The 72,089-nt window shown below is 36.8% G+C and overlaps 2 protein-coding genes across 3 annotated transcripts in view; one reads left to right on the top strand and one right to left on the bottom strand.

Annotated features, from left to right (window-relative positions):
* Positions 1 to 8,347, top strand: part of LOC306865802 (glutamate receptor ionotropic, NMDA 3A-like) — a gene marked incomplete at both ends in the record, with an annotated part of 15,828 nt that extends 7,481 nt beyond the window's left edge. Inside the window, 7 exons of the mRNA XM_079410604.1 lie at positions 1 to 472; positions 583 to 728; positions 2,347 to 2,462; positions 2,555 to 2,706; positions 5,317 to 5,481; positions 5,644 to 5,714; positions 8,011 to 8,347. The exon at positions 1 to 472 is cut by the window's left edge and continues 579 nt beyond it. Of these exons, the coding sequence (XP_079266730.1) occupies positions 1 to 472; positions 583 to 728; positions 2,347 to 2,462; positions 2,555 to 2,706; positions 5,317 to 5,481; positions 5,644 to 5,714; positions 8,011 to 8,347 (1,459 nt within the window). The remainder of the gene's footprint in view (positions 473 to 582; positions 729 to 2,346; positions 2,463 to 2,554; positions 2,707 to 5,316; positions 5,482 to 5,643; positions 5,715 to 8,010) is intronic.
* An 8,528-nt stretch (positions 8,348 to 16,875) lies between these two features.
* Positions 16,876 to 71,337, bottom strand: plppr1 (phospholipid phosphatase related 1). Of its 2 annotated transcripts, none has more exons than XM_079411329.1 (8): positions 71,175 to 71,337; positions 49,762 to 49,858; positions 30,217 to 30,405; positions 27,660 to 27,792; positions 25,126 to 25,376; positions 23,593 to 23,769; positions 19,756 to 19,887; positions 16,876 to 17,609 (listed from the first exon to the last, which is right to left on the bottom strand). In XM_079411329.1, exons 2-8 carry the CDS (start codon positions 49,819 to 49,821, stop codon positions 17,577 to 17,579), a joined length of 975 nt encoding a protein of 324 aa, XP_079267455.1. In that variant the 5' UTR covers positions 49,822 to 49,858; positions 71,175 to 71,337; the 3' UTR covers positions 16,876 to 17,576. The 2 variants fall into 2 exon arrangements, with proteins under 2 accessions (XP_079267455.1, XP_079267454.1); XM_079411328.1 differs by lacking the exon at positions 71,175 to 71,337 and adding an exon at positions 64,892 to 65,122.
* Between the last annotated feature and the right edge of the window lie 752 nt (positions 71,338 to 72,089).

The raw sequence follows: 72,089 nt of genomic DNA, 5'->3' as shown, positions 1-72,089 counted from the left end.
GGCTGTCACTTCCTTTAGCATCAACTCGGCACGCAGTCAGGTCATCGACTTCACCAGCCCCTTCTTTTCCACCAGTTTGGGAATCCTCGTCAGGACTAGGGATACCGCCGCTCCCATCGGTGCCTTCATGTGGCCCCTGCACTGGAGTATGTGGCTGGGAATATTTGTATCTTTACACGTGACGGCCGTGTTCCTGACCTTGTACGAGTGGAAAAGCCCATTCGGCATGACTCCAAGGGGAAGGAACAGGGACCGTGTCTTTTCTTTCTCCTCTGCGCTAAACGTTTGCTACGCAATCTTATTTGGCAGGACTGCTGCCATTAAGCCGCCAAAGTGTTGGACCGGCAGATTCCTCATGAACCTCTGGGCCATATTCTGTTTGTTCTGTCTGTCAACATACACGGCTAATCTCGCCGCTGTCATGGTTGGTGAGAAAACCTACGAACAACTCTCAGGTATACATGATCCCAAGGTAAGAGCAACTTGCGTTTATTATTTTCAAATTATGTTAAAATGACTGGCAGGCTTAGAGGTTACAAATATACTTCCTGGTTGATGAAAGCGGTCCTCTTGCTTTTCAAGCTCCACCATCCATCACAAGGTTTCCGCTTCGGAACCGTTCGGGAGAGCAGCGCTGAGGACTATGTGAAAAAAAGTTTCCCAGAGATGCATGAATACATGAGGCGCTATAATGTCCCTGCAACCCCTGATGGGATAGATCATCTTAAGTAAGTCGTAATCGTTATTGCAAAGTGGCATCGATCATTGAAGCTGCACTAATTTACTGGATGCCCTCTACCATGTCCTTCTTAGATTGCTTTGGCTTTCTTGCAGTGTCGTGCAAATCCATGTGGTTTCACTGTACAAGACTTGGAATTAATGGACTTGTTTGACAAATGTTTAGAGTGTGTCGAAAACACACATTCCTACTGACTGAATGATCTGGGTGGCTGCAAAGCACAGATTTTACATGCAAAAAAAATTCCTTATTACTAACTGCATTGCTGGAATGTCTGATAATACACGGAAAACATATATGCATCGTGAAGTATACATGCTAAATATCAAGCAATACATGTGTTAAAAATCATATGTATTTTTAAATGCGAAATGTCAGATGTTTAAATATATTTTCATTAATATATTTAATAATTTATTTTCAATTATTTAAAATTTGTCCAAAATATATTTTTAAAAATATATATTTTGCATTTATGCAATTAATTTTATTGCCCATTTTTTTTATATATTTTGTAATATATTTAAATGTTTAAATATATTTAATATAAATATATTTAGCATTTATTTGAAAAATATTATTTATGTTGTACTGTTTACAAATGTTTATATGTATTGACATATGGGAATCAAAACAACAGAGATGTGCTGGAGAACAACAATCCATGTTGGGGAGGCAAGCAGGTCATTTCTGTTGTGCTGTACCTCTTGAACCCTTAAAATAAAATAAAAAAGTAGGCCTGTGCTGTAATGTAGGGAAATATTTTTTTTTGACAAGGGCAGGGCACTTAAACAAAAAGATTTGTGAGCTAAAGTTGTTGCTGTTGCTTATTGGTGGACGGACAGAATGGAAAATATAGGACATGGAAAACAAAGACAACCTGATCATGAGTAAATAAATAAATAAACAAATAAATAAATTATATAATATAATATAATATAATATAATATAATATAATATAATATAATAAAATATATATTTTTTTAGAAGGTAAGATAAATAAAAATAAAATTAGGATACTTATTAATACTTATTTTTAATAATTGTAGAAGTGACCCAAGAACATAAGCTAGTGCCAATAGTCTCCAGATGTCACTTGAGTGTTCGACAGGCCACACTTAACTAAATTTAGAAGAGGTTTTCCTCCTTTCATATCCTCTGTTGCAAGTCTGAAACTCCTCTTTTGAGTTTCCACAACCTTCTGGATATGATTTGATGCAGTCCTCAAATCAGACCGCATACTCCAAAATATTGCCACAGTGTAGAATTCCTTCAAGCAGGGCAGAATGAATAGATTTCAGGAGAAGTAGATGAAATTTGCAATATTTTCCTAAGAAGGTTAGCCAGGTCTCTCTTTTTAAATCAATCCAGCATGTGTTTTTTGCAAGATAACATACTTTTTGAATCGCATAGGATAAACAACAATGTAACTGCTAGTAGTAAATTGGCCTTCTGTGTTCCCTTCTGCAAGTGTCTAGGTATCAAAACATCAAAACCAATTTTAAAAGTTCATATTGTGACTACTTTATATCTCCATAGACAAAATGCCTGAATGCAGCAAATATATGTGTCATTATATAATAGCAAACTGTTTGATGTCATTTCAGGGATGATCCCCAAAAGCTGGATGCTTTTATAATGGATAAAGCACTTTTAGACTATGAAGTGTCTATTGATGCAGACTGCAAGACGCTGACAGTGGGAAAGCCTTTTGCGATTGAAGGCCAGTAAATAAATGCTTCTCAGTTGTTATTGGAAGTGAATGAACTACTGTACACATGCTGATAAAAATATATATTTCCCATCCATCCACAGGTTATGGCATTGGGCTCAAACAGAACTCTCCTCTGACCTCAAATATCTCTGAGCTGGTCAGTCAGTACAAATCTGATGGATTTATGGACATGCTGCATGATAAGTGGTATAAGGTGGTACCCTGTGGTAAAAGAAGCTTCGCAGTCACAGAGGTGAGTCTGATACAAACTCAAAAATCAGAGCTGCTATCATTTTGATGATGTTCACTCAAGAAAATGGATCTATCTATATGGTATGATTACACATTTCCTTTCGAATCAGGAGTGGCACTTATAGAGGGCTAACAACATTTTAAAATTAAGGTGTTAAGGGGCCTTTCACACGAAACGCATTTTTTCATTCCAGTGCACTACTTTTCCATTATTTTTATATGTAAACATGCTCCACGGACATGTATGACTGTTGCACTCACATCTTTTGCAGCATCTCGCACGTGGGTGCCATGTTTTTAAGATGCCGTGTCAAGAATTTCCAATATTACATGCAGCACCGCTCATTAATGTCAGTTCCAGAACCACAGACCAATCATAAGACCCTGGAGGCGGGGCAGGCGTTGGAAGCTATTGTTTACAGTAACAAGCTACACTTTTTTTAAAACCATTCCTGAGCGCTTTGTCTCGCATTTTAGACGCAAAGATGTGTTCTGTGTGAACAGCCCCTTAATATCTATATATATATATATATATATATATATATATATATATATATATATATATATATATATATATATATATATATATATATATATTTTATTTATTTATTTATTTTATTTTTTTTTGTGAAATGAAAGATCTATTTTATTATTATTATTGTTAATATAAATGTCTTTACTGTCATTTTTTTGTCAATTGAATGCGTCCTTTTTTAAGAAAAGAAAAAGTGTACAAACCCAACTTTTGAACTGTATTATACTATACGTATAGAAAGTATTATATTTTATATATTGTATACACACACAGAGAATAACTTGTTTCACGTCATCATTCTATTTTCTTTCTTCATTCACAAATGTATTGTTTGCTTGTTCAATTGAGTTAGGGATTTGAGAGTTCTGGTGAAGAGGAGTGTTTTCAGAGGATAATTACTATGATTTGTTCCTCATAGAAGACTTGGAATAGAGTGCACAAGTCATTCAAACTACTTCTGTGATGGTTTAATGGTGTTGAACTTTCTTTTCTATTAAAAATGTCTACTTATATAGACATCTCATTTTATGTTTTACAGAATAAGCTAAACAATATGGAGTTTTATGGAATTATAGTGCGGAATTTTTTTTTTTGATCCCCTGCTGATTTTGTATGCTTGCCCACTGACAAAGAAATGATCAGTCTATAATTTTAATGGTAGGTTTATTTGAACAGTGAGAGACATAAAACATAAAAGTATTTGACCCCCTATAAATCAGCAAGATTTCTGGCTCCCAGGTGTCTTTTATACAGGTAAGGAGCTGAGATTAGGAGCACTCTTTTAAAGGGAGTCTCAGCTTGTTACCTGTATAAAAGACACGTGTCCACAGAAGCAATCAATCAGTCAGATTCCAAACTCTCCACCACGGCCAAGACCAAAGAGCTGTCCAAGGATGTCTGGGACAAGATTGTAGACCTACTCAAGGCTGGAATGGCCTACAAGACCATCGCCAAGCAGCTTGGTGAGAAGGTGACAACAGTTGGTGCCATTATTCGCAAATAGAAGAAACACAAAATAACTGTTAGTCTTCCTCGGTCTGGGGCTCCATGCAAGATCTCACCTCGTGGAGTTTCAGTGATCATGAGAACGGTGAGGAATCAGCCCAGAACTACACGGGAGGATCTTGTCAATGATCTCAAGGCAGCTGGGACCATAGTCATACTTTTTCATTCCGCATCGCTCCATCAAGCTCTTGCTGGATCCGCTCCTCGGCTATCAACGAGAGAAATATTTGTTCTTCCTCAACAGACCACGAAACAGCCATTGGTTGTTAAAAAAGGTGCACTCATTCAAAACCGTTGCGTTCAATCCTTTGCCGGCTGTGCTGATTTAAATCTAGCAGGTCTGTCGTGTCTCGTGTCGCAAGTTCAATGACACAGCAGTGACGATTCTCTCCGGCCAATCAGTGATCAGCAGAGTTTGCACATCACGTTTTGGTAATGGTGCGGTTCGCTTGAAATCTCGGCCGAGGTGGTACTGAAAAAAGGTACTGTACCCCATGGAAAACCCCACAAAAGTGAACCATACCAAACCGTATCGTGTCGTACCATGTAGTGGAAAAGTGCCAAAAGGTCCTAGCCAGGTTCCAGACCTTAATCCCATAGAAAATCTGTGGAGGGAGCTGAAGGTTTGAGTTGCCAAATGTCAGCTTCGAAACCTTAATGACTTGGAGAGGATCTGCAAAGAGGAGTGGGACAAAATCCCTCCTGAGATGTGTGCAAACCTGGTGGCCAACTACAAGAAACGTCTGACCTCTGTGATTGCCAACAAGGGATTAGCCACCAAGTACTAAGTCATGTTTTGCGAAGGGGTCAAATACTTATTTCACTCATTAAAATGCAAATCAATTTATAACTTTTTTTGAAATGCGTTTTTCTGGATTTTTTTATTGTTATTCTGTTAAAATAAACCATTAAAATTATAGACTGATCATTTTTTTGTCAGTGGGGAAATGTACAAAATCAGCAGGGGATCAAATATTATTTTTTTTTCCCCCACTGTAAATACTGACAAAATTTAATTCATGGCTGAACTATTCCTTTTTTCTAACCGTGACTTTCTGTTGTCATCCTCAGACGTTACAGATGGGGATAAAGCACTTCTCAGGGTTATTTGTCATGCTGTGCGTTGGAGTGGCCCTGTCTCTGCTCACCACACTGGGTGAACACATCGTCCATCGCTGGCTGATACCCAGAATGCAGCAGTCGTCACAGCATAAGTACTGGCTCCACACCAGTCAAGTAAGTTAATTTGCACAATTCCATGCTGGTTTTATGACACATAATTGCGTGTCATCTTGACACGTTGTAGCATAAAAGGAAAGCTTTGCTCATTACTCACTTTGTAATTCTCAGTACCACTTTTCTTTAATAACACAATTTAATTGTTTTGTTTTTTTTCAGAGATTGCATCGAGCACTTAACCCGACTTTCAAAGACGACAAATTACAGACGGTTGCAAAACCGGAGAAAAGGTAAACTGCTTTCATAACAAATGAGCTTTTAAATAATGTCTAGAATTCAAGCCAGAGATGGGCACTCGAGTTAGTGACTCGGAGTCGAGTCGCATTTTTATAGACTTCAGACTCGACCTGAAATGACTCCAGACTTGACTCAAGGAAAAGGACTTGTGAATACTTTAAAAGCAACTGGAGTCTTTTATCCTTAAATACTTATATAGGCTAACTGATATTCAAACGGCGGACCACATCCGCACCCCGGCATCCATCGAGCCGTAACAGCAGCACCATTTTAAGTGAACAGCGAGTCAAAACAGCAGAGCGGATCACTTAACATGTGCTCAGGGTCGTTTATGGTAAATATCTTTCAGTGCTATGTCGTCTAGTTTTTTTATCTAAAGCCAAACACGCTTTGTACAAGCCCTTTTAGCTCCATGCGCTTTCTCTCTCTTTCTCCGGAAGCGCGCTGGTGCCAAGTTTACAGCTGCGATGATGCGGTTATTTTAACAACAAAAACACGGTGAGCAGCAAAATTATAGATTACTTTCACTAAACCACAGCAGAAAAAAATGTATCTATTATAAAATTTACAATTTATCTATCTATAACCTATGACTCTGACTGTTCAAACCAGATGTGACAAGACGTTTCTGATATTTTAAATATTCTGAAGAACATAGCCTAATTATAATTGGGGAAATTCTTGTTCGATGGCTAGGATAGAACTTAAACTTTGAAACCGTTAGTTATCTTTCTGCTCGAGATGAGAAAGTTTTGATTATAGCTACACTGTTTTTAGTAGGCTAGATACTGCTTTTAAGTCAAATATTATAGATTTCAGGAGGAAAACCCTGAACAGAAACAGTGTTTTTTGTCACATGGCCTCGCATGTATCTAAATGTAAAAATACAATACATGTAAAAAGGTATTTATTTATTTATTTATTTTGTCCAGACATTTGCTTGGAAGAATACCCCTGACTTATATCACAAAGAAATAATTTATTTGTATAGTTTTGTAATATCTGTGTCAAATATTTCCTTGTGTCATGGTAGATCGGACTCTTATTATAGAATTTGATCAAAGAAAAGCTGTTTTGAACATGGTAATGGATTAAAACATAAGTAACAGGCTGGATGTACATTAACCTTACATCTTAACACCTCTTTTTTATTTTACAAAGCAGATCATAGAGCATTTAGTCTATAGCCTATAAAACAGCTTGGTAAATATGAAGATTTCAATACATGAGGATTCTGAATGGGATTTTTTTAGCGAGCCATTAAATGACTCGGACTCGTGACCAAAGACTTCAGACTTGAGTCTGACTCCAAGTTAAAGACTTGTGAACATCTCTGATTCAAGCAACACTGAATTGAAGTGCTAAAGTAGTGTCATTCTCAGGAAACTTTGCTATTTCAAAGCATTATATAAATGAAATCTAAATGGATTGATCTTTCTGACATCATATGAATTAAACAAAATAAAGTTTCTTTTTAAACGCTTTACCAGTAGTCCTTTAATATGCTAATATGCTCCTTTCAGATAGATTATTAGTGATTAAAGACATCTTTAAAGCAATATTTGACTAAAAATGAGAATTCTGTAATAATTTCCTATACTTACCCTCATGCCACTTTCAACGATCAGTGTTATTTCAGTATTATTCATATACTATTGCAGAATTTTGTAATATTTTGAATGTTTTTTTTATTTTTATGTTTTCAGTTTTCAATTTAATTGTAGCTTTAGTAATTCTTGCTATAAGTTATGTGCTTTTAGCTTTTTTTCCCCCCTTAGATTTAGTTTTCATTTTCATTTCTATTTAGCTTTATTTTTATTTTAGTTTTGGTTTCAATAATTTAAGAACTTCAACTTAGGCAACATTTCTAAAAAATATATGTATATTTCTTAAAGTTCAAGTATTTAATCTAATATTTATATTGATAGTTTATTTCAGCTTTATTTTAATTTAAAAATGTACTTGCTGCTATTTTTCATGCAGTTATAATGATCAAGAACTTTCAAGCTTCAAAAGTGATATAACTTAGATTAACTTAGGTTAGATGTGAACATTTTAAGCTATTATAAGGCTTCAGAACACTTGGTATAAACACATAAATAAAAACAGAACAGTTTTGTTGCATATGCATGGAAAAGACCAGTCAAAATTTCTCTTTTTGTATCGAACAGAAGAAAGTCTTTATAAACAATGCTTGTCATTACTGGAACAACTATAACTTTCCATGGCATGCTTCCTAAAATTCTGTTTGTATACTGATAATGTGGTATCGTTCTTGTCCCGATTTAGTTGCAATGTTGGAAACAACCAACAAATGCCGTGGAACTCTTTGGGAACCTCTAGCTGCAACAGACGGAAATTGTCCAATCAAGAGGGACAACAAAATGACCTGGAATGTTGTCACTGTAAAGAGCTGCTGTCCCCACAGGACAAGAGTCAGCTTCCCTTACAGGCCACATCCAATGGAAGAACCGACTTGCTGGGCCTTTCCCAGAACCCCATAGTACAGGAACTGACAGACCTGGAAACACAAATCCAGCTTATCAAAAAGCAACTACAGCTTGCCATGAAGAAGAAAAAAGAGCTGGAACAGTATCAGAAGACAAAGACTTCAACTGAGTCTTAGACTCGTGGGAGATTTGGCTGGAGTTTTATGGGTTACATTGTTCAAAGGCTTGGACCTACCGGTTGATTATTTCAATTGCGGCTCCTAAGGGAAGCAAGACTTTCTCCGCAGTCCTTTTTTTAGACTTTTTTTTTTTGGTTTGATTTCCCATTGAACTGAACTTGAAAAAAAGGACAGAAGAGAAAAAATGAAGTCTGATATAAAAATTGGATATAAACTGTGTATTTCTGTATCCCCAGAAGTTAAATTCTGAGGATACCTTGTTTTTATGTGGCAACGTTGAAAAAAACCTGCCTAAAGGGAAGACATTTATGTGTCAAAATGACATTTAAGGTGTCAAACTGTGATGTATGATAGCGCCTCCTGCATATTGATACGCAGAGCTGACAACATTTTTTAAGAAGAAAGCCGTGCCGTCGTCTTTGGAGTTGTAACGAGAAAGTGTTAACCTTGAATTATGTTTCTATGAATTAAAATGCCTTTGAGATATATTTCTGTGAGATTAAGTTCTTTCAAATCTTTCTATTAGTTTCAAGTGTCCATTTGCAATATAATAAACTGTAAGAGTTTTGACTAAAAGATGAGATCTGGTGAAATGATGAAACAAATGGCTCTGGTTTACAGTTCTGACTTCAAATAACATTTACAGTTCCTCATTTTTAAGTAATATTTATAAGCAAACAACAATCTGTGTTGAATATCTTAATTTTAAAGGAGTCATGAATTGCAGTTTTAGATGTTTATATATTGTTTCCCAGGGTTAGTTCCTAAAATTTGCAAAGTTTTTTTTTTTCTTTTTTTTTTTTACTCTGGTATACTGATTTTATTAGCATCACTCAAAGAATGATGTCTTAACAGCATTAACCACTGGTTTGACACTTATTAAAACACAATGTAAGATTAAAAATAAATGTTCTAAGCATGTTTAGAATAATTCACAAATCAGTCCACGCTGTAAAAAAAAAAAAATAATAATAATTTGAGCCAACTTAAATTTTTAAGGCAACCAGTTTCAGCAGAGTTTTGAGTTCTTTCAACTTATTTTTGTAGGAGATTCTCAACTTTTTGTTGTATAAACTTAAAACAACAAGTTGGGAAAACTCAAAAATCATCTGAAGCTGGTTGCCTTAAAATTTTAAGTTGGCTCAACTTTTTTTATATACAGTGCATTATGAAATGTGAAGAACAAACTAAAACTTTATCTATTATATCGGTTGCTCAGGCACATTATTAAAAGTAAACACCGGCCATGAATCCATGATGCTCAGATCTTTAGGAATGCTATGCAGAGTTTTTGGAGGAGTCCTGTTGAATTTGCATGTGCAGCCACAAAACCTATGCAGGTAAACACCAAAAGAGAGAGAGGAACTGAAAGATATACTTGTTTGGAAAGGGTTACAAAGCCATTTCTAAGCTTCTTAGAATGCAAACCTTTTCTACACGGAAAAGACTAATTTTATTATGAATTATTCAATAATAATGTAACCTGCAGAACATTAAGCAAGCAGGCAAGGACGTGGATCTGTGAGCAGGGTGTTTAACAAAGCAAACAAAAGAGAGCAAGCAAGCAGGAAACATGCAACAAATAAGGAGTGTGCAAAAAAAAAATGATGTAATACAGAAAAAAACAGCATTTTTTCAGTGTGAGGATGTCTGTGGGGATGTGTTGTCCAAACAGTTCATTTACATTTTCACAGGGTTAATAAAAGGGAGTCTATGTTCAGTTTTTTTTTTTTGACCAAAAATGTTTCCATTTGTGCAATATTACATTCCGTTTGAAAATGTACAACCTTTTTTTTCTCCAAATAGGCAATAAGTCAAAAGAGAATATCAAATATCAAAAACTTTTCATGTCACTGTCTGATCATTCACACAGATCTCGTTCAGTAAAATGTTAGGGTGCTACAAAGAACAAACATAAGAACACAAGAAGGCAAGATATGATTTTCAGCAGATGTTAATTATCGCAGAAACTGAATGGGAATCCTCTATAGGCAAAGTTGGCTCCTCTGTGGCATAGTTAAACCATTCTAACCCATCAGCTCACTGCTCCTTCAGTGCCCTGCTACATGAACTATCTGCATCTGAAGCCCTCGGGATGTTTATTACAGATTTATGTCAACTTTTCATTCTCTTTGTATAATAATGACTTGAATGGCTATGACTTGAGAGGCTGAAATCATGCTATAAGTAGCAGACACTCTGAATCATTGGCTGCAAGTCATTCAAACCCTGAAGCAGCAAACATCCCAACACTGACTCTCGAACCCACTGCACAGCTGGCATGAGGATTTGGTGCTTTGGCCGTATCTCACATGCATTGAGTATCTCTGTGAAGAGAAGTGTGTTTTAGCCAGCTCAAAGCTGCATTGGATGGGAAATTTTCTTTTGAAGATTCTGGATTCCATGAATGAGTTTACACTGTCAAAGGATAACAATGGTCTTTAATTAAATGGATAAAAAAATTATAAAATAGTTTTGTTTTTTTTGCAATATATATGACCCTGATGATTTTAGCTTCATCTCAAAGGAGGACTCCCTCATCATGAAAGGTAGAAGGGTAGAGTGGGGAACCCCCAACCCCCGCTTAAGGACTGTGTTTTTTTTGTTTTTTTTAATTAAACAAAAGTTACATGTGTCCAGAATAGTTCTCATAGTTTTAGTGACAATGACATTGCAAATTATAAACCAAGTATGAGGGAGGACGGAGACTCGGAGGAAGGATCTGGATCCTGGACAAGGATGACGACAACACTTGGAAGGAATACAAGAGGTAAGTACACACTTGGGTAGGTAACAGATCAATAGCTGAGATAGCATATGTGAGTCCACTTCGTTGGAACGAGATTGGACATCTGATGGTTGTGAGGTGTGTGGTTTTATGATGAGGTGATGATTCAGTGCAGGTGTGCTCATTAGTACTCTGGTGAGGGTGCTCGCTGTGATTGGGTGGACTGAGAGCCTGGTCGATCTGTGACATAAGAAACCATCATCTGTCTGACAGCACAGTGCTGCAAATACAGCTCAAGCATCCTCACAGAGCACATCAGAAATGTTTAAGGGAACCGCAACAAGTGAACCTAGCTGGGATATGTTATGTCTTCTGTGAACGGTGAGATTTTTGTTTATTTGAACATCCTGATCATATGATTCCTTAGCTTTTTTTTTGGATATTACTAGCCTAAATAAACTGACAAAATACACAATTACTGTAATTGTGAAACCTTATGTAAGATGACTTTTACAAATTACCCTTACAAAAATGAACTATGGTTTTATTAAAATAAATAGATAATATAGATATATAATTTTATAATTATATAAAAATACATACAAATAAAAAATGACTACTACAGTTAAACCATGGTAAATTAACCACACTAACCATAGTTTAACCATGGTATTGTATAACTATGGTTATAAAAGGCAATCAATACACCAAAAAAATTTTTTTTTAAATAATAAGGATTGTTTTCTTAATTAGCTGGTGCGTTTCTATTTTCTTAAGTTGCAGCACATTGAGCTTTCTCAGCCACCGTAAGTTAGAATACATTTGATGGAAAAACAAAGGATTTGGTTTTAATTGACAGTAATTAAGCCGTGCCTCCTGGGGGTGTTTTTCCCCACAGACTAGGTTTGAAAAAATACAAATGATGTAATTCTGAAAATATAATTCAGAATAATGTAATATAGAATAATATAAAAATATAAAAATTCAATTTAGCTATGTAAAAAAAAAAAAATCTTAAATTACATGTACTCCCTATGTACAGGCCTTGCTATTCTGATGACACCTGACCAAAAGGTACCTCTAGGAACTGTTTTGCAAGATGCGAAATACGTACCAATAAGTATATATCGCTACAGTTTCCAACAGAAATGAACACTAGAGGCAGTAGAACAGCCATCATTTTCATGGCCCAAGGGGGCGTTTTCCCCCACTCTACCCAAAGTCTGTTGACATTCAGATTCAGATATATATAAAATGTTACTTTTAGAAAAAAAAAAAAAAAAGAGTCTGCAGTCAGGACATTCAAGTCAGATATGGAAGAAGGGAAAGATAGAGCAGAATGGAAGGCAAGGCACAAAGGTGAATCTGGAATGTAAAAAAAAAAAAAAGGATGAGTTGAAAGATGTAGATGCAGTTTAAGGTTTAAAATATGGCCATAATTAAGTGACAGAAAAAAAAAGTTTCACAAAATCACATTTTAAATGTTCCTTGTCAAACTTAAGGTCAGCACAACGCATATCAGCTGTTTTGAAAATTGGTGAATTTATGAATTTTACTTAATATGTTTGATAATTTGTATTAATAAATATGTGCATTATCTCAGTGTCCACTGGAATATACCTTCCAAATAACATATTATATAACTGAATTCAAAGAGAGATTAATCTACAAAAGAAGCATTGCTCATGCTCCAGTAAAACAAGATAGCACCCTTGGAATACATTATGGATTTCATAGCATTTACTGCATTAAACTAAAGTTTTAGTGTAACAAATTAAAAGTAAATTTTTGTCATTAGAAATGTGCTTAAGTACGACTTAAAGAACCCACCTTTAAATGTACTCTTAAAAGTTAAAGTTAAATGTACTCTTGAATGTTAAAAACTCAAGAGTTATTTAAGCAAATGCTTAATACCATCTATAATTCTGGAACATTTTTATAATAATCCTATTATTGCTTGAAGCAAAATGACAGAGTGGTGTTAGACGTGAAATCAGTAGTTGCTAGAAATAAGACTGCAATGCAGAAAGTTTAGCCATGCATGTCTAAATCTCCTAAAACTTCTGTTTCATCTGTAATAACTACTGTGAATAATATTTCATCCTTTTTTCTTTCTTTCTTTTAGATAACATGGTAGCAGGTAGACTAGGCAGATTCTAGTTACTAGGTTTCATAGTTTTCTAAGAAACTTTTTGAAAACTTTGTATCTCATGAGTGGATTGTAGTGTAGTATTGTATGGATTTTTCCAGCTTACTCGTTTATTTTAAGCACAAAGGTCTTGCCCAGAGAACCACACAATACAAAACCAATTTTTATTGAGGTGCTATGAAGCTTCTTAAAGTATTGAACAGATAAATTGATTGCAATAAAAGTTATATTGCAAACTTTTCTTTGTGTTTATGATGGAAAGTTTTGTGTTAAACAAGTAATGGTTTATACTCATTTTCAGTGAATCATCTTTATTTGTTTATTTTGTAAAACTGAAGAAGAATATGTAATTTTGTTTCATATTACTATTTTGAGTTATTCTTTGAGTGATACCATTGATAGTTGACCGGTCGCACCTGTTCTCTTAGAGAGATTCAGCCAAACTTTTGTAACGTCATTTTAAAACTATTGTTTTCAACAAGTCAAAACAACAGCAGCATATAAAGCAATATTCACCCGCTTATAAGATATATATTTTTCAGACATCTGTCTTTCTTTATTTATCAATTTATTATGGAGGTGGGTCTTGGCGTTGTTAGTGAGATTAGCACTGATAATGGATAGACTATATAAAAATAATTTTTCAAAGTTGTATATAAAACAATGATTACTGGAGTAAAGTTTTACAAGAAAGTTTGGCCACAGGAGAACTGGCCCCCCGACTGAGCCTGGTTTCTCCCAAGGATTTCTCCATTCTGTCACAGAGGGAGTTTTGGTTCCTTGCCGCTGTCGCCTCTGGCTTGCTCAGTTGGGGACACTTCATTTCTAGCGGTTATCGTCAATTTGATTTCACAGATGCTATTTAAACTAAACTAAGCTAGACAATGACATCTCTGAATTCAATAATTAAATGCCTTTAACTGAAAATTGAGTGTTTAATCTTATCATTATACATTACTGACCCTCTATCCTCCAATTTGATACTGTTAAGTGCTTTGACACAATCTGTATTGTTAAAAGCGCTATATAAATAAAGATGACTTGATTTGACAAGAAAACACTATTTTGGTCTTCTACTTCAACATCTCATGTTTAATTAAATGTGTTTCTTGCCGTTTCTTTGTAATTATTTGTGAAATGTACTAATAATTATTGAGTGTTTCCAAGTGAATCCTACACCATTTTTTTTCAGTGTACAGTTTCACATGCTATTTCTAAAAAACAAATAGGTAGAATAAAACTGATACGGTGCAGTAGTAAAGCGTGAAATTAATATTTCACTCCAAACAGAGTAAGAGTATCATCCCATTTAAGCGAATATGAATAGGTATAATCTTTTACAATCCCTAATTAATCAGCTTTGATGAGATGTAGACTGGGTGGAGGGGTAATAAGGGAGGATATTAGAGGCTACCAATATGATTGAAGTCATCAGATGGGCACCCATTTTCCTTGATGTTTTGTTGATAAACCCACAACATCTCCAGAGGGCTCAACAGCGAACCTTGCAGGACACCCCCCTCTGTTTATAACCTTTTTTCTGTTCATATATATATTTTTTTTTTCTTCTCATTTGAGGCCTAAGTATAGTCCATTATTTTCAACCATAGCCAGTTGCAACTTCTCTCTACAGTTTGAGACAGGCATCTGATAGCCTGCCGTAGATTATTTCCTCGGAATACCATCTGTTTAAGTAGCCTACTGGTGGACACATATTCAAACCCTCTGTAAACTATTTTGACTGGGAAAATGTGTTTCCTATCCCTATTGTCTTGCCTGCTCTGCAATATCCAACTTCTTGCATTTGTTTGCTTCCTCAGCTGCATCTTCCTAAGGCACCGTTAACTCTACGATATATAACAGTCGATGCGAGTTGAACTGCAGTATAAAATCTGTTCTGAGCTTGGTGGAAATAACTGAATGTGGGAAAACAAATTTCCCAATCCAGATCAGCCTGCAATTTCCTATCTTGAGCAGTGTGTTTCTCTTATTCTTGTTGAGCTGCTCGTGCCTTGCCCAGCTGATATAAAGTGTGCTTTTGAGCCATCTGATGAAGGGAAGGACATTTGAGCAACAGTTCACCAAACATTTTAATTATGCTGTTATTTTTCTCACCCTCAGGCCATCGAAGATGTAGTTGACTTTGAGTAGAACGGTAAAGAAGATTTTTAACTGAAACTGTGGTTCTTGGTGATTCATAAAAAGCAAGTGAGCAGCTGCCAGCCTGTGAGAGAAAAAAAAAGAGCATATCAAGGAATACACAAAATGAATACCCGTGGCTCCTGACAATATATTAAGATTTTATGAAGCAAAACGATTGGTGTGTGTAGAAACTGAACATTAATTACAACATTATTACTACCTGTAAACCGAGCCTCAAGCAAACAAACCTCAAGCAAACCAATTTTTTTCCCAAGTTCATTTCAATGAACTGGTTCAGTTCACTAGTTTGTTTATGTAATCATGCAATGATGTAACATGTACACAATTATATTATTAAAGCATCCAATAATGATGTGAAACTTGGCTGTTTTACATGTCTAAAGCATATAAAGAGAATAAACTAGCCTTCATCAGCTCAACTTTTACATAAACATATCAGCGGCTCATTTGTCTTTGTTCAGAGACTGTTGGAGGAACTGGAGCATTGAATGAGCAAAAACCAGCATCATGGGATCATGTGCCGTATTTTGACTAATTTCAAGTCAGAGTGACTGTCAGGCATGTCTGAAAACAAGTTTTGATTGAAAAACTTGTAGATCTGTGCTGTTTGAGCCTTGAACTGTTTCAGACGCTTCAGTCCAATTTGGTAAACTGGTTCAGAAGAATGATTTATTTGTTAACCGGATTTCACTCCGGACTGCTTGCCTGAGGCTCTGGATTACAGGTAATAACGTTGTAAATAATGCTCATTTTCTTGCAATGACAGATTGTTTCACTTCATAAGACCTAAGTATATCGTCAGGAGCCACTGGTAGTGATTTTGCGCTACTTGTTTGCACTTTTTTGACTCTTAAGTGACTGTAGCTCTGAACTTTTTTGAGTTCATCAAATCTGTTCCCTTTGCAAAATTTGCATCTGGATCTACACTCATCCATTCAAAAGCATGAAGGATTGTCTGGTTAGCTCCTGCTGGTAGATGTCAAACACCACCTGGCTGCAAATGCATGTTTTTAACCAAAGTGGTACTAATAAAAGTACTGCAAATACATTCTTGTCATGAGATTATGGCACAAACTGCAATCAAATACATTACCATTCTTTAATTTGGGGGAAGTCGTGGCCTAATGGTTAGAGAGTCGGACTCGTAATCGAAAGGTTGCGGGTTCGAGTCCCCGGCCGGCAGGGATTGTAGGTGGGGGGAGTGAGTGTACAGCGCTCTCTCCACCCTCAATACCACGACTGAGGTGCCCTTGAGCAAGGCACCGAACCCCCAATTGCTCCCCGGGCGCCGCAGCATGGCTGCCCACTGCTCCGGGTGTGTGTTCACGGTGTGTGTGTGTGTGCATTTGTTCACTACTCACTGCTGTGTGTGTGCACTTGGATGGGTTAAACGCAGAGCACCAATTTCGAGTATGGGTCACCATACTTGACAATACGTCACGACTTTACTTTTACTTTAAAAAAATGAAACTCACTCAAGTTATTGAACTCAGCTACAGACTATTTATTTGACAGACTACTCAGGAAAATATATTTAGCATTTCAAATGAAATGCAAACTTTAAAGAAAAAACAAAACACAAGTCGAGAATAACAGGTTATTCAAACAGTGTTGTGTATTTCATGCTGAGTACATGGCCATTCAAAGATGCCCGAGGAGAATCCGATACAACGACGTGTAACAAATCAACACGTTTTCTTTAAATCTTACACCAAAAAATAGGTATACCAAAAACATTCCTGGAAAATCAGCAGGCAAAGTTGATCAAAATGCTTTATACAGATAACAAAAAGAATACAAAATGATCTTTGTCCAAAAATGTACAGGAAAAAAATCTAAATAAAATCATTCTTTGTACAAATACCACATAACAACATCGATATTTGAATTACATTATATATAGACTGTATATATTTACTTTTTGTGATGTAAAACATGACAAAGAAGGCAGAAATCTGGACATGAATTGAGCAGTGTCGACATTATGAGGGAAAGCTACAGCACTCTCTTATACAAAATGTACAAAACAGCTGCTTCTAGGTACAACTAGTTACAACATAATACTGCCTTTTTTCTTTTCTTTTACTTGTTAATTTTTTTTTACAGTATGCCACAGTACAAAAAAAACCTTTTTGTGCCTAGAAGTGTTGAGGTGAAGCGAACGTGACCCGGTGCTGCCCCCTTAGTCATGTGACTTCAGTCATGGACGCTGAATGGTTCTGAAAGACAAGCAAAATTGCACTCAGAGTCGTGCTGCACCGTTCCAGATGGTAGTAAGCATTTGACTCATTGTGTAAATGCTTATTGCACATCAGGCGCATTAAACAGAAACACCAGAGAGCCGTGGAGCAGAACGTGTAATTTCACAATGCCAATTCCTGTTGAATCAATTATCGTACTTGGCCAGATCGTGACAGAACACCTGATTTTCCTTGTTTCCCCAAACACATTGACTTTTGGTTTGGTTTTGGTTTTCTCAGCCACTAGGGTGTTAAGCTGGTGTCGGAAGCGAAGGAGAATTCCTCTGACCCACATCTGCTGCTGCAGGCGCTCGAGGTATTTTACTGGCTGGCTGTCAATAGAGACATCTCACAAGATTGTCCCTGCTGTAAACAGCATTGAAATGAATTTGTAGAAGCAGCATTGTATTTCCCTGCTGTGTAAGGTGATAAAATGCATCTTTTGGGGCGTTTTGGAGAGAATAAATGGCTAAATCAAAGCCTTTGGGGGGTTTTTTTGTACTCAGGAGCCAAATAAAGGAACTACTGCAGGGATGGCTTAAAGGTTCAAGTGGGTTTACAAAAAAAGCAAGGCTAATTTCAGCCAAATATGCACTGAAACTAATGTTGGTGATACCACTGTAGGTATACAATCCTTATTACATTCCTTGTGCCTTCAATGTAAGTTACCATGTATTAAATGATTCTATGTGACCCGTGCTAGCAAAATGAATCGGAATGCGCACCGTCTAATTTTGAGCTACAGGTAAAAGCATGTCAGTTTTGGTCAAATTTGAGGTTTTCACAAAAATTAGTTCATTAAGCCCTTGTCTAGTGATCCCAGTGCTCCCAAATAGTAATAGTAAACATCTAAAATGATTTTCTGAGAGGAGCACCTTTTTCTCTGCTCACTTCTGGACGACTGCTGCTGCTTCTTACCACAAGTTAAAGGTCTATTGTTGCAAAGTGCAGCATTCCAGCTTTGTGAATATTCATATCGAATTCTCAATGACGAGTCCAAACCAGTGAAATATGATTTTCAAACCCATGATGAAAACACCGCGCTGACTGACATTTGCAAAGCGCATGCATAAGACGTCCCTCTCCGTGAGTGCGCGATCTCCCTATACAGTACATTATTGCGAAATATGTCTTGGTGAGATTCACACAAATATAATCTGTTGTTTTACATGAACATTTAATTAGGTGCAGGTGCACTTAGGGCATGTCAGAATCCACTTGTTCTAGTGTAACGACAGGAAAAACGGTCGGCACGCCCAGCGCATGGTCTAAAAGGGTTGTCCCTATTCTTAATGAGTAATGGGTGTGTTTTGGGCATACGGGCAATAAACCAATCAGGGTCTCATCTCTCATTCCCTTTAAGAGCCAGTTGCGCTTGCACCATGGCGGATTCGCTATTTACACGGCAGAATTTGCAAGCGCAAAGACTGAACGCGTCTCCTGGCAGGAAACGGAGCTGCTTGTACGCAAGCAAATAGGAAGCCTAATTCTGATGCACACAATGACTATCCATTACGATATGTAGGCATTTTTATATTTATGTAGCCTACACAATAATAATATTTTACACTGTAATCCTTTAATTTTTAATATTTGGCATGTTTGTGTGCTGCTGCATGAAAAGAATTGGAAGAAAATATGCAATGTTGCTTGGTGATTTTTCTTTGGAATCTTTATACTCAAAATCAACTCTGCTGACCTTATCGCCTTCAAACGGATGTAGCTCAGTTATTTTGTGTCAGATTCCAACAAGTCATATATAATTTTGAAGGTATTTTAATGGAGAATGTGAAAATGAAAATTTGCACATTCCGACTCATTTTGCCAGCACAGGTCACATTTAAAGAACTGTAACATCACATTTGTGCTGTTGTACTGAATATCAGTATGGCCTCATTCTTACAGTGCTGACATTAAGTGCAACAACACTCTTGCTTGTGTGATATTGCTCTAAATAAATGATATGTAAGTTATGTGTAATGCAAGATATTAAGTGTTGTCAAATTCAAACTAGTAAAATAGCAAGATCCATACTACAATAAACTGTATGAAACAAAACAAACGCTGATCACTGTGAGCAGGACAAGAGAGAGATGATTTCCTGCGATGCTGAAGATGACATTACCTGTGCGCTGAGTGTCTCGAGAGGGCTTTCCACACGGGGGAATGTCATCAAGGGAAGGCCGCGGTAATGCTCCTGCTTCTGTTTGGTAGGAGTGGAGTGAGTCCCTTTGAAGTTGTTCACTACACAGATTCCCTACCATGAAAAAAGCAACTTTTGAAGATTGCTATAGATACAGTATCTACTAAGTCAAAAATACATATTAAATTAATACACAATACTTCACATTGTCAATTTTTGCATATGAATTTTTTTATTGATGATTAAAAAAAAAATTCTTACTGCCTTATTAATAATTAAATTATTCTTAATAATAATAATAATATTTTTAATGATAATAATAATACAATTATTATTGAATTATTACATTTTACTGACCCTTGTTTGAAAATGCATGCTGTTCAAAAAAGTTTGGAGTCGGTAAGATATTTCAAAATCTTTGAAACAAGTCTCTTATGCAAGTCTCTTATGTATCAAAAATACAGTAAAACCAGCACAATAGTATTACTATTGAAAATAATAGTACTTTAATGTATTTTAAATTTGTATTTATTTATTTGGTGGTAAAGCTGTACACATACAAACATATATATACAGTGCCGTGAAAAGGATTTTGCCCCTTCCTGTTTTTTTTTTTTTTTTGCATATGTCTCACACACAAGATTCAGAACATAAAACAAATGTTAATATTGCACAAAGATAAATAGAAAATGCAAAATGCAGTTTTGAAATAATTATTTAATTTATTAAGGGGGTCATATGTGATTTCAAGTTTTCCTTTCTCTTTGGAGTGTTACAAGCTGGTTGTGCATAGATAAGATCCCTGAAGTTGCAAAGACTAAAGTTTTACCATGTTTGAATGAGGGGGGTGTGGCAGAGTATTAACTTTGATAAAGAATATCTCTTTATCAAAGTTAAGACTCTGCCACGCCCCCTAAAACAGCTCATTCAAACACGCCCCACATCTTGACGTCAAGATGTGGAAATATTTGCATAATGCAGCCCAAATGTTCACGCATAGAAAGAAGGCGTGGTTTCAGTGTGCTTGTCGGAAGGAGGGACTTTGAAGAAAACGAAGCGCTTGAGGACCTACAATAATGTACAGTATTTGAAAAATAATGTGTTTTTTGAACAATAAAACGTCGACATATTCTGTTACACCAAATACACAAAATAATTTTTAAAAAAGCTTCATATGACCCCTTTAAGGGAAAAAAGCTGTTCAAACCTGCCTGGCACTGCATGAAATATTAATTGCCCCTAAATGTTATAACTGGTTGCAGACCTGCCAATCTTTGAAATTTTTTTGGAGTACCACTTGTGTGATGGCAATGGTGGGTTGGGGGGGTGTATATGATATATCCTGATATTTTGTGAGGAACTGCTGTGAGGCATGGACTCTTTTTGGTTTCTCTTTAGATCTGCTGCTCTCTCTCTCCCTGTCAGTGTCCTCATCTGATGTCGTGTTTTTTTGGGGGGGATTTTTGAGCTGCAGAGCATGAACACACACACATTTTTCTGGCACATCAACTTTACACTACTTTGCCAACTTAAATGCCTGTTGAATAAGCAAACTAGCTTGAAAATCATGTAGTGTTAGGATAACGTTATTCATGTTACATATTTCCCAAAGGCCTGCACTCAGTCACATACGACAGCTGCACGATTCTGGATAAATTGAGAATCATTTTTTTTTGTCTCAAACAGAGATCACGATTCTCCCACGAAACAAAATAATGTGTGACAAAATATCATTGCTGCAGCCTATTTAAAAGTGTTTAATTTGAACAAATTATTAAACATTTAAATTCATATGTATTTATAATATATTTAGTTCATATTAAAATTATGAAAGTGGGTTGAATGAATGATTTAATGTCTCACTCAAATACTTCACTTGTTTCTTTACTGGATGAATCAGTGTTTTTAAACGAATCTCTTGATTCAGTCACAAATACATTTAAGTCACTTTTCTCCACCTAGTGGTGAAAATGCAATCGACACAAACGTTATTTGAAGCTATTTCAAAAGGTCTATTTTGATCGCTACCATAAACATCAGTGTTTATATCTGAACTATTAACTTATGAATGACTGTAATACAGAAATAATACTGTGTAGTTGAAAAGACTGTCTGTGAAGCTGTTACATGGTAACTGTCTGCTCTGTCAGCAGCTGAATGTTCCGGTAAGACTTTTTTAAAGGTTTATTAGACACAGGGGCGAAGCTCTAGTGCAAATATAGCAGTATTTATCCAAGTACGTGCACTTTTCTGGACTAAAAGCCCTAATATTAGGACGCTGTTCAGTGAGTGCAGCTATATGAACACAAATAAACCGCAGCAGATCTGACTGAATATGAATGAGTGCTTTTATTCTATTCACAGTTCGTCTAGAATATCAATGCGATCACGTCGACTCCAGAGGATTAAGTTAACTCAACTCAACTTTTTAACTTTCCACATCCATCCCAACCTGTTTACCGTAGTTGTAAGTACCGTGTGTACTGTCCTCTTTTAAGAAATCAGACGGCGGGAGTAAAAAAGGTACGAGGCCGAGCGGGATTTTGCTTTGCTGTCTATTTGCAGTCTCTTTTTAATGATAGGTCTACGCATTTGTCAATCATCCCACTTGCTAGATGGGGAATGAACCCCGTGCTCTGATTGGTTGAAGTGCTCTTTCATTGCTGTTGCTTGACGGGTTTGTGCTGCACAAAGGCGTCACCAGGTTTTTGCGTAGTTTAAAGTGACAAATCGTATCTGTGTACTTTGAGGTCAAAATGCGTGCCCGCTACGCAAAATGCGTACAGGTTGGCAGGTCTGAGGTTGTGTCACCCTTTGCAGCAACAACTGCAATCAAGTATTTGCGTTAACACTTAATAATGAGTCTTTCACATCGCTGTGGAGGAATTTTGGCTCACTCTTCTTAGCAGAATTGTTTTAATTCAGCCACATTGGAGGGTTTTCACGCAGGAATTAACTGTTTAAGGTCATGCCACAGTATGTCATTCAGATTTAAGTCTGGACTTTGACTTGGCCACTCCAAAACCTTAATTTTGTTTTTCTTGAGCCATTCAGAGGTGGACTTGCTGCTGTGTTTGGGGTCATTGTCCTGCTGCATAACCCAACTGCGCTTGAGCTTGAGCTTGAGGTCACAAACTGACGGCCAGACATTCTCCTTCAAGATTTTCTGATAAGAGTGCAGAATTCATGGTTCCATCAAGTCGTCCAGGTTCTGAAGCTGCAAAGCAGCCCCAGACCATCACACTACCACCACCATGTTTGACTGTTGATATGATGATCTTTTTATGAAATGCTGTGTTGGTTTTACACTAGATGTAACGGGACATGCACCTTCCAAAAAGTTCAACTTTTGTCACATCAGTCCACAGAATATTTGCCCAAAAGTCTTGGGGATATTCAAAATATTTTTTCGGCAAATGTGAGACAAGCCTTTGTGTTCTTTTTGGTCAGCAGTGGCTTTTTCCTTGGAACTCTCCCATGGATGCCGTTTTTGCCCAGTCTCTTTCTTATTGTTGAATCACGAACACTAGGCTAGTGAAATCTAACTCAGCTTTCTAAAATAATGTGGTTAATCACAGTTCTATCATGATTTAACAGGAGGGGGCAATTAATTTTTCACGTAGAGGGCCAGGTAGGTTTGGACATCTTTTTTCCCTTAATGAATAAAATCATCATTTAAAAACTGCATTTTGTATTTACTTGCATTATCTTCGTGTAATATTAAAATGAGCTTGATCTGAATCTTTTAAGTGTGACAAACATGCAAAAAATAAAAAAAACAGGAAGGGTTTATAGTGTGTGTAAAACGATGAAACTCACTAGAAAAAGAGCTATGGAGCTTCCTAATATGAATCCAGCCACGACGTCTGAGCAGTGATTGCGGTATTCTGATACACGGTTCAATCCAGTCAGGAAAGCAGCGCACAGGATTCCTAGACAAAGTACAGGCTTGGCCAGACGACTGCTTTTCGTCTTGATGGTGCTCGTGATGTACATCTGAAACAGGCAAGAGCACACACACACATACACACACACAGAAGCTCAGGAACCGATTTATTCAGTGGATTTATTGTGCAGCAGGTGACTGTGAGGAAATCAAGCTTAAATAAATAAACGCCGCTTGCTCCACCTCAGGGAAATTATGGCCAATTATGGAGAATGGAATCAGAGTAAATAACCTCTTATTCCCATGAAAGAGAGAGAAAGAGAGCTGCTCTAAACTCAGCTCAACCAAAGAGAAGACTTCATCGCAAACCCTGCGATTCAACATCACTAACCTGACATCAAAACACACTGAAGATCTATTCAAAATCAGTGTAAGAAACCCCATTTCTCGCATCAGTTTCAACTAAATGTATAGTTACACTAATTGCCTTTGTATGGCAGTCATTTTTGCTGCAGTAATTTGATCAAAAATACAGTAAAAACAGTGAATAAGTAACTAATTAACTTTCTGTGTGTGTTGTGTGTGTGCGTGCGTGCGTGTAAAGTTTGTTTTTCAGGACTCGCTGATGAATAAAAATTAAAAAAATAACAGCAATTATTTAAAATATAATAAATCTTTTGTAACACCATAAGAAATGTCTTTGTCACTTTTGTTAAATTTAATGCATCTTTGATGAATAAAAGTATTAATTAACTTTTTTTCTTCATCTTCTGGATTACCTCTAACTAACATCACTAACTTGACATAAATTATTTGAATTTTAGCTAAATTTGGTTACAATTATTGCCTTTGTATAGCAATGTACAGTTGGTAATATTAGGTAAAAACACGTGTACACATTTTGCAATATAAATCAACATGTTTGTACTTTTATTTTGCTTTTTTACCAAAAAGTTTACTTGAATACTGCTTTTAGATACCTGAAAAACATCAAACACTAATTAATTTAAACTGATAATAATATTTAATTTCTTAAATGTGTATTTGATAACATATTAGTGTTTGGTTTTGGTATCTAAATTGGGATTCACAATTGTGAAATTAAATTAGTATTGGTAACAACTTTGCATAAAACAAGCTGTACAGGTATCCGTTTAAAACGCAGTGTAACTAGATTTTCCCTGTATAAAAATTAATACAAGACACTAAATTACAAACAACAGGCCATTTTTCAAGCATCCTCATTTTTCAGGGTCTGTCCTAACTGAACATGAACCCATTTGGATTTTGGACCAATTCTATTTCAAGACTAATTGCTTTGGACCTGGTTGGGACAACTTTTGTGTAAAGCAAATTTATTTTCCAGGTAAACAAACCATGAAGTATGAGCCAGTTGAAATCAAGTTGGAATTCAACACATAACAGACAAAACTAAACAATTTTAAACCCACACTGCAGTGCCTTACAGTAACGTAGACGGCGGAGTAGACACTGAGCGATGCATCTTTGGATGGGAAGGACCTCCTGGCTCTCTCCACCACCACCTGGTTCCCAGTGCAGATGTTTCCATTGGCGATGAACTGGTGGTTGAAGTGACAATCCATCCCGGTGTAATTTGGCTTGCAGACGCTCAGGAAATACGGCGCCAAATTGCCAGTTGCTACCTGGCTGGCGTTGACAAAGATGTCAGTGGCAAACAGGCCAAATGCGAAGACACCTGCGGTGAAAAACAACAACAACAGAAAACTATTCATCTTGTTGCTCCCAATCAAGTCTCAAAAATATAAGCAAATCAGACAAGGGCTTGGAGGACGCCTAGGAATACCAATGATGGAACGATGTTATTTTTATCTTCAACCAGAAGTAATTACAAATGCCCACTAGAGCAAAAGCTACAGTTGCATACATCATTTGGCACCAACAAAACTACTCTACTAAGCTTAGTATCTTATGCATGTAATTATTGATGTCCTCTTGTTATGAGAATTCTCTCAAACGGACGTTTTCCAACTGATTTTTGTGGAATACAATGGCAACCGACTTGTTTCACCATGAAACTGTGCGTATGTGAAGTAGATTACAATTCATGGTGTCTCTGAAAGTATGAAGGGTGTCGATGAGCAAAAAGTTGAGCTACTGGAGAGAGAAAGACAAAAGATATGTACTCTCCGGCCACAATTGCTCAAGAATGCAATCCAATGGTCCATATCACCTCAATCCCAAGCCTCAGAGGACACCATTACCAGTCTCCACTACATTATGCATCACATCCAGCAAAGCAACGCTCCCCATGTTTCTCATTTTATTTTACATCAGGCTTTGGGTGGGCAGCATGGACATGTGTACTGAAACCAGCATTCTGTAAATATGAATGCATAAAAGAAACACTGCAAGGGAAAGTTTTATTGGAAAGTTGTGTTGATCTGTCATTATGTCTGTAGCAAACATTTAAAATTGATGTGTTGTGGAGGTAGAGTTGTGTATTCGGCCTGTTACTAATCAATAAAAAACAACCACAGCTCAGCAGTTTTATTGAAAACTTGCACTTTTAAAATCTCCAGGTAAATCATACCATCCTAATAAAGTCAAAGATTTATTGGATCTGTGGTGCACTTTTACTTTTAAGAGCTCGCTAAAGTATTATTAGCAATATTTGCTTAGTACTTTTAGCCATTTTAGAGAGTATCATAACGCATATGCACGCTTTCCCCCAAGCGCAAACAACACTTAATACACAGATTACGTTCATGCGCGCACTTTTCCCCACGAACGTTAACAACTCTGATTACGTCAAATACGTCCTTAGGGGCTCTCCAAAATTGCGGAAGACGTAACTCAGGGGAGTAGAATGGTTGAGTAAATTGTTATTTTCATTATCTTTGCGCATAAAAATATTCTCGTAGCGTCGCAAAACTGAAGTTGAGCCACTAATGTCACATGGACTGTTTTACTGATGTATTTACTATGTTTCTGGACCTGGTAACATTTCAGTTGCATTGCTGTCTATGGGAGGGTCAGGTAGCTCTCCGATTTCATCAAAAACATATTAATTTGTGTTCCGAGATGAACGAAGGTCTTACGGGTTTGGAACGACATGAGGGTGAGTAATTAATGACAGAATTTTCATTTTGGGGTGAACCAACCCTTTAAGTCTAAAGTGTATAGCCTATTAAGTCTACTGGGTTTCCAGGGTAACGGCTGCATTTCTGCTGTTGCTTCAGTGCCATCTGCTGTCAGAGAGTGAATGTGCGCGTTATCCAGAGTGTCTCTCACGCGCTTCTCATCCGTGCTTGTTTACATCAGAGTGCACACGCATCTTTGACACAGCTTAAAGCGTTGTTGTGCATTGTGACCAGTTTTTGAAATAAGAATTTGAAATAAATTATTCTCAGTATTTTGAAGTTCCCACGATAGCAATATCGTGCATGTTCATTATCGTGATATATCACATTACCGAATACCGGCACATGTCTACATGTTTCTGTCATCACTCTATGTGCTCTCTTGTGCTCACAAGAGATTTTTTTTCTTCAAAAGACATTAATTGCCATGCTAAATAATTAATAAAATCCCTTTGCCTTGCTGAGCCAATAGGAAAAGGCCTGCAAATAGCACAATCATATAACGCTCTCCACAGGAAGTGAGGAAACACATAATTGTAGCTCCAGTGTTACTAAGTATTTTTAGACATTTAATACATATAATTATCCAATATTACTTCCAGAAATTAAGACATTATCTTCCCAGCCCTAATATATGCACACAGTATCCACCCCAAAATGACTGTCAGTGTATTAGATTAAAATAAAAAATGTATATATATATTATATATATATATATATATATATATATATATATATATATATATATATATATATATTCATTCATTATCTTACCATGTTCCCAAGATATCAGTTTTAGGCACTGAAAAATCCAAAGGATGCTGAGCTAAAGTGTTAATAATAAAAAGCGAAGTTATTAATAAAAAGTAAAGACTCACCAATAAACCTAATGATTCTGCGGATGAGAGGGTTTAGGTAGCAGCACTCGCCCGTCACAATGGTTTTCTCCTGGGCTAGGAGAGCTTCTCTCGTGGACTTCATGATATACATGGAGATCTCACCAACAAATATCTGCAGACACAACAAAAAATTTAAGTACATCAAACTCTTTCTATAGTTTCTATAATACCTCCATTTTATGAGCAAAATCAGGTTTTCAGAAGTCTTTTGTGGCGTGAAATTGAGTGAACCTCTAATGATCAGTTCACTATGCCCTTGTATTATTTGGAGTAAACCAACTGTAGCTAAACACAGTGTTTCGCACTAATGACATCAATAATGACGATACAATAACAAACAAAATTCATACTTTGACTCCTGGCACAAGGCATAAATATTCAAAGGTGTAAATCAAATGTTTTAAATACTTTTAGAAACTAAGCAATATTTCAGCCCAAAATGAAAACTGTCATCATTTATTCGCCCTCAAGCTGCTCCAAATCCATATGTACAGTTTGCAAAGCGCTCTCTCACTCTCTCTCTCATTTCGGTTATGATTAATTTTCTTTATGAATACTTTATGCAGTAATTTTCAATCTAAACACAAATGTAAGATAATTGAGAATTTAAAACTTAAATATGGGACTGTTCCTCACGCACACACACACACACACACACAAAATGTGTTTTTAGAAGATTTATGTTACAGTTTTAAAAAAATGTATATAGGATAAAATTGGATGCGTAATATTTTTCACAGCATCAGTCACGTTGCACATGAATGTGTCTCTACTGAAACAGAGTCATGAAACATAACTAAACAAGAAGTTAAAAAGATGGAATTTACTAAGAAAGACCCGCTGATGGAATAATTTGCATAAAATGGACGTGTTTGACCTGAAAAGAAATGATAGTGACAAAAGTGGAGCCATTTGGGGATTTGCACCTAAAAGATCCAGCATTTCACAGGCCACTTTGAAGTCAGATATTTCTCAGCCACTGACCATTTCTGAAGTTAGCAAACGCAAAGGAGGGTTTCCATTTAGTTTCATGTTGTACCACAGAGGAGAGAAAGTTTGTGTCATAGGGAGGGCAAAATTGACGAGCAGAGGCTGCTGCTGCAGTTCTTTATACCTCTGGAGTCAAACTCAATTTGGCTTGATTAAGGCTGAAAACACACAAGCTGATTTCTGTTCTTGGAATGATGGAACTGAACTGCAGTGTTCGTCTCTGAATAATACAGTACAGATGAAACGCTGAAAACCTGCTGCTTGAGATACAGACTGAGGTATAAAGATGAACTGCATTAAAACGGTTCAAGAAACCTACAAGATGTTCTGCCATGCATATGTTATATTTTGGTGAATGTCATAAAGGTGATCATGTAAAAATCAAGGATTTTTTTCCGATATAAAATTATGCAGTCATTAGTTCAATGCATAATTTTATTTTATTTTGAATGCATAATAAAATGAAGACAATTTTGGTTGTATTATGGCATTTTCTGGCATAATACATTTTCCCCAGTCCCAAAGAAAGAAAGAATAAGGGTGTGATGACAGAAGATCCATACTGGGGTGAATTATCCTGTAATTGTTCTTGATAAAAAGTCAAATTAAAATATTATAGACATCCTCAAGGTATGTCTAATCTGAAAAATTACCTCTGTAACTCCTAACTGCTTCATTGCACTTCTGATAAAGACCCAAACAAAGGCAGTAAAACTGAGACCATCATTTTCAGCAGAAATAAAAATATATTCACTGTAATTTGTCTTTAGTGCTCGATGTTTTATGATCTATGTGGTTATTAAAAGGATATGAGTCACACTGAAACTCCACTCTGGAGACTCAATTTCATTTCCCCTTCATGTTTTACACCTGCTCTTAATTGAAATGTAAAGTAATAATAATGTTAATTTAATAATAATATTTATTGTATGTTGGTATTGCAGTGCCCTCTGGTGTTCATGTCCAACAATCACAAAAAAAAAAAAATTCAATTTTTTTTTTTTAAATAAACTGCAGAAATTTTTATTGAAATATTCCATTATTTACTCTTATAGCTCTGTTTTACAAATCTGTCTGCCAGAGATATTTAGATCCCAGTTTCACTAACTGTGCAACATTCAACATCAACTGTGTAGGATTTTGTTTTTCCTTTTATATAATAACAACTATGCGATGCGATGTGATATATGACATATGATGAAAAATATAATACTATGAGTTTGGAATGAACTCAAAGTTCGGAGAAAAATGGTTTCAACAACAACAAAAATAAATAATAATAATAATTATTATTACTATTATTATAATTACTATTATTGTCGTTGTTGTTGTTGTTGTTGTCTCCCACCCTCTCTGAACTTTGGAAAACCAGACTGTTGTTAATGTTTAGATATAGTATTAAAAGCAGAAGGATACTGAACTTTTACATTTTAAAAAGCTGATTACATCACCAGAAATTAAAAATCAAAACATAAAAAACCTAAAGCAGGTGGAGCTCAGTACTGAACTAGTTGGTTATTGGTGATCTTGAGGCAGTGGTACTCACGATGGCTGTGGGTGCAGCTGCCACCACGCAGTAGAGGATGAGAGGAGGGATGAAGCTGCTCTCCTCCACCCCGGGGTACGGCTTCATCAGGTCAGCGTCGTTACAGAAGAAGCCCTGGATATGGATCCCAAACGTGTCTGTGCATTCAAAGTAGTACGCCAGCAGAACCGTCCCGGCCATGATTACCAACTGGAAAGAGAACAAAGAAACAAACTTAACAAACGTATCTGTTGAGCAGTGTTATTAGTGACTATTTACAGTAATATTATTGCTTTGTGCAGTAACTAGTAGTATAACTAATTATTAATAAGATTTCAGTAATAATATTACAGTTGCCATCCATAAAACAGCTCATTACATAGTTAATTTTGATGACTCAACCTCTACTGATTTGAAGTCCAACAATCCAATAATTAGATTTATTTTCATCATTTTCACGGCTCATGAACACATCAAGTCAAGTCTGCTTTATTGTCAATTCTTCCACATGTTCTTCCACATCCTACATACAGAGAATTGAAATTGTGTTACTCTCAGACCCTTGGCGCATACAGTTAACATTTAAAACACTGTATTTATCTGTATTTGAACGTCTACTGTCAGTTTAAACATATGTACATACAACTATACAGATATACAAATGAGGACATTGTAGAAAAATAAAGAGATAGATAAAGTGGCATAAGGCACATGGCAGAATAGATAGAGTGCAAACTTGTTAAATAAAACAAAACTGCAGAGATATGTGTAGTGCAAGAAGAGCTTATCAGTCTGTTAAAGTAACAAGAGAACAGTCTTTTTATCAGACTATCTGAAGAGGTAGTTTGCAGTCAATGCTGGATGAGGTAGTGATCAGTCCAGTGCTGCACAAGTGACAGGTGCTGGTCACAGTTTTTAAGTTGGGGGGGGGGGGGCTCATAGTGTCAGAGTTCAGTGTTGCATGGGGTAAAAGAGTGGAGGGGGGGCAAGGACGGGAGGGAGTTCAGCTTGTGTATGAAGCTGTCCTTCAGTCTGCTGGTCCTCGCCTGGAGACTCCGCAGTCTCCTCCCTGATGGCAGCAGACTGAAGAAGCTGCGTGTCGGGTGGGTGGGATCACCTGCAATGTGGAGGGCTTTGCGGGTGAGACGGGTGCTGTAGATGTCCTGGAGGGAGGGGAGAGAGACACCAACGATCTTCTCAGCTGCTCTCACTATGCGTTGAAGTGACTTGCGGCAGGATGCGTTGCAAGCGCCATACCACACAGTGATGCAGCTAGTTAGGATGCTCTCGATGGTGCCTCTGTAGAAGGTGCACATGATGGGGGCCGGGGCTCTGGCTCTTCTAAGTTTGCGGAGGAAGTAGAGACGCTGCTGTGCTTTCTTGGCCAGTGCTACAGTGTTGTTAGTCCAGGAGAGGTCCTCTGTGATGTGCACACCCAGGAACTTGATGCTACTCACTCTCTCCACAGTCGCGCCGTTGATGGTCAGAGGGGCATGCTGAGTGTGTACTCTCCTGAAGTCAACAACAATCTCCTTCGTCTTCTACAACAATCTCCTTCGTCTTCGTCTTGAAGTCACCAGTGCAGCAGGCAAGCTTGAATATGGAAAAGCTTACATTCAGTGGACGGAAATATTGCCATTATGTTGATTTTGTCAGGAGAAAAGATGATCTGAACACTGATGTGTAAGTTGTGGTATTATTTACTCTGGGAATACATGGCTTGCCCACATCCCTCTGATCCTGATATAAATTGTATTACAAGAATTAAAAATCTTTTTAGAAAACGAAACATTTTCTTACGAACTTCTTTTGATAAAATGCATCATGAAATATAATCGTATATGGGTACAAGAGAAATTATAGGTACAATTAACTTCACGCTACACGTGACAATTAATGGCAGTTAATGCAACACTTAAAAGTCATCATTATCAGTGTTGGGAATAACTTCTGTTTGTGAGCCAAACTGGATTCTGGTCAAATGATGAGGCAAAAATATATTATTAGTATCATTTCAGAAGAGTTTTTTTGGGTAAGATACACAATTACAACTTCTGTGGGGCATGAAGGAAAAGTTATGTAACTAGTAATAGTTGAACTAATTACTGTTGCCAGAAAGTGATAAATAACGTAATATTACTATTGTAAGGAGTAACTAGTACCAAGTAATAAACTGAGTATCGAACCCAAAACTGCCGATGAGATCTTAATTTCACACACACACACAAAACCTCCAAAATTTGTCTCATCTCCATGCACAAAACCTCATGTAAGAATCTGTTTTCTGTTTGCATTAGGCCCACTCATAAGTTATATTTTTATCCTCTAAAACACTCCTCAAGCATTCATTTCCAGCAGAGTTACATAAAGGGCCTTTCATGAAACATGCAAGACAGTGTCTCTGAGAGTGCAACTCAAGGCACGGTATGCTTAAAGTGATGTGTTATGTAACTTACACTAGCTTGCAACAGTTTGGGGTCAGATCATGATTGATTGATTTTAGTGCTGTCAAATGATTAATCGCGATTAATCACATCCAAAATAAAAGTTTTAGTTTACATAAAATATGTGTGTGCACTGTTTATATTTATTATGTATATATAAATACACACTCACATATGTATATTTAAGAAAAATATGTTATGTTTTTATATTAAATATATTTATATATAATATAAATTATATTAATATAAATATATACCTGTAAATACATATAAATATTTTCAAAATATATACTGTATGAGTGTGTATTTATATATACATAATAAATATAAACAGTGCACACACATATTTTATGTAAACTAAAACTTTTATGTTGGATGTGATTAATCGCGATTAATCATTTGACAGCACTAATGTAAGCATGTATGTATGTATGTATGTATGTATGTATTTATTTATTAAATACATAAATAAATATCATGTTACAAACTACAAAAAGATGTATATTTTTAAAAACTCATCAGCCCTGAAAAGAAAAATCCACAAAAGAAATATGAAACATTAATAATAATACCAAATGTTTCTTAAGCAGCAAATCAGCATATTATACTGATTTCTGAAGAATCATGTGACACTGAAGACTGGAGATGCTGAAATAATCACTTTGATCACATAAATAAATTACATTTTAAAATATATTACAATAGAAAACAATTATTTTAAATTGTAATAATATTTCACAAAATTAAGGTCCGAGTCTTAAATTTTCATATGCGTTTTTTCTATTTATTTCGTATCTGTTGCTTTATGTCGTAAAATGCTTGCTACGGATGCGAAAATGCAGAAAATCGAACCTGATTCGAATTTTTTGACGGACGCAAGTTTTGAAAGGCAGTGTCTAAACGTGACTGACACAATGTGAGGTCGTATTTTTTTAGTAACGTGTGGAAATTTCGGACTCTTCCGAAATAAGTGTAAAAAGACCTTTACACTGTATCAAATAAATGCAGCCTTAATGAGCAGAAGAGACGTCTTTTAAAAAAATTAATAATTCCACTTTTGTCAAGTGTACACTAAATTTAGTAGGCTTATATGGTCATGTATAGTGGTGCTTTCACTCCTTCATTTTCTCTTTGGTTAATTCATGAACACATGTGCTCCATTCTGCACCAAAACAAATCAATCCAAGTTCGGCTGGGCCGACTGAAAATGAACTCTGGAGCGGTTCGGTGGTGGTCAGAAAACAACGCAACCCAACAAACCAAATAAAACCGAGCTGTATCATGATTCATAACGGGAAATGCATTAAGTAAAAAGCAACAGCGTCTGATTCTGTTGGTGAGTTGAAATCCTAAACTGTTGTGTAATTGCTTTTCTCCTGACAAAGGCTTGATTTACACTCTTAACTGATATTAAATATGGATGATGCATGAGGAACATAAACAGGTGTGCTCACCAAAGAGAGGACAGTTTTACTCAGTTTTACTGTGATTTACATAAACACATTTTGGTGCGCTTTGAAAAAGAGAGCTGAACCACGAAGTAAATGCTACATAACAACAATGTAACAAAGTCTCTGTTCTAAACGAAGATCTACAGTTATGTAGTGTATTCCAGCCTTAAACCAGCGTCATCATGACAAACTATATACACTGTAAAAAAAAAAATGATGCTATATAGCAGTAAAAGTGGTTCTTGGCTCGTAATCATAGGGGAACCACTTTTGGTGCTATATAGCACCATATCTTTAAAGGTGCTATACAACACCTTTGTCAAATGGTGCTATGTAGAACCATAAGAGGTGCCATATTGCACTGTATTTCTTCAACAAAAAATGGTGCTAAACAGCACCAACAGTGGTTCTTTGGCTCGTAAAGAACCTTTAAAGGGGCTTAACAGTTTCTTTGTATGGCAGTGGTGCTATATAGCACCTTAAATCACCCCAAAGAACCGCTGAAGAACCATACAGGAGCTTAACAGGTTCTGTATATGGTAGCGGTGCCAAAGAACCAGTGAAGTACCAAAAGTGTTTCCCGTATGATTACGAGCCAAGGAACCACTTTTACTGCTATATAGCATCATTTTTTTTACAGTGTATATAGTTTGTCATGATGACCCTGGTTTAAGGCTGGAATACACTACATAACTTTTGCCCTAATTTACTGTTAAGATAAGTCAACGCTAGTTGCTTAAAGTCAGAGCAAGTCTGCAGATATGAGTTGCCAGATTTCATAGAAAATCATGTGGTGTATGATTTGTAGCCTCAGACTCTAAATCCACCCAGTCAGAGGAGATCAAACATCTCTGATATTTTCAGCTGATTTTAGAACACGTTGTTTTCATTTGTCCCGCGTCTCCTAGCAAAAAGGCGTGAGTTTGTTGTGATCACAATGACTTTAAAGTCTGCTAGTGTGTAATCCTCAGTCATGGTGGTCAGTTGTTCCTCTGTGACTGTTTAGAAAAGTCAGTAAGTGTATGATGTCTAGCGTTTTAAAATCTATTCAGGTTTTAAAGGGGTCATCAGATGTGACATGCACTTTTACAAGTTGTTTGAACAACTTGTAAATGTGTGTTGGCAGTGTGTGTACACAACCACCCTATAATGATAAAGATCCACCCAGTGTTTTTAAATTTTTATCTCATTAAATCATTTCCCCTTTCTCATATCATTCTCAGATGCCTGTCTGTGTGGCGTCACACAGACCCAGGCCCCTCCCACGGTTGTTGATTGACAGTAGCGTTTAACCTTAGTCTGCCATTGTTTCGACACCGAAGCAGATGTAGACAAGAATGTCTCCTAAGCGATTGAGGTGTTCTGTTGTTAGATGCAATAATAAACATAGCAGTCATGCACCCCCCGATCTACCTAAATGCGTTTCTGTTCGCGCGAATCATTCGTAATCCAGCTTCACCTACAGAAAAAGTGAGTATAAGGGTTTTTTATGCATCGTTGCAAATCGCCTTTCCTAATAACATGCTAGCTAACTAGTTAGGAGGTTCTGCGGCTAAAGTAAACAGTTTCATGAAAACGGCTCGTCACCCCACGGAAGAGAGGGGCGGGGTCAGCAGAGCTTATTAGCATTTAAAGAAACATGCACTAAAATGGGTTGCTGAAAACAGAGCTGATTTTGACACTGTAAAAAGGGTGTTGTTTTACACTACCATTGAGAAATTTTAACCAAAGTATGTTATAGACTTTTCATTAAGACCCTAAAGAATCATATCAACTTATGGAAAATGGGCATCCGATTACCCCGTTAAAAGTCGTGTAGTGTTTTCGAGCCTTTAGTCGTTTACCGTTGACAAGCAATATTGTAACTTGGTATATTCCAACTCAATCTCAAGAAGAATGTAACTCTTTTATATAAGGTGGTGATTTCTTATGAATCCAGATAATATGTTTTGTATGAAAAAAAAAAAAAAAAAAAAATTAAGGTAAACAAGCAGATCGTATGAAAAAGTACAAATTACATTTGTAAATTGGCTATTAATTGCCTTGAGTGTAGTATATGTTGTTAGGATAAGTAGTCAACTTATTTACAAATCTGTGTATACTGGCTATTGTACAATGGCTTCAAATATAACTAAACCAGATCAGATTTTAAAAGTCAAAACTATCCATTTTTGTATTAGTTTTACTATTGTGTCTTTTGTTTTTTAACCAACTGATTTAGCTGAATGTTTTCTATTAAATAATCAACAAGAAATGTAATTTGTTCCGAATATGTTGAACTGCTGTCGTGTAAAAGCACAGGATGCCAAACTAAAGCGTACCTGTGGGTAATAAAGCCTATTTCCAGCAACATGAAAGTGTTTTTCGCATAACCCCATTGGGACTGAGCACAGTAGAGTTAACAGTGCTTTATAACAAAGTGCTCGGAGCAAAAGCCATCAAGATGAAAATCCAGAAAACAAACGTCCACTGCACTACAAAAAACATCAGGATCTCTCTAGAGCTTATTAAACAGACTTTTATATGACTGAAGGAGAGGCTGCCCTACAAATCATTCATATCTGTCAATCTGATGGACTGAGCTGAAACATTTACACCATGCTTTATTTTTATCCATTAGATTTATTTTGATTTCTTAATAATCACAGAGATGTCTTTCAATTTTTGTATTATGTACATTTGACATCGTCATGATATTGGCAATATTAACATATTTAGTCATTAAAAATGACAAAGACTAGTCAAGTCAAGTCACCTTTATTTATACAGCGCTTTTACAATGTAAATTGTGTCAAAGCAACTGCACAATATCAAAAAAAAGGAAAATAGTGTGTCAATAATGTAAAATGAAAAGATAAAAAAAAAAGATTTTCAGTTAAAGGCATTTCATTATTGAATTCAGTGATGTCATCATCCAGCTCAGTTCAGTTTAAATAGTGTCTTTGCAATCAGGTCGATGATATCACTGGAAATGAAGTGTCCCCAACTGAGCAAGCCAGAGGCGACAGCGGCAAGGAACCAAAACTCCATCGGTGACAGAATGGAGAAAAAAACCTTGGGAGAAACCAGGCTCAGTCGGGGGGGCAAACGAACCAGCAGTTCAATTCCAACTGCAGCAAAGTCAGATTGTAAGGGCTCAACTGGTTCCAGTGGTCTTTCCCGATGGCTGTGTAAGTGGTGGTGTCCTCACTGGGGATCTGTCTCTGGCGCTCATCTCGGTGTCCTGGTCTCCACTGACGTTCAGGGTGGTAGAGGTCATCTCTGGGTGCTGATCCACCATCTGATCTGGATACGGACTGGATCTGGTGACTGCAGTGACAATCTGGGCTGGATACGGACCGGATCGGGTGGCTACAGTGACTGGGGATATGTCCCCGTAGTACTAGGTAATACCCTTGTGAAAAAGAGCTATCATTTTAAAAAGAGTACCAATTATGGAAGTCATATACTTTAAAAGAACATACCTGAATCTAATGTAATATTTTTGGAAACTTAATTGCATGTAAATTACAAAAAAAAAGCAACTGTACAAAAAAGTATAGATTACATTTAAATTAAATGCAATCAACCAAACTTATTTGAAGTAGGATTTAAATGCATCTTTATATGTAATGTCATGTTCATTTCATTCTGTTGAACGTACTGACAAGAATTTATGGTAAATGAAACCGTTTTATGTTTTACTAATTATCATTTCTGTTTTACTAATGTCATTTCTATTAAATACTCTACATCATGCATTTAAATATTTGTGTAATTACACATTTGTAATGATGCATTTTACTACATTTAAAATATAGTAACTAAATGTAATATCAAATAACACACTACAGTTAAAGGGTAATGAGACAAAAACAAAACATTCTTAGTTTAAACAGAAAATACTCATCATTAACGCACCAATCTTAAAATTTCGGAATATTTAGGAAAATTTGAGTCAACTACTAAATGTTCTTTCATATGTCTATGTCTACTTTACCTTTAGTTTCTCATGCTAACACGATGCTCAGATCATCTCATCTTTAATGTATAAAGCTGTGATGATTGAGACCAAATCTGTTCTGCTGTCAAAGTGATTTTATGCTGAATAGACTAATTACAGCTCAGTCCTTGAAATCTCTATCATTTCCCAACACACAATGCAATAATCAGCATGATACAACACAAGACAAAACACCAGACATGCCTCTGCTGTCCTACAGAGGGCAGCGTGTGACTACAAACACCAACAGAATGTGTGTGTGTGTGTGTGTGTGTGTGTGTGCCTGTTTTTATATTCCGGTGGGGACTTAAACCTGAATACACACAGACTCATGGGGACTTGTGTCACGGTGGGGACCTAAATTGAGGGTAAGCAAGCTTATAAATCACACAGAATGAAGTTTTTTGAAAATCTAAAAATGCAAAAAGTCTCCTGAGAGGGCTAAGTTTAGGTGTAGGGTTGGTGTAGGGCAATAGCATATACGGTCTGTACAGTAGGAAAACCATTACGCCTATGGAAGTGCCCATAAGTTCGGACAGAACCCTTTTCTAACATGACAGAGCCTCTGTGTATAAGGCACGGTTCAAAAAGAAAAGATTGATTCAGTCAGTGAGGAAGAACTTGACTGGTCTGCAGCCAAGTCCTGATCCCAGCTGAACACCTCTGGTGTGACTTTATATGCAGACCTTGAGCCAAAAACTCATCACCAAACACCAATGTAGTGTAGTTCTATGCTACAAAACTGACACATAACCTCATCTCGTTGCCTGCGAGAGACTTATTTTGGGAATAAACACTGTTATTTAACATTTTTAATCTGATGCCACTACAGTTATTTCCAGTTCATTCACCACACATTGAGCACATTGCATTATGGGATACAGTACAGTTCAGTGCAGTGTGTTCTGTTGTACATTTGCTCTGCATTCAGTATTCCATACATGCAAAAACAAATCTGTATATTGTGTGAAGTACACATACTACATGCTGCAGATATATATATAATATAAAATATAATTCTCCATATTGAATGAAAAAGGGAGAAAGAATGTTTTATCATTCATTTGGGAAAACAACATGCACCCGTGGTTACATTTCCTTTAAAACTAAAGTTTCAAAAAGTAAAACATTTGAAAAATGAAGACAGCCGCAAATATTAGTGTTGTAGTTTTACAGTTGTAAAATAAAATTATTATTATTATTATTTTATTATCTTAAGAACTTTTTAAATTTTGTCGTACAAATTACATTAGTAATATATCTTATTTTTATTTAGTAACTATTATTAGTATTATTATTATTATTATTATTATTATTATATATTTGAATACATATATATATATATATATATTTAAATTTGAGGCCCGTGCAGGGCTCTAAGCTGAGCACATGAAACTAAATGACAGTCGATGCTAAGCTGTTTTAAAGGAATAGCTCACCTAAAAATTAAAAATGATATGTATTACTCTTCTCAGAAGCCAGATTGAGATTTGCAAAGTGGATGATCAAAAAGGTCCCACTGATAAAACAAATCCCCTTGACTTATACTGAATGAGGAACCAGAGCTTAGTTCACTCAAAAATGAAAATTCAGTCATCTTTTACTTACCCTCATGTTTTCCAAAGCATGTACAGAATTTATTTCTTCTGAGGAACACAAATATTGAGGATTCAAACAACACTGGACCACACTCACTTTCATTATGGGAGACATTTTTGAGTTTTGAGAAATACAGGTTTGGTATAAGGGTGAGTAAATGAAGATAGAATTTAAATTTTGAGGGGAACTATTTCTTTAATAGACCAAAATATCACTGGATGGGCTTGGCTTTTGATTGGACCATCAAAAAAAAAAAACACCCAGACTCCCAAGAAACCACTAAACACCACTCCGAACACCCAAGCAGAGAGACTGAGAGATCTCCAAGCGCCACTAACATTTCCTTCAGAAAAATGTAAAAATCCAGTTTCCCCATAATCCCTCACAGATAAGCAAGCACATCCCATCAGCCTCACATCCAGCCAGAGCAGATCAGATCTAAAACTAAACGGAAGGGCAATGCTACAGCTGTTCCAGACAAGCAGAATCAATCATAACCGGCCGTATGCATCACAAACACGAGCGCTCGGCCAACTTACAACCCCAGCGGTTCACTGGGACACGGCCCTAAAGCGCACATGATGAACGACTTCACACAACCATGATTCATCATTCTGTTCGCTGCTGAATCAAATGAATTACACCAGTAGATGGTTCACTCTATTTTCGGAAAGCGTGTTGTAAAAATAGTTTACAGTGCGCTCTGACACCGCATGATGAAATGAGGCACATTCTGAGTTCATGCAGATATCATAATAATTGATCATCTTCTACTTCTGAATTTAAAGCACACACGAATACATGAAAATGGTCTTCTTACTGCAATGGAGCAAGAAGCTGTGTTCAATTTTTACATCAATGTATTAAAATTATATTTCGGTTATTGTGTAGTTGATTGAAATAGCTCTTGCTGATTGCAGATTGACGCAAATGAAAAGAAAAGAATAAAAAAAACATGTACATAATGATTAGTTCTGATCAAATAAACATCAAAAGGAGCTCGCAAACAATTTGGTATTCAAACAGACATGGCCTGCTGACTAACTAATGTGACCAGACTTCAGATATGAAAAAGATGAAAAGGTTCACATGCTTAGAGGAATAATTCACACATCATTGTAAATGATCATCATAGTTTATTTATTTCACACATTATTGTAAATGATCATCATAGTTTATTTATAAATAATGTTACAAAAGGTTTATATTTAGAAGTAATAATGAGTTATATCGTTCTTTTGAACTTTCTATGCATCAAAAATCCCCTTAAAAATTTATCAGTCTGCACAAAAAAAAAAAAAAAACAGTTTTTAATGTTGATAATAATACTATTATTTTTTAGCATTAAATCAGAATATTAGAATAATACAGGAATGCGTAATTTAAAAAAATTTAATTTTTAAATATATTAAAACAGAAAAGTTATTTTAAATTGCAATAGTATTTCACAATATTACTGTTTTTACTGTAATTTTAATCAAATAATTACAGCCTCAGTGAGCACTTCTTTTAAAAACATCAAATAAATCATATTGACGCCAAGCGCTTTGAAAGGTAAAGCTCCAAAAATGACCATAAAAACACCACTGAAGCTAGATTTCAAGAATTCTGAAGACATACAATGGTTTTGTGTGAGAAGTAGAAGAAAATTCAGGCTGTTATTTCTTGAAAATATTCCCAGCTGCAGCAGCATTCATTTGGATTACGCATATTAGCACTTTGTGATCAGTTTACTAACATGTAAAGTCAGTTAGTTGCTAAATATTGCTAAATCATGTTTGAATGTAAATGTGAATAAGGTTCAGCAAAGGTTTTTTAAAGTCTACACGGTTCAGGCAACCCACTGACTTACTGACTTAGAGCATAACATTTTGAGCAATAAACTGTCATTCTATAGGAATTAAATGTGAAGATTCTTCCAAAACTCGCCCTTTGTGTTTCACAAAAATAACAGCATACAAGTTTGGAGTGACATGAAGGTGAGTAATTAATGACAGAATTTTGATTTTTGGGTGAACTAACCCTTTAATTACTGCAGGTTTGTTTTGTATTGTTGAGTTTTCATTGAGTTTTCATTTCACTGTTTTTATTATTTAACAGTGTAAATAATGACAAAACTCTGTTTTTTGTCGAGTGAGATGAGTAAACGCACAATCACATTTAGTCTAGATCTACAGTAACATGTTCACACAGAACACACAACGCCTCTAAACTTACTCCTGGTTTCTCTCAACATGAGGACAGGAGACCTGTCAGACATTGCTTATTTAAAAAAGACATTTCCTTGTAATTTAAAAATAATACGTTACTCTACCAGTTACTTGACAAAGTAATCTGATTACGTAACTCAAGTTACTTGTAATGCGTTACAAAACCCCCAACACTTTTTAAGTGAATGTTTCTGGGCTTAATGTGAGCTTGTGAAAAGAGAGAGCTGTTTACTCAGTCATATTCGATTCAGCTCATTTATTTTAACAGGTTAATTAAATCTTCTCGGAAGTATTCACCAGTGGGCCTATCCTAAACTCTCAAACAAATAATTAGACAGACTTAAAATATTTGCTGTGTTCAGTATTCAGATTTGTTGGCTCTCAGTCCTGCCAAGACTTCCTAGTGCATGTGTCAATCATGCCTGTACGCCTGAATTTGAGCAGTTTCACTACGTTCTTCCTTGAACATACTGTCAAACTGTCTCAGGTTATTTGTGGAGCATCTGCAATCCGCACTTCACTGATTTTTTTGCAAGGTTTAAAAAAAAGAAACATCTTATCATTCTTGCATCTTCTGACTGGTTATGATGCAATGCGTTTGAAATCTTATATGCAATCGAGTATCAACTGACAGCACAATACATTCGGTTCATGTTGAAACGGGTTTAAAAAAGTGCGGGTAAAGTTGACTAAATATTTTCAGGTGAGCCATCCAAGGACTAAATCTGTCTCTGGCTGAGGTTGGCCAGGCTTGTTGGTGTTGGCAGGTACAAGTATGTTCACTGGGAGGAAACATTTAAGTTCCAAAGTTTCATGGGTAGTCTTCACTGATCAGCCACAACACTAAAACCACCTGCCCTGGACTCCACAAGACATCTGAATGTGTCCTGTGGTCTCTGGCACCAAGACATTAGCAGCAGATCCTTGAAATCCGGCAAGATGTGAGGTGGGCCTCCATGGATTGGATCTGTTGGTCCAGCAAATCCCTTAGATGCTCAATCGAACTGAGATCTGGGCCCTTTGTAGGCCAAGTCAACACATTTGCACACAACACATTTGAACTCTTTGTAATGTTCCTCAAACCATTCCTGAAATTTTTTTAGCAGTGTGGCAGGTGCATTATCCTGTTTTCGTATGTGCTCTGATACCTACAAAACTATACCAAAAGCCATGGATTTGTGTTAGAATCAGGACTGGTAAGAAAACACTGTGATTTTCAACTTTTCCCCTTCAAACGAAACATATTGTTTCAGATGGCAAAGTTTAAATCCTGTCTGGCTAGCGCATCCACTGTTTAAAGGGGTCATATGATGTGATTTCAAGTTTTCCTTTCTCTTTGGGGTGTTACAAGCTGTTCATGCGTAGATAAGATTCCTAAAGTTGCAAAGACTAAAGTCTCAAAACCAAAGAGATATTATTTATAAAAGTTAATACTCGTCTACGCCCTCCTAAAATGGCTCAATTAAACACGCCCCCACATGTCTACATCACTGTGTGGGAAGATTTGCATAGCACCGCCCAAATGTATGTGCAAAGAAAGAGGGCGTGATTTTTATTCTCGCTGTAGTATTGTTGCTGCTGCTGGCGCCATGTCCTGGAGACGCTGTGTTTCGTTGTGAAAGTGAAAGTACTTTGTTTGGGCTTCCAAAAGAGGACACAACTAGAAATCAGTGGTTAAGTTGTATTTATAAGTCTGTTCCAGAACAGTTCAACCCAAATATTAGAGTGTGTGCAGCGCATTTTACGGAGGACTATTTCCTGAACCTGGGAGAGTAGCCTACAATGTCAGCTGTGCACAAAGGCTGTTTCTATAATGTGGGGCAATTCCAACTTTGCAAGGACGGTCTGGCACTACTGACTCACAGCCAGTGAGTATGTTTTCATATTTAAAGAATTTGCCACTGACGATTGAAACGCGAGTCTTGAGCAGTGTAGTGTAGCGCTTGTTGTTTGTCGTTTCTCCGATCACAAATGCAGACATGGTAATGTTTACGTGGCACCAACAAATCCTTCGTTTATAGTAGGTTTTATTGTTTTAGTCTCGTCGTGCCGGGACACAGCATCACAACATGGTAAGGGGCGTAACATTTTTATGTTACATGCTTGAGGTATTCGGCCAATCACAAGGCACTGGATAGCTGGCCAATCAGAGCACACGTCGCTTCTCAGAACGATGAGCTTTGTAAAAATCGATGCGTTTCAGAAAGTCGGAGCATATAGGAGCAACAATAATGTACAGTATGTGGAAAATAATGTGTTTTTTTCATCTTAAACCACATGAACATTGCATTACACCAAATACACAAAATAATGTTCTTTTTAGCAACGTCTTATGACCCCTTTTATAGTAAGCAGAGAGGAGGCTGTTCAAACGCATTCAACCACATAAACGTCTACACTACTAAGCAATGCAGTTGAATGCTTTTTCAGCTACCTCTGGAAGCGGTCGAAAGTGGACAAGCTCAAAACTTTTCAGACCCTATTTACACCTGTGATTGGATTGACTAAAATGCATATTTAATACCAGAAATAAACAGGGCCCAAGATCTTTTCACTTGTCCGTTTTTCCTGATTCCAACACAGGAAATTCAAGAGCTGCCAGTCATCACTTGTTGCCTAATATATCATATGGCTTAATACGTGCCAGTGTAACAACATAGTCAACATTATTCACTTCATCTGTCAGTGGTTTAAATGTTGTAGTGTATTTTCTACCTTGAGGCCTACAATGTTAGCCTTTCAAAACAATATTTAGTTTCTTGCATTGAAAAGGGAACACCTGATCTGAAAGTCAGTTAATATATGCAACAAAAGTCCTAGATTAAAACTAATACATGTCAGAAAAAGGATGCCGCTTGATGAAACAGCTTTCAATAAAATATTAATGAAAATGTGCCCTAAATAAACCAAAATAAAACACATCAGCCTTACAAATGTCAGAGAATTAGATATCTATTGTTATAGACAGAGAGACACAAAAGCACAGCTCAAAGTCCCAATGGATGGCTGAAGAGCAAGAGAACAGCACTTTGTGGCTGGACTTTTAGGATGAATAATTAAATTGTGTCGATGTTATTGAGGAATAGGTGGCTTGCAGGGAGCAGATCTCAAGAAGCAGGTTCAATGTGTTCTGTCTCTAATGCAGGGTCCAAAATTAACTTTTTCCTACACCAGCCAATGGTGGGTGAGTTGAGAACATTGCCAAGCCAAAAATAGTTGACAATGAAACAGCATTTTGCCTTGTTAAAGGTCAATTTCCCTAATATTTTTTTCTCCTGGTGAACTTTCCCATTACACATACCAGGCTGATCATTTGTTAGTTGAGTATCGGGGATGCATTAGGGTGGATAAACGTTTACATGACACCGTGCAATGTCGTCACATGTGTTTCTGGCTAACTCCATGTGGTTTCATTGATGCGATCCAATCACAAGGTGTTTTGGACCCTATTTACACCTGTATTTCTTACTGACTACTTGTGGTCCGATCACAAAATTGCATGTTAATAACTATTCCCATGTTGTAAACTATTTAAACTACTATATATAATGCTGAATATAATGTACGATAATGCAATGTGGAATTACAATTTGTTGGTCCCAATAATACAAAATTTTAGTCTGATTTTACCAGCAAATTAGAATGGTTCCGAAACTATTTTTCTACAAAAGTTTCCCATGTTAGCTCTATTTTTAATCTTTAATCTTTATCATAAGAGTATCGTATCATGAGATCAGCATTGTGTATTCAACCGAATCATGACATAAGTGTATTGTTACACCCCTATTATTTACTTTTTCATGGTTTCTGAAAATGCCAAGTTAATTGTAGAGTACAAAAAAGCACAATAATAATGTTTAAATCTAATTTGCTAAATATGTTTAATTTAACTATATATTTTTTTTATTATACTATGTTATTTTAATTCATATGTACAACAACAAGGCATAGTAATAATCAGCAATATTTGCCTTCACATATTTTATTAAAACATTTTAATATATAAAAAACACCCCATGGCCACTATGAATAATCTTTGACCAATGAACAATGAGTTTAAAATCAATTCACTGAAACAGTTTGGACTTGTTTGTGGAAATTATAAGCTTTTTTGGTACATTTAGATGTTTATCTTCAGCATGCCTCAAGACTGTTTAAATAAGACTCATCACCTTCATACCAGATCAGTCAAAAAGCTCAACTTATGTATTTAGCTTCAACAAACACTGCTTAAACATAGCATTCGCCTTAAAGGGTTGTAATGCATCATGGGTAAACACCAATTTTTTGATAAATTCAGAAAATTGCCTCTGATCTAATCATGCATATGGTATAATTATAGTCTGCAGTGCGTGACTATTACTTTATCAGAGCTAACAGTGTAAACAGGTCAACAGATGGTTGTGGTGTATTCCAGGTATACGGTCGTCATTACTGGTGAAGGTAGATTGCCTCTAATTCACTAATAAGAATTTAAAACCAAAAATACAATACAAAAATATTTGTACTTTAAAAGTAGGCACTAGATCTTATAGCAGAACCCAAATACTCATCGCTTTTTTGCCTTGTTGTTTGTTGATCAGTGAAAAACAGACCTAATGTCTGACCACATAAACAGGAACAACATGATCAGAAGATGGCCAGCATCCAGTTCCTGCACAGTCAGGAGCTGGGAGAGAAAGGTAGCTGGCATATGTCACCATATTGGACACGCTTCTCAGATCCGGGTGCCTTTTCACAGGAATAATCTCTCTAAAGAAACTGCGCACACGACTATATTTCTCATCGTCTTCACTAAGCGAGCGTTAGGCTGCATGATTGTTTCTGTGTGGCCTAGTTTCCGTCTCTGATGTGTCTTGAAAGCTCCAAGCAGATCCAGAGGCAAAGGAAAAGAAACACACACACTCACACACGTCCATTTAGAGGAAAGCACTGAGGAATAGAGGATTCGCCCTGTAAAGGGAACCTCTGTAACAAGCGTGTTTTTAAGTGCGTTTTATCTCTGTTTGCATGAAAAGTCCCAACTGAAGTCGTAAACTGAGAAGCTACTAGCATAGATACACATTTTACTTTTCTCTTACACTTTTTGGCAAATGGTCTGGTACTTTGCTGCCAACGTGTAATCCCTCTATTGTATGCAGTCACAAAAGGGAAGAAGCACCGGCACTAAAGGAGGAAGTTAAATGTCATTCAAGTGCACACTCAGTAGGCAACTAAAAATCAAAAACAGGCACAAGTAAGGCTGGGCACAGTATTATCACAAAATTGACATCAATATCATATTTGTACATATTATAGTTTGCTAGACCTTGTGAATGAATGTGAACGAGTTTTTGCCCTAACCAGCCTTGATGGCGACACGCAAAATTTCTATTTTAGAAACGGTTTCTATTTCTGCAACAACATGCAAACTATGACAATGGTAATCTTAGGTACTGATTATGTGCTTTATTCAATGTTAAAAGTGTTTAATGTTAGTTTGAATATTATTTTGCATGACATTTATAGCCATATTGAAAGCAACAATAGATAGTTTACCTCAGATCTTGAAAATAAATTAAAGCAAAGATGTTAAAACTGTGAACTCAATGCAGCCAACAAGCGTATTCCATGAAAAAGATGGTATCAGTCACTCAGTATGTACATTTAATGATGTTAAAAAAAGTTTAATATTTATGAATTAGATTATAAACTTATCCATTTCGTTGTGAGTGCAGTGGGCTTCCAGAGAAAGCCCATCCACACAGGCTTCTGATTGGCTGTGATATTTGATTGATTCTGTCGCGTCGCATTGTCATGTCGCGTCTTGTATGGACAACCAAATAGTTTGTCGCTGGAATCTTGTCGTGTCGTGTGTAGTTAGGACTTAGCCACAAGCACTGACTGCCTGTTGTCACCCATTTCTGCTGTGTGAGAGACTGTTAAAGAGGTCATATGATGTGATTTCAAGTTTCCCTTTCTCTTTGGAGTCTTACAAGCTATTTGTGCATAGATAAGATCCCTAAAGTTGCAAAGACTAAAGAGTCTCTAAGACTAAAGTCTCAAACCCAAAGAGACATTCTTTATAAAAGTTAATACTCGTCCACGCCCCCCTAAAATGGCTCATTCAAACACACCCCCACATGTCTACGTCACGATGTGGAAATATTTGCATAATGCCACCCAAAGAAAGAAGGCGTGGTTTCAGTAACCGCAGTAGTGTTGATGCAGCCGTGTCAGGGAGACGCTGTGTGTTTCTATGCGAAAGAAAAAGCACTTTATTTGGCTTTCCGAAAGTAGATGCAATTAGGAATCATAGGTTAAGATTATTTACAACAGAACAGCACAAGCCAAATGTTTGAATTTGCTCAACGCATTTTATGAACCAAGGAGAGTGCAAGAGTGCACAGAGGCTGGCTGTGCATGAAGGCTATTTCTAAAAAAGAAAAGGGGCAATTTCGACTTTGCTCTGACAATCTGGCGCTTTTAAATCAGCGAGTGCAAGTATGTTTTGTTATTAGTTCAAGTATTTGCTATTGACTGTTCAATTGCGGAGTTTAGCACGTAACGCGTCGTGTGTGTGTGTGAGGGGAACAGGGTCACATCACAGCGGAGTGTACAGAAATAGTCTTAACCACGGCTTGTGTACTGCAAATACATACGAGCATCATCACACTGTCTGTCACGCGACTCTGTTCCCCTCTCGGGCTTGAACTGATAAAACTAACTTGAAATGTGAAGCTCGCGATTATGGTAAGGGCCGTTACATTTCCGACGCGTGCTTGTGGTGTTCGGCCAATCACAATGCACTGGGTCAGTTGGCCAATCAGAGCAGAATGCACTTGTCTGAAGGAGGAGCTTTGTAGAAAACAATGCATTTGAGAGAGGCGGGGCATAGAGGAACAACAATAATGTACAGTATTTGAAAAATAATGTGTTTTTTGAACATTAAAGCATGTTTTTTTTTTACATTAAAGCATGTTTACACAATGATCTGTCTCGCCACATCAAAGAGCACCAAAATGTCATTTATTGTTTGAATTTCCTGAAAAAAAATGGACATAATTTGAAAGAGAAGACTGTTTCTATCGAAAGTAACAATATATATAACTGGAAGTTTCCAGTTAATTTCCACTCATGCGGTGGTTAAAATAATGCAGTATTTGTTCAGTACACATGCGCACTGAACCGAAAGACCCGTACCGAAAATGTTTGGTCCGAATACATGTACCGTTACACTTCTAAATGACACTGTTGATGTTCATTCTCAGTGGAGAAAGAGGCATCTTTTTGACAAGCATTCAATATTTCCTGAGCCAGATGCGAAACCGTCAGATATCTCTCTCCAGCTATTACAGAGCTAATTGCTCAGAACTCCTGGAGTAACCTGAGGGTCAAGCATCACGATCAAAGATCCAGTGGTGATACGCAACACTTGCAGGGCTAGAAACTAGATCTTTGGCCACTACGCTACAACTCCACCACATGGTTTATGATCCCATGCTAGCACATATTTCTGCTGAAGTAGAAAGCTGGATGTCCTGAATACTCCTCCGCAGTATCAGTAGCTCACAGCCCTGGATATCTGGCATCCAATGTTCTCGGGTTCAGGCAAATGGCACAGTGGTTCATCTCACAAACCCAACAGTCCTGTCTGAGAGATATGCAGAACTCGACTTGCTGAGGGAGACGAGCGCTTTGAAGTGCCTACACACAGTTCCCAGTGATTAAACAGGATTTGACAGAAATTTTAATTAAATACCCGGCCAGTTTCAGAAAGAAAGGACGTCTTAAAGCCGTATCAGAGAGTAAGGGACAGCATGATAACTGGTGAACGGAATATAATAGAAAGTGAATAAATCCAGCTATATAATCGTGTTTTGACTGTAAAATAAACTTACCTCCACAAATATGAAGCATGGTATGATGGAGTAACTACGGTGTGTATTATCTGAAGCCATTTTGCATCGATTCAGACAAAGTTCCACTATTGGCAATCTAAGGGAGAAAGTAGAAGTCAGTCAATTAATGGTGCATATAATAACAATCACAAATTTACTACAATTCTATAAATGTAGAGACAGGAAAACAGGAGAATGAATGTGGAAAAACAAGAATAGTTACTTTTGTAAAGTAATGCATTTCATGTCACATTTTTCAGCTGCAAAATTCAAACATTACCGTTCAAATGTCTGAGGTCGGTACAATATATATATTTTTTTTTTCATACTTTTATTCAGCAAGGACACATTGAATTGTTTGAAAGTAACGGTAAAGATATGTATAATGTTACAAAGGATTTTTCAAATAAATTCTGTTGAACTTTATATTCATCAAAAATTGTTTTCAGCATTGATAATAACCTAAAATGTTTCTTGAGCAGCAAATCAGCATATTATACTGATTTTTGAAGGATCATGTGACACTGAAGACTGGAGTAATGATGCTGAAAATGCAGCGCTGCATCACAGAAATAAATTACATTTTACAATATATTCACATAGAAAACACATTTTAAATTTTTATAATATTTCAAATAAATGCAGCTGTAAAGAGACTCAATAAATAAATATTCCAACTTGAATGACACCATGTACAGAAGTTGTGTCCTTTATGTTGTAAGAAAGGAACAAACTAACTATATAACTAAATAAATACATACATACACACATTCACAGAGAGAATTGATACCATGAACTGCATCATAATTTAGTGTATTGCAAAGGTTTGTGCTGCTCCTGTACTCATTTTTGTGAGCTACTGTACATGAGACTGGGAAAAAAAGCTGTTCAGTCTGCCACATCTTTTCTTAATTGGCATGTGTGACAGACCTCAACAAAAGAGCAGTTTTAAGTCTATTCATGCTGCATAAACAATGGCCCAAAAAGTATTAAGCCATATTAAAAAATGAATGAATATGTCAAAATATCAGTGAAAACACCAAGAAGTGGCACCTGTGAGACTTCTGTTTTTATATGGGTCTTAGTAAGTAATTCAGTCTTGACTGATTTGGTTTTCACTGCAAATTCTAAAAGGTACACTGACAGAATAGTGTATGCTTTACCTTTATGAAACAATTTTCACTCAGGAATTGCAAGTAAATGTACAAATTCATGCAAAAAACAAGCAACACGCTGAATTAAAGGTGAAATCTATAAGTAGGCAGACTGAAATAGTATTGTCTTATAATACATACTCCAATATTTTTTGTTTCATTTACAACTTTGAAAAATATATCCACATCTCTCCACATGAAGGGATTTGAAATCAGAACAAACAGCTAACCAATACTGCTGGAAATCAATATGCCCTCATTAGGGGTGGGCGACATGACCAAAATCATATCACGATATGAGTCATTTGATTTCTCAGCAACGATAGTTATTTTGCTTTGAATAAGGACTGTATATCATCAAAAGTTTTGATGCCTTAGACATTTCTAAATTCTTGTCACCAGTGTCAATATCACAAAAAAATAATACTAGTATTAATATAAGCTCACTGAAAACAATTAAAAAGTCAGCGATTAAATAAGAATAAGAATAAACTAATTACAAGCAATAGGACAAAAAACTGTAGAACAAATGCTACATACATTGTGTGAAGTAATCAAATGTATAAAAACACTGCATATTCTTCACTGCGGAAATCAAACATATATTTCTTCTTATTAAAGTGATTTTATCTCTTTTGTTGATTGATTAACATGAATGACAGACAGCAGGACTGCTGTCACTTTAAGAGCTGCCCAGATCTAATATAATGCTACACATATATTTTCTTTCTCAGCGGTTTGCTTTCACTTAAGACCTAAATTACTGTGTTTACAAGGATACTACCAAAGACGGGTATTTTGACACATATAAGTGAGTATTTAACCATTCAAGGCCTATAAAATGGCAAAAATAACAAATAGCTCTTTTGCTGTTGATTGCATTTCAATGATTTAAAATCACTTTTTTAAAAATGCATGCAATGATGTTTTCATGAGCATGTAGCACAGCAATGTCACACGAGTGTGTAACCACAATAGAGACCAAAATGTTTAGCAGTTAATCATGTCTACCAGTATATCACCCACCCCTAGCCCTCGACATGTAGCAGTACCGTCTTCCTCCATCTGCTGTTTTTGGAAAAAATGAAGTCCTCTTCACTCCTTTAGCTGGTACTGAAGAGCTGCATCTATGCATTACAAAACATCTTTTCATTTGGGCCCTGTCAGCCTAAACAATGATTCATGACACTATTATCTCTAGCAAACTGATGCTGATGTAGGTCCAACATTTGGTCATTGCTTTAAATCTTAGCAGGTCTAGAACGTTCAGTTATGCTGATACACAGTAGTTTATATCCCTTCCTTCCTGCTAGCATCGCTTATTCACAGTGTGTCCCTTGACGCACATTGTCAAATTGTTAACAGCTTTCAGAGCACCTAAGAACTCTTTCCTGAAGATGCTAAACTGAGAACAGGAGTGAAAAAAATAATGAATTTTGGTAATACAAACAGCCGCTTCTGAAACAACTCACATATCCCAGATGGCCTGAATTTACATCTACATCAATATCATAAACTTTGATGTAACAAAAAGCTCATCTACTATATGGGAAATACAATGTTCTGTTAGTTACATGAATCAAATTAATAATTTTCTCCAGTTTGCTTTCTCTGTGACAAAATAACAGTTTTTATTTGCTTTGACCAAGTCCAGTGTTACAGTTGTGACACTCACAGTGATAGTGTTACAGAAACAATAGTAATTGAAAACCTGGTCTCATGGCATAAACGTACCTGGGTCCACTTTTTTTCGTACCATACTGCACGTTTTGCCGCAGTTTCAAAGATAAATCTCCACTGAGTGGCGCTAAAACACGGGTTCAAGGCGTAAACCCTGGCACATTTTTATTACGTTGATATAGGTACGTATTGCTGTGTTTTTATTATGTTGCTTCAGGTACGTATTGAGGCGGTTCAGAATTCAAATATCCGTGGACCGTCGCTGAAAATTAATGCTCTATCGTGTTGGAAATATGATCTACACCAAACCCAACCCTAAACCTACCCGATAGTGTTGACAAATGCAAAACTGATATAAAAACGCATTTGTTGATGCAACCGTGCTATTTGAACTTCCTTATCTGCAGATTTGAATTGCTTTGTCGAAACGTAACTACACAGGATTCGAACCAGAACTCCTCAGCTCTCAAGGACGTCTCTGTACTTCACGAGCAACCGAACAAACCTACCGTCTATGAAAACCCATAGAAATGAAGCTGGATATGTGTGATGCTAACGTTCAAAAGCATCAGTTTTCATATTTCCCAGCATATTAATATTGTTTTGAAGTCATAACATGATATTCTTCAAGTAATTGTGCGAAAATTACACTTTATTAATCGAAAATCTGTAAATTTGTGTGAAAAGGAATAAAAGGCGTCAGAGTTTTACTGCCTCTAGTGTTCATTTCTTTTGGAAACTGCAGTGATATGTACTTATTGGTACGTATTTTGCGTCTCACTAAAAAGTGCGTCCAGGAACGTTTATGCCACGAGATCAGGTAGGTAATTACCAGTATACTGAACCTTTTCTTCATAAAATCGTAAACCCCTGCAGGAAGAGTTAGTACACAACATTAGAAAAATTAATTTTAGATTGGGAAGCTTCTGTTACAAACTTGACAAAAAAGGACATTACTATGATGGGAAACTCCAACACAGTCGAAAGACCATTAATATGCATTTTACAAATTGGTGAAGACATTTTTCACACTTCCGCTTTCGAAAAGTGGCAGCTTTGAATAGTAGAGCAAAATAACGTCCACTGTACTGATGTACAATTCATCACAGATTTACTCCACAGTTTACAATCATTAATCACATATGATGAAACAAAAGAAAAATGTTGTCATGTTATTACAACGCATATGTCATGATTTAAACCCAGGGTAGATGATTTGGTTCAAAAAAAAATTTGTTATGCAGGTTGAATGTCTCTTCACATCCTGATAACAATCACTAAATTATGTGGTCTAAATGTATTTATATCGTCTGAGGAAGGCATAGGGCCATAAAATGTTTGACCAATCAGATTATTCTGTCCGAACATTACGATAGGCTATCTTATCTTCCTGTCAACATATGTATGTCAATACCTACATGCACCCTGTTCGTGCAGACATGATACGTCATCAGCTTATATAATGTTTCACGTTAAAATGGAAGAGTACACATATGGTAAGGTATCATGTAAGGCTAAACAGACTGTTCGAAATACTAATGTTTATTGTCAAGTTCAACAAAATTAGTTTAACCTGATGGTTAGTGAAGTGAAGTGACATAATGCCAAGTATTGTGACCCATACTCGGAATTCGTGCTCTGCATTTAACCCATCCAACGTGCACACACACAGCAGTGAACACACACCCGGAGCAGTGAACACACACACACCGTGAACACACACCCGGAGCAGTGGGCAGCCATGCTGCCGCGCCCGGGGAGCAGTTGGGGGTTCGGTGCCTTGCTCAAGGGCACCTCAGTCGTGGTATTGAGGGTGGAGAGAGCGCTGGACATTCACTCCCCCCACCTACAATCCCTGCCGGCCCGAGACTCGAACCCGCAACCTTTGGATTACGAGTCCAACTCTCTAACCATTAGGCCACAACTTCTCCATTACACTTTATTCCGATAGTCCGCTTAAGTCATTCTATTAACTAACTTTGTAACTACATGTCAACTAATTCTCATTAATTTGTAACTACGTGTCTACTAACTCTCAGTAGGTTGAGGGTTGGTAGAATAAGTTGACATACTTGCAAAGTTTCTGATAGTCAGCACGTTGTATGTTGTGGACCCATCAAAATAAAGTGTTAGAAGATATTAAACAGACAGTCTACTAATACTCTAATGACTGCCAGTTGACATGTAGTTGAAAAGTTACCTACTGTTAGTAGAATGTCTAAAGTGGACTATCGAAATAAAGTGTCACCAATTTGCCCATTGACAATAATGCAGGTGGCAATGTTTTTATGCTACCAATCGAAACGGGATGTCATAACAAGTGGACTGTGAAAAAGGTATATTGTTTGCAAATTCATATGAATGTCATGCATATGTTTTTGTACGATCTGCTCATGGATGTTTTACCTACAATTATTTTCGTACAAGTGAGATTGTACAAATTAATTGAAACTGCATGCTCAAACAGTACAAACAAACAGAACCACTTCATGTGGTTGAGTTGGAAACATCTTCAAAATAATCAGACTTTAACCACTGAGACGCCAATTTATTATCAATTTATGTTTCTTGGTAAAAGCGAAAAAAACACCTTCACCTTAGGGCTGTACTATGGAACTTTGTCCTCTCTATCGGCATATCTGGTTGGAACATACAATCGCAAGTTACTTGCAGAGTTTGAGGGAAGTCCATGGTTGCCTGTGAACATTTTAGAGTAGATCCTTCATTCTACAGCAAGACAGTGAGAGCAAGAAGAAAGTCCTACAAAGCCTTTATCTGAACATGTCATCTGAGCAAGTAAGTAGCATCTCCCCATTTTTGACTGGAGCGTGGTGCTACATGACTACTTTTTTACAATACTTGGGTTTTAACAGGAGAAGCAACCCTGTCAAAGAGGACATCTGAAACATCTAAGGAAGGGAATTCAAAGCAGAACAGTATCCCAAGGATTTATATGACTCGGGACAGCAACTGTTCTGCAAGTTCTGTCAAAACACAGTTAACTGGATTCAAAAGAATATCTGTAATGGCCACTTAAAATCAAAAACGCAACTTCAGGAGAACTAGATGCTAAGAGTTTCTCTTCAGAGAGTGCACGCACATTGTCAGATTCTGACATTACTCTCAAAAAAGAACAAGTTAAGCCCAGGATACACCAAGTTGACTTCAAAGATCTAGTGGCGACAAAAGGAATTAACTGTTTATATCAGCAGGTATCAATAGTCTACATTTGTCATTTAAAAGGAGAAACCAAAACAAGGATATATGAGATATATGCAGATATCGAAATGTAAACAAAACAGCACTTGCCTACTATTTTTAATATAAATGTTGATAGCTTTCTTCATTTTAAGCGGCTCATGTTTTATGAAAATTTTCATGTATTGGAATGCTTAGGGAAGATAATGTAACATTAGAACGGCCTCCTGTCTGTGCTGTCTTGATTTGCTTGCTCGTTTTCATCACATTTGCATTAATTCTTGTGCACTGATTTTACCTCGCCGATGTGAAACGCACTGCAAAAACTAGCTGAACAAATGCTCACAGCCGATCATCAGCTTGGTGTGTCCTGTCCTTGGTGTTCATCAATTGCTTGATGAATAGAGCTGTTTTCATCAAGCAATTTCATGCACCTTGACCTTACCAAAGCTTTCAATACTGGATGATATGACCTAAAATCTAAATTATTACTATTTTATTTATTTATTGTTTTGTTTTGTTTTGTTTGTTGTTGTTCTTTTGACAAGGTGGGATTTTTTTTTCTAATGAAAGAGTGCATGTCTTATCTTTGTGATTTTACAATAATTGAAGGAAACAAACTATTCATGGTTATTTATTGAATATTTGAAACAACTAAAAAAATCAAAAAGCACCAATTGCTTGAAATGAAAACATGTGAAATGTAGAAAATAAGACGGGGAACCCACATTCGAGACACTGCAAAAGACACAAGTGCAATGGTCATACACTTCCATCTAGCACCAAATACACACGGTAGTATGCTTTTAAGGGTAATGCATTTACAAGATAAAAAAAATGAAACAATTAACATGGGAAAATTATGTTGGTTAGAGGATCTGAATTTCGGTTTCGATTACTTTTCGATTAATAATCAAGCACTATTTGATACTGTGAGCAGAAAATGTCTGTGGCAAATCATGGAATGACTAGGAAGTCCTCCTAAGTTCCTCAAAATGACCATCCAGTTACACAAAGACCAACATGAACAAATCAGACACAGCAACCATTTTTCAAAGCCAATGGACAACAGTGTGAAGCAAGGCTGTGTGCTTGCACAGACTCTCTTCACAGTCTTTTTCAGCAAGATGTGCCAAAGCACATGTCAAACTCCGGTCCTGGAGGACCACTGTCCTGCAGAGTGTTGCTCCAACCAGCTCCAAAGCACTTGGCTGGAAGTTTCCAGTAATCCTGAATACCTTGATAGTCTAGTTTAATTACCCTGCTGAAAAAAATAAAAAACAATAGAACCATCACAGAAAATTCTAATGGTTTCCACTACAAATACCATTATAAACGCTTTACATACCATCAACGTTTAACCATTAAAACCATTAAAAAATGGTTTTCTGTATTATGTTTTGGGACATATTCCATTAGGATATATTGGTTTTAACAAGCCACCAATAGCATCTACATTCGATACTGCAGTGATGACAGCCTGTTAAATCAGAGGCGACTAAATGCTCAAACCAAGACAGTGGGGCAACCAATCCAATAGCTTTTCTTCACTGATGTCTCATACAGTGACAGTTCTGCAGTGCATAATATCACACTTTGCAGAGGCTTCTGAGCTTTTTTGATTAGTTTGAAAGAAAGGTATCTATCAGCCTGCACCTCAGGAAGATTGCCACCCTCCCCACATCACCAATGGTGAGAAAGAGCTGAAGACAGTTCTGCTAGTTGGGATGCATCATCGCCACGGTTGACAAAGAGATTGACAATAGACTGGCAAACATTCAGTAGACTGTGCAGAAGAGTCTGGAACAAGAAGCACCTGAAGAAAAGATCTGTGTGTATAGATCCATAGACTGACCACCCTCCTGTACAGTATACTTCATTTTTGTACGCATATGCTAGCGTGCGCCAACGCGGGCGGCCGACACATGTGCTCTTGAAAGCTTCATCCACGTTCAGTGTCTGCTCTATTTTTCCCCATTAAGTCATTATAGCACTGTGGGAAATGTTCTTAGTTTGCATCCATAGAGGAAAATGTTTTTGAAGGAAATATGAGTTGCACTTGTCTATGCCAACTCTTTGCAATTATGCTAGGGTACTTTGGGTGTTTGTTAGGGCATTTCTAGCTCATTGCTTACTGGCCCAAGTCAAAAGAATCCACCTACAAGGATGATATTCTGGTCTCTATTGCTTGGGGTTTTTCCTTCACTATGAGATTTTATGCTTTATCATCCATAATACAAAATGCTGAGTATCAGTATTTGAACCTCTCGCCTCGACAATCCATGTAGCACAAACAGTGCAGAATTGTATGCACCAAAGCAGTTATTAATTATCTGGGATTTTCCAAAAACCCCCCAAGTATGAGGAATATTAATAGAAATGCTTGCCTTAGCAAACACCACTAATTATTCTTAAAATACTCTTGGTCTCTATTGATTAAGCACTCAAAAAGTAGATAAAACAGCAAGTTTGGTTTATTCTATCCTTTGGGAAAAACTAATCAGGGAAGCCACACAAATAGCAAAACAGCAAGCGTAAATTCTGTATAATGACATATCCAAATACTACATGACCAAAATTTCCTGTTTGCATGACATATGCATGAATGTGTGGGAAATACTTAGGTCGTGTTATACACTGTTGAGGTTTGAGGAGAGATAAAGCCCTCTGGCTGTGTCCATCCCAGCCAGGATACCATCTCTCCTGCTGGCATATCTGAGCCTGAGATCCAAGCGCTGCCCCGAGGGAACGGCTGTGACATATATCCAGCACAACATCTCTCTGACTGCAATCAGTGTAATGCTATACCAGTCAGAAGCCACTAATGGACTGGGGGTTCATGAAGCCCAGCTCAGATAAATGACGAAGGACCAACTGGTACACACAGACTCTGTTCCTAAACCTAGAAAGCCGCCTTCCTGTCTACGGCTGAACTGGACGCTCTTCATAGACAGAAACACTTTATAGGAACTCAAATAGTGTTCCTCACACAAAGCATCTTAGACACTATTGATTACAATAGTTGCTAAGCTATTTGGCTCGATACTCTAAGGTTAAAGTCATCACAAAATGGAAATTCAGACTATATTCTAAATACATTGTATTGTATGATTCATCTATGCACGTTTCATTTTCTAGTAATGTTTAATCAAAATCCCATAACTCAACATCCCGATAGAATGACAGACTTCTCTCTGGTGACTTTTTCAAACATAAAAAACATAACCCACTCCCCTCCCTACATTTTTCCATTTCCGATAATCCAGCCCGATCTCATGGCAATTCGTACATATTTTATGAGGTGGCTAATTCGTACGAATTCATATGACCTCACTCGTACAAATTCATACGATTTTTGCTAAATCGTATGTATTTTACGAGTTGCCAATTCGTATGAATATGTACGAATGACCTAGACCTAACCCCGCCCCTAAACCTACCCGTCACTGGGGTTTAGACAAATCGTACGAGTGAGGTCGTACAAATTAGCCACCTCGTAAAATATATACAAATTGGTCGTGAGATAGCGTTGGATAATCGGTTTCGCTCGCAAGTGCGTGTATCTATTTTAACAATGCGCTTCTGATGATTTTTCATGAGAATTGAACTCAGGCAAAAGAACCAAGCTGCACATGAACACAGTGTATACCGCCAAAATAAAAACTAGATGCTTTAGCAAATGTAAATGAAGACATGAACATTTATATTAGTAATTTTAAGTTAATTTAAAGTTCTATTATGAAAATCGAATTTGTTTTATTTTAATTCAGTGGTCTATTTTATATTTTGCAGTACAACGGTTTTACTGCTATACATACCTTCATTTTTTTCCATTTAGAAATTATCACAATAAAATACATATTCACATTTAACAGTCAAATTGAACAACTCAAAAACAATGGAAATAAAACCTATGAAAACTAACACGGAAAGTGCTCACTTTATGGTAACTAAAAGTATTTTAAGTTAGTTCTTGGTTGTCATGTGAACTGTGATTCCTGATTTCTGCTGCAGCTCACGCTGGATGAGCAGAGCAGGCGTTTTCATTTTAGAATTGAAGCGGCTGTTATCCAACTGAATTCAATTGTTTTAATTTCTATTTAAAGAGGTCATATGACGTTGCTAAAAATATTATTTTGTGTATTTGGTGTTTATGCAGTTTAAGGTTCAAAAAACACATTATTTTCCCACATACTGTGCATTATTGTTGCTCCTGTATGCCCCGCCTTTCTGAAACATGTCGATTTTTACAAAGCTCATCCTTCTGAGAAGCGAGGCTTGCTCTGATTGGCCATCTATCCAGTGCATTGTGATTGGCCGAATACCTCAAGCATAAGCTGGAAATGTTACGGCCATCACCGTTATTGTGATGCCGTGTCCTGGCACGACGACACAAACACAATAAAACCCATTATAAACAAGGCATTTGTTGCATCCAGTGGGGACATAAATACTGATTATAATGACTTATACTGTCTTTTTACGCGTCGCGTGGCATCACGCCGCGTAAACATTACCATGTCTATATTTGTAATCGGAGAAATGACAAAAAACAATCACTACTCTACACTGCTCAAAACTTGTGTTTGAATCGTCAGTGGCAAATTCTCTAAATAAGAAAACGTACTTACAGACTGTGAGTCAGTAGTGCCAGACTGTCCTTGCAAAATTGGAATTGCCCCACTTTATAGAAACAGCCTTTGTGCACAGTAAAATGCGCTGCACACACTCTAATATTAGGGTTGAACTGTTCTGGAACAGTGTTGTAAATACAACTTAACCACTGATTTCTAGTTGTGTCCTCTTTTGGAAGCCCAAACAAAGTACTTTCACTTTCACAACGAAACACAGCGTCTCCAGGACATGACGCCGGCGGCAGCAACAATACTACAGCGAGAATAAAAGTTCTGCCGCCTTTCATTGTGTACACATTTGGGCAGTGTTTTGCAAATCTTCCCATATCGTGATGTAGACATGTGCGGTGATATCGCAAGACAGCGGCTGTGTCCGAAAGCTGAGGCTGCTGACTTGATGCCTTGCTGCCTTATCAGGCAATGACTTATGTTTCAAAAACTGATCAAATGAAGGTACCTCAGGGAGACAGGAAGTGAAGCTGACATTGGATCCAGACGTGCCTTGATGCCTTCCGCCTTGGAATGCATCCTCTGAAAGCAGCATTTTTCCAGCTTTCGGATGCAGCCAACTTTTCACCTTAATCCTGCGAGATTTCGTGGCACAAGATCTTGTCACACCCCTCGTAAGCACACAAATTTTTACGTTTTTTTCCTCAACTAAACCACCCCAGGGTAATTCCATGTCAAATTTAATTTTTGAATTTGCATTATTTTTTTTATGAAGAATGATTAATATGTATAGTGACGAAAGCCAAAATATTAAATGTCACGGATGTATATTTACTGAATAATTCACTATTTTGAAGAGGGAGGTCAAAATGACAATTGTCGCATAAGATTCGAGGCCAAGGGGGTAAAATTAACCCTAGAAAAATGGCAGCATCATGATGTTATTTTTACACAGAAATTGGTAGGTCTATTAGTACAATCTGTTGACTTCAGTCTCTGAAATTTGGTTGATTTGACATGGAATGACCCCTTCCCCCCAATCATTTCAGATTCAAAATGATTAATTCTTTCCAAATATTCAAGTAATTTTGTAAGAATTAATGCATTCTTTTTCATATCAAAATATCGCAATGTCAGTGTTTTTTTCCAATACTGTCCAGCCCTACTATATATAGAAATTCAACCAAAAGATGCTGTCCTAGAAAGCGGAACAATCATGCTACAGTAAGCAACTACACAGAAAACTCGAGCAGCAACCAACTAGCTAATCCTAGTGACCCAAAATCAACATTAAAACCACGCAGATCACCCCAATAACACCCACAACTCCCTAGAAAGCTTTCAGAGGGAAAAACCACTGACATTTTCAGCAGAAAACATAACTAGTTTTAACATGTAAATGGAACAGCACTTTCACATATATTAACTGTGACACCAAATTACGTTTTTTAACTGTGTGAGGGGTTAAGTATTCATCTAACCCGTTTTAAATATGTCAGCACAGAAATGAGCAAATGAAGCGCAGTCAAGCAGAGTTCGGTTTAAATGTGTTCTCTGGAACAAACGATAAATCCAAAGCGTCTCGCGTGGCTAATTCTCGCTTCAAAGCCTTCAAGAGCTGCACACCATATCCTCTTTCCAATTCACCAGCAATTAACAGTCAGGGAAAATCCATTACTGGCATACAGGAAAGTCAGCAGTGCCCCGCAAAAAGTTGTTCCAGGGGGAAACCATGATTTTCCTTCGCATTTCAACTGCTGGGTAATTAAAACCTCGACTGAGGAGTTTCCGATTAGAGAATTAACCAAAGCTTTAACTTTCAGAAGAATGAAAGAGGTCACAGAGGATCTCAGTATTTTTCATCTCCCTGTCTCTCTGGTCAGCATTACAGCCGACTTCACACCTGATGGATATCTGACCTGGCACACTTCATAGCATTTTCGATTAAATGGTGCTTTTACAACTAAACAATCAACTACTTGTCTATATATCATGCTGTTCAAGCACTACCAGGACACTTTCCAAAAGAAAAAAAAAGAAAAATCGACAAATAAACCCTTGACAAACACAATGACCTGTTAATTTGTGCTCAAACATTGTACTTGTCTCAGATTTTCCTACAGGACAGGATACTGAGGTTAATATACAGTAAACATGGCACTTTATAGTAACTTCTACCTTCAGGTCTTCAGGAATGATGTTTATATTTTCTGCATTTTTGTGCTGTTTTGCAGTGTTTATACAACAGTATTGATGTAATAGTCTATATAGTTTGTGTAGACTTTATATACACTACCAATTTTTATTTTTTTATTTTTTTATTCAGTAAGGATGCATTATATTGACCAAATGTGACAAAATACATTTATAATATTACAAACAATTTATATAAATGAAAATTATTTTAAAGAGAGAGAGAGAGAGAGAGAGAGAGAAGCAAATCAGCTTAATAGAGTGATTTCTGAACGATCATGTGACACTGAAGACTGAAGTAATGATGCTGAAAGTTCAGCTTTGATTCACAGGAATAAATTACATTTAAAATATATTAAAGAAAAGAAAACAAAACTTTTGAATGGTAGTGTATCTGTACATCATTAATGAACTTCCCAATTTTCCAGGCCTGTAAATCACAGTTTTTCCCCTCAATTTCCCCCATGACTGTGAAAAACCATCTTATTAAGTATTAACAGTCTACTGTATGTCTATAGTGACCATGTTCAATCAGAACATGAATTGAATCTCTGAAAAATCAAGACAAGAAACCATTCTTCCATCAACAAACACTACAGTCTCGACTCAAACTCACACCAATGTATGCCCAAATTAACATGAAGAAATACAAGTACCAATATAAATCATATTTATAAGCTCCGTTATCACAGAAAATGAAAACATTTCTTCAAAACTTGAAGAAATAACCCAGGAGCAGGAATCAGTCAGACTGTGAGATTACCATCCGTCTATCAGCCATGTGTCCATGTGTATGTTCGTCAACATCCTTGTTGGTCCAGGAACAACAGTCCTGTCAGCCAATCAGATTTTAGGGTTAGGGCTGGCAACAGAGCTTCAACAGCATTATTACCAAGCTGTTATTTTCCCATGACTTTAGAGCAGCTAATAGTTAGAGATACAGCTGGGTTAGTCAGGATGGCAAAAGATGTTGATGCTGATCCAGGAACATGTCCTACTTGGCAAAAAAATCAAAGACAATGGTTGACTTACTTTATGCTCCAAAAAGCATACAGAAAAAAACTTAGTATATTATAGCTAAATCTATCTAAATCAATAATACTACTGTAAAATATTTCCTAATCAACGATGAAAAAAACTAAATTACTTCGGTTAAACAACCAACTCAGACTTCATTCAGATACTCAATTCAAATTCTCTCCACATGGAGAGCTCAAATGTACAAAAACACCCATATTACACCAATCCACTATTGGTTACTAACCACTAATACATAAAGAAAAGAAAAAATAAGGTCACTGTGGCCCTTGGAAAAGGTACTAATATGCAAACTTTATGCACTAAAATGTTCATTTAAGGTACCAAAATGCACCCTTTAAGAGTAAATAAAGATACAAAGGTGTACCTTTTGAAACGGTCATACCCCAGTGACAGCTTTTGTACCTTTTTTCTGAGCATTAGGCTATAAGATTTAATGATTTCAGGTCAAGCATGACTAAAAAATACAAACAAAATACCAGTTATCATTTTAAATGAATTTAATTTTTAAGATCCAGAGCAACCTCAGCAACCAGAGACCATGCTTTAAATGCAATGTGTGGCCCACTAACTTGAGGGTTCCCCCATCATGTGACCAGTTCATGTCTTCACAATATACTACAGTCTGGCATTGGTGCAGAAAGATCCCAAATGATCTTCAAAAATCGGCAGGATACAGTCAATTAAATCATAAATGCATCTATTTCTATCCAAAATATGCATCTGATCGAGTGCATTTTCCTATGAACTGAGCCCAAAGGCTATGTGGACCCATCTGTCGTACTGGCACTCCATATAACACTCAGTCAAAGCAGATAAATGTTAAATCATCAAACACGATTCCGATGCGTATTTGCGCGTAAAAACGCATCGCATAATTGATTTATTTCGCTGGCGCACACAATCTTCGAAACTTCCCTATTAGTGCATTTTATGCCTTTCAAATGCGAATTCTCCATCACTGATGCATCGTGCCATGATGACAGGTGTCAATCATCACGGAGATGCCCCATCAAGACTGTAGGATGAGAAGATCACTTGTTTCCAACATGTAGCTTTCACTGTGTCCCAAGTTGTACATGATTTACTATTACTGACTATTAGCGCATTTTTATAGCAATTATTTTTGAGATCCAAATAACAGGGGTGTTAAGACATGTTCCCGTTTCCTTGCCAGCAAATGTAAAATGGACACAAAATATCACCGGACGCACGAGACAATGGCAGGTTGCAACTACCACATGCTTCATCATTTCACCCCTCCGACCTCCTCTAGCAACTTACCGTGCGAGGGATGTGTATTATTCCTGAATTAATCCATCAGTGTTAATTGGGCATAGATTCGGAAAACCGGTGTTCCATCATCTGCGTTTTCTGCAGCGTTTCTGCGCAGCTGGCTTTGCTGTTTGATTGGAGATCTGTGATTAGAGGCGATCGTGAATGCTCAAGGAGTTCACACACATACACACACACTCAAACACACACACACACACACACACAGAAAGAGAGAGAGAGACGCTGGGATGAGTGGGAGGCGGGGCCGGGAACACGAATGCACCCATTCCTACTATGGAGAAGGAGTCACTCATGAATATTTATGACGCACGTGACGCTGGTCCAGTAGGGTTATCAGCGTGAGGTAATTAATACCCAGAAGCCGAGCCTTCGCGGTAATAGCGCAGGGAAATTCAGGGAATACGTGCAAGCGGTGAGAATTCGATTCATTTCATTGAATCGATTCGTTCGGACGGATTGAGTGAACTGGTTCTGAGTCATTTCTGTCATGTGTTAAGTTGCGGTCACAATTACCTTTCAGCGAATTTGCACTGGTGAAATCCAGTCATTTCAATATCCCTTACGAAAATTAACCATGGTTTTACTACAAATTAAACAAAACAAAATACATGGTTACTATATTTAAACCATGGTTAATTTTATAACCCGAAATTATACACTAACCATGGTATTTGCAGTAAAACTGCTTGGTTTGAAAGTGAATTCTGTGAGAAATAGTCTATGCCTCCTATGAATTTAGACCTGTTTTCAGGCTGTAAAACAGCCCTGCTGAAATAAATAAATAAATAAACAATAGAAACCATCACAGAATTTGTCATTTTGTTTTACTGGTTATAATGGGAATTGTACTGGTTTTAATTGTAACCTTAATGCTGGTCTCTACTGGTAATTGTTTGGTAATTGGTTAAAAGTCGATGATTTGTAATGGTATGTGTAGTGGAAACCTTAGAATTATTGTTTTTTTTTTGATGGTTTCTATTTATTTATTTATTCAGCATGGTTGTATAGTCAGATGTTGTGGTGTTTATTGTTCAAACACTATTAACATTACTTTGTTAGATAAATTCAGTTAATATATAAATATTACTAGTGTTATTATTCATAATGAATCCCTGTTTTGTTCAAAATGTTGTTCCCATCATCGCCAAAGAAGGCATTGCTTGCAGTTAAATGATCTACAAATACTCTGCAAATCAATTTGATCGATTTTTTTTAAGTTTGTCTGTTGTGTTGTATATTATTAGCATGACTTTTAAGAGCTAGCTATATTCACCAGTAATCTTACTATTAATATTAGGTTAATAATTATTTAATTATGCTACATCCATCTCACTTGGGAACTCAATTTCTTAATAAGTCAACTTCGTCAACTTCTTCCTTCAAAAAAGAATCGGTTCAAAAGAATAATTCGCCTGTGAATTGGACAATGGACACAATTCAAGCGTGAACAGCAAGACAAACAAGCAGGGCCCCTATGGTCCCCAAACAGAAGCGTGCTGTGATTCGACTGGTCACCCAAGGCAGTGCCTGCGTTTGCGTCTGCTCTTGAATTATTCATAAGAAAGGGGATTGTGAGAGATTGTGGCGTTTTAAAAACGCCAACATACGTCCATCTGAACGCGTGTTTATACCAAGAACAGTAAAGCAAGAACACGTCCTGTTAACGGCCACCAAACAGAGCAGCTGCTATTAGATGATCATTTGTCGTGGCAGGCGCTTCACACGCATCTGTTTGCGCTGAGGATGTGCTGTCAGGCGTTTAATGTATGCAGTTTGGACAAAGAGACTGGAGGAATGCAGAGAGCGCATGTTGCTTTGTGGTGTGTGTGTGTGTGTGTTTCCCCCTCAGGCCAGCAGCTCTCAATGCGTCTGAGAGGGGAAGACCCTCCTTTGTGTTTAATCATTAACTATCAGGCCAAATCCTCTTCCCATCAACCCATTTCTCTTTCATTATTAACACTGGCACAGAAAACAATGATTGCTGCATTATCTCATCTGATATATTTTGTAGGCTATATCTGAAACAACTAATATATTTAATCAAATATAATCATATAGGCTATAGGGTAAGTTCATCTGAATATCAACATTTGTGAAACTTAGTCAAACAGTTTTAAGGTTAATACATTTGCACTGATGGTGCTGCTATTATGACAAACTGTATCTTTAGTTAAAATATGGGCAATTAAATATGTATTTTAAATTGACACTTTTAAAATATATTTATCAAAATATTAATAGAAATTTTATCAAAAATCATTTTTAAAAAAATTATGTATGCATGTCATGAGAATAAGTGGAAGCTAAAATCAAAGAGTCTTATTTATTTATTTATTCTGTTACTTATATTTAATTTATTTGTATTATTTTACTTATTAATTGTATTTCGTTAATTTGTTTATGTATGTATGTGTTTAATGCATTTATTGTTGAATACATTTATGAGAGATTATCTCACAGTGACAGTGACATGCATGAAAGTTAGAGTCAAATAATTCTGGGTTTGAGAATTGGATCAGTATTATCCATGAACAAAACAGATCAATTCTGGAGTCGTGTGGATTATTGTGATGATTTTATCAGCTGTTTGGACTCATTCACTGCAGAGGATCCATTGCTGAGCAAGTGATGGAATGATACATTTCTCCAGATCTGGTCCCATGAAGAAACAGCTTGGGTGAGTACATTTTCATTTTTGGCCGAACTAATAATGAACAAATCATCCAGGCTAGTTCTGTGAAATGGACCCACTGATTCACTGAAAAGATCTGACTCACAAGAATGATTTGTTCATGAGTCATACATCTCCCATTAAATGTCATAAACACGGATTTTGATCAGTGCATGTATCATGCATTCTGTATCAACCATATTAAGATTAAGTAATGTCTAACTGGTGACTGGGGGGGTTGCTTGTCCTGATGTTCATTACCCATTTTAATGTGTTTGCATGTGACAGTTTAGGATTATTATAAGGCTGTTGTGTTCGCAGCATGTGAGTGCATCTGGACCTGACAATGGCCTTATGTTATTTGTCTGTAAAACGACAATTAAGAACAATCATCAGCCCTAAAGACTCCCTTGAAATGTTTGCCTATACCATTACAGATCCTCACAGAGCAGACAGTTGGCAGCACAGATTGTGGGTTTGCGTACTATACTGGAGTGTGGTGAACATCAGATCGCATTACTTTTCTAGACTCCATGCATCAGCTTTTGCATTGTAAGAGATACCAATGTTGCTTTCTCCAGTGAAACAGTCGTCTTTTCTGAATCAGGAGAGAAATTTTCACAGATCGAGTTATGACATTTTAACTCGCAGTTGCAAGTTTATATCACGCAATTCTGAGAAAAAAAGTCAGAATTGTGAGATAAAAAGTCGCAATTATCTTTTTTTCATTTTTTATTCAGTGGCGGAAATGGGCTTCCATAAAATTGTGTCACAGAGTGTGTTTACATATAAAGTTGATCCTAAGAAAAGTGCAGGAGATACACTTATTATAAAATGTTATGTTATAATGTGACATTTTCTGACATGCCCTGGAAAGATGTTTAAATACTGACACTGAAAAATACTGAGGGAGGAACAAGTATGCAATTTTTAGTGCATTGCTAAAAACTCCTAGAGTGTTGATAGGTGGCTGATAGACTTTTCTGGGTGATTGATCGTTCATGTCCGCGGCACAAAGAGCGCAGGACATCTGTAATGATGATGTTTTCTTTACCAGTTTAACGTGGGAAACTCTATGAATGAAACTATTTGACAGACTGGATGTGATGTATTCTAATCAAAAACATGAGTGGGATAATTATGAATATTTTTGCACTAAAATACCAATGTTATAGCATTATTTCTGTGAAATTGGCAGTTATGAATTACTATGCTCAAAATATTTTAATTATTACATAATTTTGTTGAGTAGACCTAGAAAATATTCTCAGTTCATTAGTATAGAATGTAGAATATTTACATGTGTTTTTATTCATTAATTGTTCATTCAAATTCAGTGTTACGGCTATTTCACGACCACTTTGAAAGTTCTGTACGGCTGCCACTAGGGGACAAAATACAACAATGATGCGCGAATATTGGAGGCAGTGGAAATGCAGCTTTAAAGGTGCATTCAAAACTAACATTTACATTTACATTTAGTCATTTGGCAGACGCTTTTATCCAAAGCGACTTACAATTGGGGAATACAAAAAGCGATTAATCTTGAAGAGGCAATCAGACAGAGGAAGTGCTCGTAACACCAAGTCTCAGTCATTGTTCAAATAAGTACAAGCTAGTAAGCGGTGAGAAAGTTTTTTTTTTTTTTTTTTTTTTTGAGTTTAGGATGAAGTCAAGTACTGCCGAAAGAGATGAGTTTTCAGTTGTTGCTTGAAGATTGACAGGGATCCAGTATTCCGGATAGGGGTGGGAAGATTATTCCACCAGCCAGGAATGGTGAACGAGAATGTTCTGGAGAGTGATTTTGAGCCTCTCTGTGATGGTACCACGAGGCGTCGCTCACTAGCAGATCTCAAACTTCTGGAGGGGATGTAGGTTCGTAATAGTGAGTGGAAGTAGGAGGGTGCTGAGCCTGTGGTAGTTCTGTACGCAAGCATCAGTGACTTGAACTGGATGCGAGCTGCCACTGGTAGCCAGTGCAAGGAGATGAAGAGAGGTGTAACATGCGCTCTTTTGGGCTCGTTGAAGATCAGTCGTGCCGCTGCATTCTGAATCATTTGTAGAGGTTTGATTGTGTTTGATGGCAGACCAGCCAGAAGAGCATTGCAGTGGTCCAGTCTAGAAACAACAAGGGCCTGGACAAGAAGTTGTGCAGCATGCTTTGTCAGAAAGGGGCTGATCTTTCTGATGTTGTGTAGTGCAAACCTGCAGGATCGAGCAGTCTTTGCAATGTGCTCTTTGAAGGTCAGCTGGTCATCAAAGATTACACCAAGATTTCTGACCGAAGTTGATGGGGTAATCATTGATGAGCCTAACTGAATCGTGAAGTCATGCTGTAGAGTCGGAGTGGGTATAACCTAGTAATCTAGTACTAATGAGCCTAACAAAAAATAAATCTAATTAACTATGAAGGGAGATGCGTTGGTGAAAAATGACAATGACTTAATTTAAATAGTCATGATGCAGTGCTTTTTAAATGCATGGTGGCTAAGTAAAATGGATTGCTGGTGGTTAGTGAATACGACAGATGAATGTTCTGAGGTTTCTGCACTCAAATTCGGAACATAAAAGTGGAAAAACCTTGAAAGTTGAAGGTTTTTCAGTGCAGGATAAAATATGTATAACATATAGGCTCTGTTTGCATATTAAAACTAAAAATAAGTGGCCTTGAGATTCAAACACCAGGTGAATAGGTGAGTTGGAACATTTTTTTAAAAAGCCTGTTGTAACTGTTAAAAGATTTGGAATTTCATGCTCTTTAACCCATAAAAATCCCTTCAGAGAATTCAAGAGCTCAAAATAACAAGAGAATGGAGAAAGCGTAATGTTATGCCATTCAAAATCTTCGTACACAATTACAGCAGCTACTGTTGATTCTTGTGGTTTTAATGGTCGTTTAACCTTAAAACACCTACTTGATAAAGGCAGCATTTCGTGTGATCTGTATGCATAGACCCCAACTGATAGTACAACATCAGTGGTCCTTGCATTGAGGGGTTGCCATGGTGATGTAAGAGGCAGGGACATAGGTATCTTAGGACGGCACTAAATCAATGTGTAGACAGTTTGGCTGAGCCAATATTTTGTAAATGAGACTCCAGGGAAACCAACCTGACAAAGGGAATTGTGTCCAGGATATTCCATGCTTCACACTCAGCTCTACATTTACCCTATGCAACTGATTTTACGCTCACTATATGTCAATAAATTCACTAAAGAGTGCTTTTAATTTATTTGTTTTTAATTTAAGGAGCTTAATATTAGATTTTTGTGTGCAATTATGCAATCCACCAAGCAAAAACATTCACAATTGCAGACAAAAAAACCCCTTTCCAGTGCAGTACCCAAATCTCCTTAGTAATGTATTTAGATATACTCATCATTCATATATATACTCAATTATTCATTCACATATATTAAATATGACATTAGATGTAATGGCATTAGATATCGTGTGTCTTTTAACTGATTAATATGAAAATGACAACCACAAACAAAATCCACAAACATATTGTTATAGTGAGAACTTTTTTTTTTACAGAAAAGCCTTACTTTTATTTTCTACTGAATGAATCAATGAATCAATGAATATTTACTTACTTATTTGCAGAGCAATTATTTTTGCACTTTCATCAGTGGACCAAATTTGCACACTTCACCTTTAAACGGTATACTTGAAGACAAAAAACACAGGCAGATATTAACTAATTTATCCTGGATAGCCACAGACGGCGATGTTTCAGTGACAGAATGAAAAATGTCTTCAGATTCTCTATTTTAGGCAGGGAAAGCTTGTTGACATTTGTGATTGCGTGAGAAAATAAGACCCATGGAAATATCTGACCTCTCCTGTGATGAGTTTACTCAATGATCCCTGCTGGGCTTCCTGTCTCTGCTTCAGTGGAACCGTGAGAAACCAGGAGAAATACAAATATAGGACCACAAAGATCCAAAGATTTCTGAAATGAACATGACTGTGACATTTGTAATCCCGGTTCTCCTTATCATACTGCATAAACTGCAGACCTCAGGGAATATCATTTGCAATTCTTATTACAGGGATGTCAACATTTTTTTTTTAATTAGCCTATACTCTGTTTTGTAAAATTGCATGTCTAGTTCAATTACATTAAACACCTCTAATAAGGCTGTCAGTTAATTAATATATTTAATGATGATTAATCAATTTTTTTTTTTTGGTTAAATGCTGGCTTAAATACAATGCAGTGCTGGGTAAAATATAAAATATAATAAAAATACAGCGATTGGTTGTTTTGACCCAGTGGTTGGGTTACTGCCCAGAAGTAAAAGAAAAAAAAAAACAGCCAACCTACTGAAGTCCAATTCCAGGTGTATTTATTGTGCAGCCGACAACCAAATCCCCAGCAAGACAAACCATGCTACAAACGTGCACCAAGGAAGTAGAGCCCTGCACGGGCCTAAAATATAGGCCCTAGCCCGGCCCTGGCCCAAGGCACTCAGGCCCTAGCCGGCCCGTGTCCGACAGCTTATCAG

The sequence above is a fragment of the Barbus barbus genome (assembly GCF_936440315.1).
Source record: "Barbus barbus genome assembly, chromosome: 47".
Lineage (NCBI taxonomy): Eukaryota > Metazoa > Chordata > Actinopteri > Cypriniformes > Cyprinidae > Barbus > Barbus barbus.
The sequence above is the reverse complement of the archived record's forward strand: the minus strand, read 5'-3'. Positions and strand labels throughout refer to the sequence as shown.

Bases quoted from the DNA above. Each gene is read 5' to 3' on its own strand.
- plppr1 (XM_079411329.1), bottom strand. From the start codon at position 49,821: ATGGCTTCAGATAATACACACCGTAGTTACTCCATCATACCATGCTTC. The intron at 25,377-27,659 runs GTGAGTCTTTAC...TTTTCACCGCAG, and splicing joins CAGAATCATTAGGTTTATTG to GTGTCTTCGCATTTGGCCTG. The intron at 23,770-25,125 runs GTAAGGCACTGC...TGCCTGTTTCAG, and splicing joins ACTCCGCCGTCTACGTTACT to ATGTACATCACGAGCACCAT.